The sequence below is a fragment of the Triticum aestivum genome, chromosome 6D (assembly GCF_018294505.1).
Source record: "Triticum aestivum cultivar Chinese Spring chromosome 6D, IWGSC CS RefSeq v2.1, whole genome shotgun sequence".
In the NCBI taxonomy this organism is placed as follows: domain Eukaryota; kingdom Viridiplantae; phylum Streptophyta; class Magnoliopsida; order Poales; family Poaceae; genus Triticum; species Triticum aestivum.
In genome coordinates this window covers 295,517,980-295,590,068 of record NC_057811.1, presented here as the reverse complement: position 1 = coordinate 295,590,068, position 72,089 = coordinate 295,517,980, and the positions used below count along the sequence as shown (strand labels likewise).

The 72,089-nt window shown below is 44.6% G+C and overlaps 2 protein-coding genes across 2 annotated transcripts; one reads left to right on the top strand and one right to left on the bottom strand.

Moving 5' to 3' along the window:
• The first annotated feature begins 38,003 nt into the window (after positions 1-38,003).
• Positions 38,004-41,842, top strand: LOC123144742 (pre-mRNA-splicing factor ISY1 homolog). The gene is made up of 2 exons (XM_044563965.1): positions 38,004-39,160; positions 41,526-41,842. The coding sequence occupies exon 1, from the start codon at positions 38,218-38,220 to the stop codon at positions 39,151-39,153; it is 936 nt and encodes a 311-aa protein (XP_044419900.1). The 5' UTR covers positions 38,004-38,217; the 3' UTR covers positions 39,154-39,160; positions 41,526-41,842.
• A 777-nt stretch (positions 41,843-42,619) lies between these two features.
• Positions 42,620-45,099, bottom strand: LOC123144741 (transcription termination factor MTERF5, chloroplastic). The gene is made up of 4 exons (XM_044563964.1): positions 44,890-45,099; positions 44,296-44,345; positions 43,977-44,198; positions 42,620-43,898 (listed from the first exon to the last, which is right to left on the bottom strand). Exons 1-4 carry the CDS (start codon positions 45,000-45,002, stop codon positions 42,826-42,828), a joined length of 1,458 nt encoding a protein of 485 aa, XP_044419899.1. The 5' UTR covers positions 45,003-45,099; the 3' UTR covers positions 42,620-42,825.
• Between the last annotated feature and the right edge of the window lie 26,990 nt (positions 45,100-72,089).

Genomic DNA, 72,089 nt, shown 5'->3' with positions numbered 1-72,089 from the left:
AGGTGTCTCCAGCAAGGGACCAAGACTTAAAACACAAAATAAAACAAGCAAAGACTCATATCATACAAGACGCTCCAAGCAAAACACATAATATGTGACGAATAAAAATATAGCTTCGAGTAAAATACCGATGGTCGTTAGAAGAAAGAGGGGATGCCACTCGGGGGCATCCCCAAGCTTAGTTGTTTGCTCATTTTTGGATAATAGCTTGGGATGCTGGGGCATCCCCAAGCTTAGGCTCTTCTACTCCTTATTCCTTCATCCATCGTAAGATAACCCAAAACATGAAAACTTCAATCACACAAAACTCAACAAAACCTTCGTGAGATCCGTTAGTGTAAGAAAAATAAATCACTACTATAAGTGTTGTATCAAACCAATTCATATTTATTTTTGCATTATATCTACTGTATTCCAACTTTTCTATGGCAAAAACTTATCAAAGAAAACCATAGAGCCATCAAAATAAGCACACAACACAAAGAAAATAGAATCTGTCAAAATAGAACAGTCTGTAGCAATCTGATTTGTTAGAATACTTCTGGAGCTCCAAAAATTCTGAAACATCAAGACGACCTGGGTAATTTGTATATTAATCTACTTCAAAAAATTGGCATTCTATCACATTCTGGTGATTTTTAACAATTGTTTTCGTGAGCGCAAAAGTTTCTGTTTTCAGCAAGATCAAACAACTATCACCCAATAAGATCCTAAAGGATTTACTTGGAACAAACACTAATTAAAACACAAAAAACACAATCATAACAGTAGCGTAATTGTGTAAACACTCAAGAACAAAAATCAAAAATAAATTTTATTCATTGGGTTGCCTCCCAACAAGCGCTATAGTTGTAGGCCCTTAGCTAGGCATAAAGCAAGGATCTAAGTTTTGTCATCTTTGTCCAACTCCTCAAAACACTTAGGATTATTCAGAGATTTAGCACAAAGATTTTCAATGATAATATTTCTAGGAACAACTTTAAAGAATTCATTTCTGCCAAAGGGATCCCTTATAACTTCAACAAAATCCGGGTGAATGCTAATCATCTTAAGATCTCCATTTTTATCACTAGAAGTTGCACCCCTATTTTTGGTACCTTGGGTCTTACCAATTTTTACGGGAGTTTTTTCAGTATTTTTCGCGGAAGAAAAAGCCGGCTCAAATTACTAAAGATTTCTTCCAGTTTATCAATCCGAGATGGGCTTTCTTCAATTCTTTCGTGCATTACGGTTCCCTTTTCTTTTAACAACTTAAAAACTTCTCCCATTTTGACCCAATTTTAGTGGTAAGATTATGCATCTTTTAATACAAATTTTCAATATGCTCTTCAGTAAGCATTTTATTTCAATAGTATCTAATCTTTCCATAACATGCTCAAGAGTCAAAGTTGTTTCATTAATGATAAGAGGTGGTGAGCCTACTAAATTTCTCATAGCATTAAAAGCATCAAGAGAGGGACACATCAAGAAATTTCCACCGGTATATCAAGGACGAATCTATACCAAGTGGTGATGCCCACATAAAAGCAACGAAGAAGAACAACGGTATATTGCTTACGGACAGATCTATTATGAGCATTGCAAATTCTATACCAAGCATCTTTCAGATTCTCTCCTCCCCTTTGCTTAAAGTTGAGAACTTCGTTCTCGGGAGTGCACACAATAGAGGAAGGACTATCCATAATGATAATAACGGCAAGCAAGAATGCACACAAAATAGATCCGGCAAGAAAACGGCGAACGGAATAAGAGGGGCGAATAAAACGGCAAATTTTTATGAAGTGGGGGAGAGGAAAACGAGAGGCAAATGGCAAATAATGTAAATTGCGAGGAGATGAGATTTGTGATTAGGAACCTGGTATATGTTGAAGATCATCCCCGGCAACTGCGCCAGAAATTCCTTTTGATGTCGCTTGAAGCTACGTCGGTATTTCTCCAAAGAGGAAGGGATGATGCAGCACAGTGGCGGTAGGTATTTCCCTCAGATATGAAACCAAGGTTATCGAACCAGTAGGAGAACCAAGCAACACAACGTAAACAGCCCCTGCACACAGATAACAAATCCTCGCAACCCGACGTGTTAAAGGGGTTGTCAATCTCTTCCGGGTACGACGCTGATACGTCCATTTTGCATCATGTTTTCTTACTATTATTTATGATGTTTTTATCCATAATAATGCTTTTTGGAGTAATTCTAATGTCTTTTCTCTCATAATTTGCAAGGTACACACCAAGAGGGAGAATTCCTGCAGCTGGAAATCTGGACCTGGAAAAGCTACGTCAGGCTACCTATTCTACGCAAGTCCAAACAAGCTGAAACTTAACAGAGATTTTTTTATGGAATATTTAAGAATTATTGGAGCAAATAACTACCAGAGGGGGCCCACCAGGTGGGCACAACCCACCTGGGCGCGCGAGGGAGCCCAGGCGCGCCCTGGTGGGTTGTGCTCACCCAGGCCCACCTCCGGTGCCCATCTTCTGGTATATAGGTCATTTTGACCTAGAAAAAATAAGGAGAGGACTTTTGGGACGGAGCACCGCCACTTCGAGGCGGAACTTGGGCAGGAGCACTTTTGCCCTCCGGCGGAGCGATTCCTTCGGGGGAGCTTCCCTCCCGGAGGGGAAAATCATCGCCCTCATCATCACCAACAACTCACCCATCTTGGGGAGGGAAATCTCCATCAACATCTTCAACAGCACCATCTCATCTCAAACCCTAGTTCATCTCTTGTGTTCAATCTTGTTACCGGAACTATAGATTGGTGCTTGTGGGTGACTAGTAGTGTTGATTACATCTTGTAGTTGATTACTATATGGTTTATTTGGTGGAAGATTATATGTTCAGATCCAATATGCTATTTAATACCCCTCTGATCATGAGCATGTTTATCATTTGTGAGCAGTTACTTTTGTTCTTGAGGTCACGGGAGAAATCATGTTGCAAGTAATCATGTGGATTTGATATGTGTTTGATATTTTGATAGTATGTATGTTGTGATTCCCTTAGTGGTGTCATGTGAACGTCGACTACATGACACTTCACCATATTTGGGCCTAAGGGAATGCATTGTGGACAAGCAATTATATGATGGGTTGCGAGAGTGACAGAAGCTTAAACCCCAGTTTATGCGCTATTCCGTAGGGGACCGATTGGATCCAAAAATTTAATGCTATGGTTAGAATTTATTCTTAATACTTTTCTCGTAGTTGCGGATGCTTGCGGGAGGATTTATCATAAGTAGGAGGTTTGTTCAAGTAAGAACAACACCTAAGCACCGGTCCACCCACATATCAAATTATCAAAGTAGCGAACACAAATTAAACCAACATATGATGAAAGTGACTAGATGAAATTCCCGTGTACCGTCAAGAACACTTTGCTTATCATAAGAGACCGTTTCGTCCTGTCCTTTTCCTCAAAAGGATTGGGCTACCTTGTTGCACTTTTGTTACTACTATCGTTACTGCTCGTTACAAATTATCTTGCTATCAAACTACTCCGCTACTTACAATTTTAGCACTTGCAGACATTACCTTGCTGAAAACCACTTGTCATTTCCTTCTGCTCCTCGTTGGGTTCGACACTCTTACTTATCGAAAAGATCTACAATTTATCCCCTATACTTGTGGGTCATCAAGTCTATTTTTTGGCGTCGTTGCCGGGGAGTGAATCGCCTTTGGTAAGTGAAATTTGGTAAGGGAACATTTATATAGTGTGCTGAAATTAATTGTCACTTGTTACTATGGAAAACAATCCTTTGAGGGGTTTGTTTGGGGTATCTTCACCTCGTCCGGAACCAAAATTAGCTACCCCTCAACCTACGGCACCTACTGAAAAGATTGAATATGAAATTCCTTTGGGTAGGATAGAACAAGTGCTAGCTAATCCTTATGCACGAGATGGAACCGAACATCCTGATATGCACTTGATATATGTGGAACAAATTTGTGGATTGTTTAAGCTTGCAGGTTTAGCCGAAGATGAAGTGATGAAAAAGTTTTTCCATTTATCTTTGAAGGCAAAAGCATTGGCATGGTATAGGCCATGCGATGATATTGGATCATGGAATTGGAACCGTTTGAAATTGGAGTTCCACCAAAAAATTTATCCTATGCATCTAGTTCATCGTGATCGAAATTATATATATAATTTTTGTCCTCGTGAAGGAGAAAGTATCGCTCTAGCTTGGGGGAGGCTTATAGTGAATGTTTTATTCATGCCCCAATCATGAGCTCTCAAGAGAAATTATTATCCAGAATTTTAATGCTCGGCTTTCTCGTAATGATCAAACCGTGCTTGATACTTCTTGTGTTGGTTCTTTTATGAAGAAGACTATTGAATTCCGGTGGGATCTTTTGGAAAGAATTAAATGCAACTTTGAAGATTGGGAACTCGACGAAGGTAAAGAGTCAGGTATTAAACTTAAGTATGATTGTGTTAAATATTTTATGGATACCGATGCTTTTCAAAAGTTTAGCACTAAATATGCACTTGACTCGGAGATAGTAGCCTCCTTTTGTGAATCATTTGCTACTCATGTTGAACTCCCTGATGACCCACAATAGGGGATCTATCGTAGTCCTTTCGATAAGTAAGAGTGTCGAACCCAATGAGGAGCAGAAGGAAATGATAAGCGGTTTTCAGCAAGGTATTCTCTACAAGCACTGGAATTATCGGTAACAGATAGTTTTGTGATAAGGTAATTTGTAACGAGTAACGAGTAACAAGTGTAAATAAAGTGCAGAAAGATGGCCCAATCCTTTTTGTAGCAAAGGACAAGCCTGGACAATTTCTTATATGAAGGAAAACGCTCCCGAGGACACATGGGAATTATCGTCAAGCTAGTTTTCATCACGTTCATATGATTCGCGTTCGGTACTTTGATAATTTGATATGTGGGTGGACCGGTGCTTGGGTGCTGTCCTTACTTGGACAAGCATCCCACTTATGATTAACTCCTATTGCAAGCATCCACAACTACAAAGGAAGTATTAAGGTAAACCTAACCATAGCATGAAACATATGGATCCAAATCAGCCCCTTACGAAGCAACACATAAACTAGGGTTTAACCTTCTGTCACTCTAGCAACCCATCATCTACTTATTACTTCCCAATGCCTTCCTCTAGGCCCAAACAATGGTGAAGTGTCATGTAGTCGACATTCACATGACACCACTAGAGGAGAGACAACATACATCTCATCAAAATATCGAACGAATACCAAATTCACATGACTACTAATAGCAAGACTTCTCCCATGTCCTTAGGAACAAACGTAACTACTCACAAAGCATATTCATGTTCATAATCAGAGGGGTATTAATATGCATAATGGATCTGAACATATGATCTTCCACCAAATAAACCAACTAGCATCAACTACAAGGAGTAATCAACACTACTAGCAACCTACAGGTACCAATCTCAGACTTAGAGGCAAGGATTGGATACAAGAGATGAACTAGGGTTTTAGAGGAGATGGTGCTAGTGAAGATGTTGATGGAGATTGGCCCCCTCCCGGTGAGAGGAGCGTTGGTGATGACGATGGCGATGATTTCCCCCTCCCGGAGGGAAGTGTCCCCGGCAGAACAGCTCCGCCAGAGCCCTAGATTGGTTCCGCCAAGGTTCCGCCTCGTGGCGGCGGAGTCTCGTCCCGAAAGCTTGCTTATGATTTTTTCTTGGACGAAAGACTTCATATAGCAGAAGATGGGCACCGGAGAGCCTCCAGGGGGCCCACGAGGCAGGGGGCACGCCCCCCGCCCTCGTGGCCAGGGTGTGCGCCCCCTCTGGTATTTTCTTCGCTCAATATTTTTTATTATTTCCAAAAATAACTTCCGTGGAGTTTCAGGACTTTTGGAGTTGCGCAGAATAGGTCTCTAATATTTGCTCCTTTTCCAGCCCAGAATTCCAGCTACCGGCGTTCTCTCTCTTTATGTAAACCTTCTAAAATAAGAGAGAATAGGTATAAGTATTGTGACATAATGTGTAATAACAGCCCATAATGCAATAAATATCGATATAAAAGCATGATGCAAAATGGACGTATCAACTCCCCCAAGCTTAGACCTCGTTTGTCCTCAAGCGGAAGCCGATAACGATAAATATGTCCACATGTTTAGAGATAGAGGCGTCGATAAAATAAAATACGGACATGAGGGCATCATGATCATTCTTAGAATAGTAACATATATGGATATTGTCATATGATTTCTTATGCTCAAGTAATAATCTATTCACAATGTCAAGTACGAATCAAAAATTTCATTGAGAACTAACAAACTATAATCTCAGTCATTGAAGCAATTGCAATTTATCATAACATCAGAAAGAGTCAATATAAGAGCTTTTCAGCAAGTCCACATACTCAACTATCATTTAGTATTTCACAATTGCTAACACTCACGCAATACTTGTGGTTACAGAGTTTTAATCGGACACAGAGAAAGATAGGGGCTTATAGTTTCGCCTCCCAACCTTTTACCTCAAGGGTAATGTCAACAATAATAGTTCATGCTAACTTACATCCAATTGGATATATATATCAGGATCTTTCCAACACAAGGTGCTTGCCAAAGGATAAAATGTAAAAAGGAAAGGTGAAGATCACCATGACTCTTGCATAAGGGTAGGAGATAAAAGTAAAAGATAGGCCCTTCGCAGAGGGAAGCAGAGATTGTCATGCGCTTTCATGGTTGGATGCAAGAAATCTTAATGCAAAAGAATGACACTTTATATTGCCACTTGTGATATGGACCTTTATTATGCAGTCCGTCGCTTTTATTTCTTCCACATCACAAGATCGTATAAAGCTTATTTCCTCCACACTAATCAATCATACATATTTAGAGAGCAATTTTTATTGCTTGCACCGATGACAACTTACTTGAAGGATCTAACTCAATCCATAGGTAGGTATGGTGGACTCTCATGGCAAAACTGGGTTTAAGGATATTTGGAAGCACAAGTAGTATCTCTACTTGGTGCAAAGAATTTGGCTAGCATGAGGGAGAAAGGCAAGCTCAACATGTTGGATGATCCATGATAATATACTTTATCTCAGATATAAGAAAACATGACCCATTACGTTGTCTTCCTTGTCCAACATCAACTCTTTAGTATGTCATATTTTAATGAGTGCTCACAATCATAAAAGATGTCCAAGATAGTATATTTATATGTGAAACCTCTCTTTCTTTATTACTTCCTATTAATTGCAACGATGACCAAAACTATGTTTGTCAACTCTCAACAACTTTTAATCATCATACTCTTTCTATGTGAAGTCATTACTCTCCAATGATCAATATGATCTCTTTATTTCTTATTATTCCTTTCTCTTTTCTTTTATTCCCTCAAGATCATGGCAAAATAATCAAGCCCTTGACTCAACACTAATCTTTATTATATAACTCACGGACTCGATTACATAGAGGGATCATAAAGCAAAACTCAAAACTAGATCATACTAAAACTTTATTCTACTAGATCAAGATATTACTAAAAGGATCGAACTAAGAAAATGGTAGAGATAGAGATGTGATGGTGATACGATACCGGGGCACCTCCTCCAAGCTTGGCAGTTGCCAAGGGGAGTGCCCATACCCATGTGATTATATCTCTTTCTTCGGAGGTGGTGGTGTGATATTCTTGGCGATGATACTCCTCAGGATATGATTCTCTTCCTCGAGCTTATTGAGCTGCTGCTTGAGATCCATTATATCCTTACGGAGCTTACCCATGATGGTTAAAGCTCCTTGCACCCATGGATGTTGCATAGCTGCGGGGGAACAAGTAACACTCTTTTTCATACTCTCGTAAGAAAGAAATCTAACATTGGAAGGGATAACCGAGTTTGGAATAGCCGAGCTCTGTAGTTCCCCCATCGTGAATCCAGCTCGGAAGCGAGAAGTGACTTCTTGATCCTCCTCCATGGCATCTATCCTCTTCAAATCAGCCTCCATCTCTTCCTCCGTTGCTGGCCCAAAGTGGTCAGCATTACTGTTTGTCCTTGATCTCGATGCCGGATGAGACACCCGGCTCTCCCTGACTGACTCTTGAGAAGACATCTTGCTCTAATCTGCAGCAGCAACAGCTCGAAACAAAAACAGAGGATATTTGCGTGATACAAGAGTCAAAACCTTTGGGAGATTATATAATGAATTTTTACCGATCAAAACACGTATCGTGCAAGAAAATGGAGTCCGGAGAGCGCACGAGGAGCCCACGAGGCAGGGGGCGCACCCAGGGGGTAGGGCGCGCCCTCCACCCTCATGGAGGCCTCGTGTCCTTCCCGGACTGCTTCTTATTTTCCTATTTTTCTAAATATTCCAAAACGGAGAAAATTTGCCATTAGAACTGTTTTGGAGTCGGTTTACTTACCGTACCACGTACCTATTCCTTTTCGGAGTCTGAAACGTTCTGGAAAGTGTCTCTTATGTATTCCTCCGGTGTTACGGTTTCAATAACATTAGCTTCAACATTTATAGGATTACCTGAGATATAATGTTTGATTCTTTGACCATTCACCGCCTTTGGATTTGTGCCTTCGAAGTTGTTGATTTTTATGGCACTGGAACGGTAGACTTCCTCGATAACGTAAGGACCTTCCCATTTAGAGAGAAGTTTTCCTGCAAAAAATCTCAAATGAGAGTTGTATAGCAATACATAATCACCTACATTAAACTCATGCTTTTGTATCCTTTTGTCATGCCATCTTTTAACTTTTTCTTTAAACAACTTGGCATTCTCATAGGCTTGGGTTCTCCATTCATCAAGTGAGCTAATGTCAAATAACCTCTTCTCACCGGCAAGTTTGAAATCATAATTGAGCTCTTTAATGGCCCAGTATGCCTTATGTTCTAGTTCGAGAGGTAAATGACATGCTTTTCCATAAACCATTTTATACGGAGACATACCCATAGGATTTTTATATGCAGTTCTATAGGCCCATAATGCATCATCAAGTTTCTTGGACCAATTCTTTCTAGATCTATTAACAGTCTTTTGAAAAATTAATTTGAGCTCTCTGTTACTCAATTCTACTTGACCACTAGACTATGGGTGATACGGAGATGCAATTCTATGATTAACATCATACTTAGCAAGCATTTTACGAAAAGCACCATGAATAAAATGTGAACCACCATCAGTCATTAAATATCTAGGGACACCAAACCTCGGAAAAATAACTTCTTTAAGCATCTTAATAGAGGTGTTATGATCAGCACTACTAGTTGGAATAGCTTCTACCCACTTAGTAACGTAATCAACAGCAACTAGAATATGTGTATATCCATTAGAGGAAGGAAACGGTCCCATATAATCAAAGCCCCAAACATCAAATGGTTCAATAACAAGTGAATAATTCATAGGCATTTCTTGACGTCTACTAATATTACCAATTCTTTGACATTCATCACAAGACAAGACAAACTTACGGGCATCCTTGAAGAGAGTAGGCCAATAAAAACCGGATTGCAATACCTTATGTGCAGTTCTATCTCCAGCGTGATGTCCTCCATAAGCCTCAGAGTGACACTTGCGTAGGATCTGTTCCTGTTCATGCTCAGGTGCACAATGTCTAATAACACCATCTACTCCTTCTTTATAAAGATGTGGGTCATCCCAGAAGTAATGTCTTAAATCATAGAAAAACTTTTTCTTTTGTTGGTATGTGAAACTAGGTGGTATAAATTTAGCAACAATGTAATTAGCATAATCGGCATACCATGGAGTAGTACGAGAAGCATTTATGACATTCAGTTGTTCATCAGGAAAGCTATCATCAATAGGTAGTGGGTCATCAAGAACATTTTCTAACCTAGACAAGTTGTCTGCAACGGGGTTCTCATCTCCCTTTCTATCAATAATATGCAAATCAAATTCTTGTAGCAAGAGAACCCATCTAATAAGTCTAGGTTTAGCATCTTTCTTTTACATAAGATATTTAATAGCAGCATGATCAGTGTGAATAGTTACTTTAGAATCAACAATATAATGTCTGAACTTATCACAAGCAAATACAACTCCTAAGAATTCTTTTTCAATAGTGGCATAATTTCTCTGGGCATTGTCTAGAGTTTTACTAGCATATGGAATAACATTTAATTTCTTATCAACTCTTTGCCCTAGAACAGCACCTACAGCATAATCACTAGCATCACACATAATTTCAAAGGGTAAATTCCAATCAGGTGGCTGAACGATAGGTGCAGAGATTAATGCTTTCTTAAGTATTTCAAATGCTTCTACACAATCATCATCAAAGACAAAAGGTATATCTTTTTGTAAGAGATTAGTCAGAGGCCGAGAAATTTTTGAGAAGTCCTTAATGAACCTCTTATAAAAACCGGCATGACCCAGAAAACTTCTAATACCTTTGATGTCCCTGGGACATGGCATCTTTCAATAGCATCAACTTTAACTTTATCAACTTCAATACCTCTTTCAGAAATTTTATGCCCCAAGGCAATACCTTCATTAACCATAAAGTGGCATTTCTCCCAATTCAGAACAAGATTAGTTTCTTCACATCTCTACAAAACTCGATCAAGGTTGCTTAAGCAATCATCAAAAGAGGATCCATAAACGGAGAAATTGTCCATGAAAACCTCACATATCTTTTCACAAAAGTCAGAAAATATAGCCATCATGCATCTTTGAAAGGTAGTAGGTGCATTACATAAACCAAAAGGCATACGTCTATAAGCAAAAGTACCGAAAGGGCAAGTAAAAGTGGTCTTTGCTTGATCATCAGCTGACACAGGTATTTGAGAGAAACCAGAGTAACCATCTAGAAAGCAAAAATGTGTATGTTTGGATAATCTTTCTAGCATTTGATCAATGAATGGCATGGGGTAATGATATTTTTTAGTAGCTTTATTTAATTTACGGAAATCAATTACCATCCTATAACCTGTAATAATTCTTTGCGGAATCAATTCATCTTTATCGTTAGGAACGACAGTAATACCTCCCTTCTTAGGGACACAATGGACAGGACTTACCCACTGACTATCAGCAACAGGATAAATTATACCTGCCTCAAGGAGCATTACTATTTCCTTTCTTACCACTTCTTTCATCTTAGGATTTAACCGTCGCTGATGATCAATAACTGGTTTGGCGTCTTTCTCCAAATTTATTTTGGGTTGACATAGAGTGGGACTAATGCCCTTAAGATCATCAAGAGTATATCCAATAGCAACACGGTGCTTCTTCAGAGTTTTCAATAATTTCTCTTCTTCATGCTCTGAAAGGTTAGCACTAATAATAACAGGATATATCTTCTTTTCATCTAGATAAGCATATTTAAGAGTATCAGGTAACGGTTTAAGCTCAAACACGGGATCACCCTTGGGTGGAGGAGGATCCCCTAGGATTTCAACAGGCAAGTTGTGTTTCAGAATAGGTCCCTGTTTAAAGAATACTTCATCTATTTCCCTTCTTTCATTCATAAACATATCATTTTCATGGTCTAGCAAATATTGTTCTAAAGGATCATTAGGAGGCATGGCAATAGAAGCAAGACCAATAATTTCATCTTTACTAGGCAATTCCTCATTCCGGGGTTGTCTACGAAATTTAGAGAAATTAAACTCATGAGACATATCATCCAAACCAATAGTAACAACATCTTTTTCGCAGTCTATCTTAGCATTAACAGTATTCAAGAAGGGTCTACCAAATATAATGGGACAAAAGCTATCTTGTGGGGAACCAAGAACAAGAAAATCAGCAGGATATTTAACTTTCCCACACAATACTTCAACATCTCTAACAATCCCAATCGGTGAAATAGTATCTCTATTGGCAAGCTTAATTGTAACATCGATATCTTCTAACTCAGCGGGTGCAATATCATGCATAATTTCTTTGTATAAAGAAATAGGTATTGCACTAGCACTAGCACCCATATCACACAAGCCATGATAACAAAGATCTCCTATTTTAACAGAAATAACAGGCATGCCTACCACAGGTCTATGTTTATCTTTAGCGCCAGGTTTAGCAATTCTAGCAGTCTCATCACAGAAGTAAATAACATGCCCATCGATATTATCAACCAAGAGATCTTTAACCATAGCAATATTAGGTTCGACTTTAACTTGCTCAGGGGGTTTGTGTGTCCTAATATTACTTTTGTTGACTACAGTTGAAGCTTTAGCATGATCCTTAATTCTAACAGGGAAAGGTGGTTTCTCAACATAAGCAGTAGGAACAATAGGATCATTATAAGTGATAGTCTTTTCTTCAACTTTAATAGGTGCAACTAACTTTACTTCAATGGGAGGATTATATTTAAACCACTTCTCCTTAGGGAGATCAACATGAGTAGCAAAGGATTCACAAAAAGAAGCTACTATCTCAGAGTTAAGTCCATATTTAGTGCTAAATTTACGGAAAACATCGGTATCCATAAAAGATTTAACACAATCAAACTTAGGTGTTATACCTGACTCCTTACCCTCGTCGAGATCCCAATCTTCAGAGTTGCGTTTAATTCTTTCCAATAAATTCCATCTGAATTCAATAGTCTTCATCATAAAGGAACCAGTACAAGAAGTATCGAGCATGGAACGATTGTTGTCAGAAAGCCGAGCATAAATTTTTTGAATAATCATCTCTCTTGAGAGCTCATGATTGGGGCATGAATATAACATTGACTTAAGCCTCCCCCAAGCTTGAGCGATGCTTTCTCCTTCACGAGGCCAAAAATTATATATATATATATAATTATGATCACGATGAACAAGATGCATAGGATAAAACTTCTGATGGAATTTCAATTTCAACCATTTGTAGTCCCATGATCCCATATCATCACATAGCCTATACCATGTCAATGCATCTCCCTTCAAAGATAAAGGGAAGACCTTCTTCTTGATAACATCATCGGGCATACCTGCAAGATTAAATAATCCACAAACTTCATCCACATAGATTAAGTGTAAATCGGGATGCAATGTTCCATCTCCTGCAAAAGGATTAGCTAGCAGTTTCTCTATCATACCCGAAGGCATTTCGAAGTAAACATTTTCATTTTCAGTAGGTTCAGTAGGTTGAGGAGCAACTATTTGCTCTACTGGTCGAGGTGAAGATACCCCGAACAAGCCCCTCAAAGGATTACTTTCCATAGTAGCAAGTGACAGTAAATTTCAGCACACTATATAAATTTTTCCTTACCAAATTCCACCTACCAAAGGCGCTTCACTCCCCGGCAATGGCGCCAGAAAAGAGTCTTGATGACCCACAAGTATAGGGGATCTATCGTAGGCCTTTCGATAAGTAAGAGTGTCAAACCCAACGAGGAGCAGAAGGAAATGATAAGCGGTTTTCAGCAAGGTATTCTCTGCAAGCGCTGAAAGTATCGGTAACAGATAGTTTTGTGATAAGGTAATTTGTAACGAATAACGAGTAACAAGTGTAAATAAAGTGCAGCAAGATGGCCCAATCCTTTCTGTAGCAAAGGACAAGCCTGGACAATTTCTTATATGAAGGAAAACGCTCCCGAGGACACATGGGAATTATCGTCAAGCTAGTTTTCATCACGCTCATATGATTCGCGTTCGGTACTTTGATAATTTGATATGTGGGTGGACCGGTGCTTGGGTGCTGTCCTTACTTGGACAAGCATCCCACTTATGATTAACTCCTATTGCAAGCATCCGCAACTACAAAATAAGTATTAAGGTAAACCTAACCATAGCATGAAACATATGGATCCAAATCAGCCCCTTACGAAGCAACGCATAAACTAGGATTTAAGCTTCTGTCACTCTAGCAACCCATCATCTACTTATTACTTCCCAATGCCTTCCTCTGGTCCCAAACAATGGGGAAGTGTCATGTAGTCGACGTTCACATGACACCACTAGAGGAGAGACAACATACATCTCACCAAAATATCGAACGAATACCAAATTCACATGACTACTAATAGCAAGACTTCTCCCATGTCCTCAGGAACAAACGTAACTACTCACAAAGCATATTCATGTTCATAATCAGAGGGGTATTAATATGCATAATGGATCTGACCATACGATCTTCCACCAAATAAACCAACTAGCATCAACTACAAGGAGTAATCAACACTACTAGCAACCTACAGGTACCAATCTCAGACTTAGAGGCAAGGATTGGATACAAGAGATGAACTAGGGTTTTAGAGGAGATGGTGTTGGTGAAGATGTTGATGGAGATTGGCCCCCTCCCGATGAGAGGAGCGTTGGTGATGACGATGGCGATAATTTCCCCCTCCCGGAGGGAAGTGTCCCCGGCAGAACAGCTCCGCCAGAGCCCTAGATTGGTTCCGCCAAGGTTCCGCCTCGTGGCGGCGGAGTCTTGTCCCGAAAGCTTTCTTATGATTTTTTCTCGGACGAAAGACTTCATATAGCAGAAGATGGGCACCGAAGAGCCTCCAGGGGGCCCACGAGGCAGGGGGCGCGCCCAGGGGGGTAGGGCGCGCCCCCCACCCTCGTGGCCAGGGTGTGGGCCCCCTCTGGTATTTTCTTCGCTCAATATTTTTTTATTATTTCCAAAAATAACTTCCGTGGAGTTTCAGGACTTTTGGAGTTGTGCAGAATAGGTCTCTAATATTTGCTCCTTTTCCAGCCCAGAATTCCAGCTGCCGGCGTTCTCCCTCTTTATGTAAACCTTGTAAAATAAGAGAGAATAGGCATAAGTATTGTGACATAATGTGTAATAACATCCCATAATGCAATAAATATCGATATAAAAGCATGATGCAAAATGGACGTATCACTCCCTAAAGAGAAGTGGTTTAAATAACACCCACCTATTAAAGAAGAAATTAAAGAACCAGTACGAGTTAAAGAAGAAACTATACTTTATAATGTTGATCCAGCTGCTTCTGCTTATATTGAGAAACCATCTTTCCCTGTTAGGATAAAGGAACATGCTAAAGTTTCAACTATGGTTAACAAAAGCTATATTAGAACACCTAAACCTGATGAACAAATTAAAGTAGAACCTTGCATTGCTATGTTAAAAGATCTCTTAGAAGAAGATATAGATGGGCATGTTATTTACTTTCATGAAGAAGCTGCTAGAATTGCCAAATCTGATAAAAAGGATAAACATAGACCTGTTGTTGGCATGCCTGTCATCTCAGTTAAAATAGGAGATCACTGTTATCATGGTTTATGTGACATAGGTGCTAGTGTGAGTGCTATTCCTTACACCTTATATCAAGAAATTATGAATGACATAGCACTCGCAGAAATAGAAGACATAGATGTTACTATTAAACTTGCTAATAGAGACACCATATCACCAATTGGGATTGTTAGAGATGTTGAAGTCTTGTGTGGGACAATAAAATACCCTACTGATTTTCTTGTTCTTGGTTCCCCACAAGATGACTTTTGTCCCATTATCTTTGGTAGACCTTTCTTGAACACCGTTAATGCTAAGATAGATTGTGAGAAACAAACTGTCGGTGTTAGTTTCGGTGATGAGTCTCATGAGTTTAATTTTTCCAAGTTTAGTAGAAATCTTCATGAAAAAGAAATTGCCTAGTAAGGATGAATTAATTGGTCTTGCTTCTATTGTTGTACCACCTACCGATCCTTTAGAACAATATTTGCTAGACCATGGAAATGATTTACATATGCATGAAAGAAATGAAATAGATAAAAAATTCTTTGAACAACGTCCTCTACTTAAACACAACTCTAGGAGGTCCTCCTCCACCTAAAGGTGATCATGTGTTTCAATTAAAACAATTGCCAGACACTTTGAACTTATCTTGATGAAAAGAAGATATATCATGTTATTATTAGTGCTAACCTTTCAGAACATGAAGAAGAAAGATTATTGAAAGTTCTAAGGAAGCGCCGAGCTGCTATTGGATATACTCTTGTTGATTTAAAGGGCATTAGTCCCACTCTATGTCCACAAAATTGATATGGAACCTGATGCTAAACCCGTTGTTGATCACCAACGTCAGTTAAACACGAAGATGAAAGAAGTGGTAAGAACGGAAATATTAAAACTTCTGGAAGCAGGTATAATCTATCCTATAGCTGATAGTAGATGGGTAAGTCATGTTCATTGTGTTCCTAAGAAAGGAGGTATAACTGTTGTTCCTAATGATAAGAATGAACTAATTCCACAAAGAATTGTTACAGGCTATAGAATGGTAATTGATTTTAGTAAATTAAACAAAGAAACTAGAAAAGATCATTACCCTTTGCCTTTTATTGATCAAATGCTTGAAGGATTATCTAAGCACACACACTTTTGCTTCCTTGATGGATATTCTGGTTTTTCACAAATACCTGTTTCTCAACCTGATCAAGAAAAGACCACTTTTACTTGTCCTTTTGGAACCTATGCTTATAGACGTATGCCTTTTGGTTTATGTAATGCACCTGCTACCTTTCAAAGATGTATGACTGCTATATTCTCTGACTTTTGTGAAAAGATTGTTGAGGTTTTCATGGATGACTTTTCTGTTTATGGGAAGTCTTTTCATGATTGTTTAAGCAATCTTGATCGAGTTTTGCAGAGATGTGAACAAAAAATCTTATCTGGAATTGGGAGAAGTGCCACTTTATGGTTAATGAAGGCATTGTCTTGGGTCATAAAATTTCTGAAAGAGGTATTGAAGTGGACCAAGCTAAGGTTGATGCAATTGAGAAAATGCCATGTCCTAAAGATATAAAAGGTATTCGTAGTTTCCTAGGTCATGCTGGTTTCTATAGGAGATTTATCAGACTTTTCTAAATTTTCTAGGCCTCTCACTAGTCTCTTGCAAAAAGATATTCCCTTTGTTTTTGATGATGATTGTTTAGAAGCCTTTGAAACACTCAAGAAAGCCTTAATTTCTGCACCTATTGTTCAACCACCAGATTGGAACTTGCCTTTTGAAATTATGTGTGATGCTAGTGATTATGCTGTTGGTGCTATTCTAGGACAAAGAGTTGATAAGAAACTGAATGTTATTCATTATGCTAGTAAAACTCTAGACATTGCTCAAAGGAACTATGCTACTACTAAAAAAGAATTCTTAGCAGTGGTGTTTGCTTGTGATAAATTTAGACCTTATATTGTTGACTCCAAAGTAACTGTTCACACAGACCATGCTGCTATTAAATATCTTATGGAAAAGAAAGATGCTAAACCTAGACTTATTCAATGGGTTCTCTTGTTACAAGAATTTGATTTACACATCATTGATAGAAAAGGAGCTGATAATCTATCTAGGCTTGAAAATGTGCTTGATGACCCACTACCTATTGATGATAGTTTTCCTGATGAGCAGTCAGCTGCAATAAATGTTGCTCACAGTACTCCTTGGTATGCTGATTATGCTAATTACATTGTTGCTAAATATTTACCACCTAGCTTTACATACCAACAAAAGAAAACATTCTTCTATGATTTAAGACATTACTTTTGGGATGACCCACATCTTTATAAAGAAGGAGTAGATGGTATTATTAGACGTTCTGTACCTGAGCATGAACACGGCCAAATCCTACAGAAATGTCACTCCGAAGCTTATGGAGGGCATCATGCTGGAGTAGAACTGCTCACAAGGTATTGCAGTCTGGATTTTATTGGCCTACTCTCTTCAAGGATGCCCGTAAGTTCGTCTTATCTTGTGATGAATGTCAAAGAATAGGTAATATCGGTAAGCGTCAAGAAATGCCTATGAATTATTCACTAGCTGTTGAACCATTTGATGTTTGGGGATTTGATTACATGGGACCTTTTCCTTCCTCTAATGGGTATACACATGTTTTGGTTGCTGTTGATTATGTTACTAAATGGGTAAAAGCTATTCCAACCAGTAGTGTTGATCACAACATCTCTATTAAAATGCTTAAGGAAGTTATTTTCCCAAGTTTTGGAGTCCCTAGATATTTGATGACTGATGGTGGTTCACACTTTATTCATGGTGCTTTCCGTAAGATGCTTGCCAAGTATGATGTTAACCATAGAATTGCATCACCCTATCATCCTCAGTCTAGTGGTCAAGTTGAACTTAGCAATAGAGAAATAAAATTAATTTTGCAAAAGACTGTCAATAGGTCCAGGAAGAATTGGTCTAACAAATTAGATGATGCACTTTGGGCTTATAGAATAGCATAAAAAAATCCTATGGGTACCTCTCCTTATAAAATGGTTTATGGAGAAGCTTATCATTTGCCTCTTGAGTTACAACATAAAGCATTCTGGGCAATCAAAGAACTCAATTATGACTTCAAACTTGCTGGTGAAAAGAGGTTATTTGATATTAGCTCTCTAGATGAATGGAGAACCCAAGCTTATGAAAATGCAAAATTATTCAAAGAAAATGTTAAAAGATGGTATGACAAAAGAATCCAAAAGCGTGAGTTTAAAGTCGGAGAATATGTTCTTTTGTAAAACTCTCGTTTCAGATTCTTTGCAGGAAAACTCCTCTCAAAATGGGAAGGCCCATATGTCATCGAGGAGATTTACCGGTCTGGAGCCAAAATAAATAATCCCGAAGGTTGTAAATGTGCAACGAATAAAGCATTATATCTCAGGTATGCCCATTAATGTTGAAAGTAATACTATCCAAACTTTGACACCGAAAGAACACATAAAAGGGTCCTTCCGGAACACTCCAGGATTGTGAAAATAAGGAGGTATGTGATACGGTAAGCAAACGGACTCCAAAAAATCCGCAAAAATATTTTTTATCAGTTTTGGAATATTTAAAAAATTAGGAAATAAAGAAAATTCCAGGAAGCGTACCCTGGTGGGCGCGCCCAGGTGGGTTGTGCCCACCTGGGACACCTTCCGTACTCCGTTTTTCCCCCGTATGCTTGTCCTTCAAGATAAAAAATCTATATATACTTCCCGAACCTGTTAATCACCGTATCGCGGAGAAATCCTCTGTTCTTCTTTTCTTGCTGTTTCCGGTCAGATTTATCAAGCCAGGCATCATGTCTTCCTGCTCCTCCAACAACATGGAAGAAGATGCTTGGTTGATGAAGATCGAGATGAAGCGGGAGGAGCCTGCGGACGCCGTCAAGGGAGACAAGGGCAAGAAAGCTACCTTAGATCCATCCCCGGTGGTAGCACAAGCACTGCTGGCCGAGGAGGAGGAAGAGGATATCCTTAAGCCCTACCTTACTCACCTTACTCCTGCCGAGATTGAAGCTTTTTGCATCATTGAAATAGTTCGCATACAGAACAAGTATCTCACTCGCGAAAATATTCTGCATCAAGAGCATATCATCCATCTCCGGAGCGTCATCCGTCGATTGGAGAATCTCTTGATCCTTAAGGATAGGATCGCTTCATCACCACCACCATCTTCTTCACCACCAAAAGAGAACTGAGTATCGGGTATGGGCACTCCCCTTGGCTTCTGCCAAGCTTGGGGGAGGTGCCCCAATATCGTATCACCCCACTATCTTATTACTTTTACTTATTTTAGTTTGATCTTTTGCTTTAGATGAATAAAAGTTAGTTTGATCCTTTCTTCCTTGATAGTTTGCTTAGTGATCTATCCTTGTAATCGTGTGCAAGTTATATAATAAAGTTTAGTGTGAGTTTTTGCTTTCTTTACTCTCATGTTGCAAATAAAGAAAATAAATAAGAAAGGAAATAAATAAAAGAAAGGAAATAAATTAACAAGATCATATACTAATCCTATGGTAGGTGATGGCACCACATAAGGAAAAGTATAAGTAGAAAATTTTATTAGACATTGACAAACATAGCATTAGTCAATGATGCAACTCATGAAAGAATTAATAAGGGAAGAGAAGATTCACATATAAATATACCATCTTAGAAATCTTTTGTGATTGTGAACCCTCGTCAAAATATTATATGCCAAAATTGTTGACGTTGGACAAGGAAGACAATTTAATGGTTTATGTTTGTTTATATTCACATAGAAGTCATATTGTCATAGGTCCTTTAACATGTGATGCTTGCCCCCTATCTTTGCTACCCAAAAATTCCGCAATAAGTAGAGATACTACTTGTGCATCCAAAAACCCTTAAACCCAAATCTTATTTTCAAGTGTCCACCATACCTACCTAGGGATTGAGCAATATCCCTCAAGTAAGTTGTCATCGGTGCAAAAAGGCAATAAAAATTGCTTCTAAAAGTGTGAGATCATTTAGTGTAAGAGAAAATTGAGCGTTGCACGAACTTGTGATGGTGCAGAATAAAAGCGATAGACTGCATAATAAAGGTCGCTATCACAAGGGGCAATGCAACGTGACGTTCTTTTGCATTAAGGGGTTGAGCATACAAACAAATATGCACATGGCAACCTCTGCTTCCCTCTGCGAAGGGCCTATCTTTTACTTTTATGTATTTACCTTTATGCAAAGAGTCAAAGTTTTCTCCTTTGGCAAGCATCATGTGGTGAGGAAAGATCTAGGCACATATGTCCAGTTGAATATAGATAGCATGAGTTATTATTGTTGACATCAACCTTGAGGTGAATATGTTGGGAGGTGAAACTTTAAGCCCCTATCTTTCTATGTGTCCGGTTGAAACGTTTTGCTCATGTGTACGTGATACATCTCCAACATATTTATAATTTTTGATTGTTCCATGCTGTTTTATTATCAATCTTGGATGTTTTATAATCATTTTATATCATTTTTTGGTACTAACCTACTGACATAGTGCCAAGTGCCAGTTGTTGTTTTTTCCATGTTTTTTACATAGCAGGAAATTAATATCAGACGGAGTCCAAATGCAACGAAACTTCACGATGATTTTTTATGGGCCAAAAGGAAGAAGTTGGGCCCTGGTTGCACCTGGGGGGAGTCCCGAGGAGGGGACAACCCACCAGGGCGGGCTAGGAGGCCCAGGCACGCCCTGGTGGGTTGTGCCCACCTCGGGTGCCCCCCGGGCCGCCTCTTTGCTCTATAAATACCCCAAAAATACCATAACCCTAAAAGCGTCGACGAAATATTCATCCAGTCGCCGCATAGTCCAGAACCACCTGATCCAATTTAGACACCATCTCGGATGGGGTTCACCACCTCCATTGGTGCCTCTCTGATGATGCGTGAGTAGTTCTTTGTAGACCTTCGGGTCCGTAGTTAGTAGCTAGATGGCTTTCTCTCTCTCGCTGAATTTTCAATACAATGGTCTCTTGGAGATCCATATGATGTAACTCTTTTTGCGGTGTGTTTGTTGGGATCTGATGAACTTTGAGTTTATGATCAGTCATATCTTTTTATATCCATGAAAGTTATTTGAATTTCTTTGATCTCTTACATGCATGATCTCTTATATGCATGATCTCTTATAGCCTCGTATTTCTTCTCCGATATTTGGGTTTTTTTTGGCCAACTTGATCTATTTATCTCGCAATGGGAAGAGGTGCCCGGTAGTGGGTTCGATCTTACGGTACTTGATCCCAATGACAGGAAGGGAACCGACACGTATGTATCGTTGCTACTAAGGATAAAAAGATGGGATCTATATCTACCGCCATAGATAAACGGATCTTGTCTACATCATGTCATCGTTCTTATTGCATTACTCCGTTTTTCCATGAACTTAATACACTAGATGCATGCTGGATAGCGGTCGATGTGTGGAGTAATAGTAGTAGATGCAGGCAGTAGTCGGTCTACTAATCTTGGACGTGATGCCTATGTAATGATCATTGCCTGGATATCGTCATAAGTATTTGAGGTTCTATCAATTGCCCAACAGTAATTTTTTTACCCACCGTTTGCTATCTTTTCTCGAGAGAAGCCACTAGTGAAATCTACGGCCCGCGGGTCTTCTTTCTCATATATTTGCTTTGCGATCTTTTTTTTGCACTTTTTATTCAGATATACTAAACCAAAAATACAAAAATACTTTGCTGCACTTTATTTTATTTGCGATCTATTTATTCAATCTTTTACAACTTTCTCCCGTCAACACGCAATTTCTGGCACCGTACCCCGAAAGGGATTGACAACCCCTTTAACACGTCGGGTTGCGAGGTGTTGTTATTTGTGTGCAGGGGTTGTTTACGTTGTGTTGCTTGGTTCTCCTACTGGTTCGGTAACCTTGGTTTCATATCTGAGGGAAATACCTACCGCCACTGTGCTGCATCGTCCCTTCCTCTTTGGGGAAAAAACCGACGTAGCTTCAAGCGACATCAAAAGGAATTTTCTGCCGCCGTTGCCGGGGAGGATCTTCAACATAACCAGGTTCCTAATCACAAATCTCATCTCCTCGCAATTTACATTATTTGCCATTTGCCTCTCGTTTTCCTCTCCCCCACTTCACAAAAATTTGCCGTTTTATTCGCCTCTTTTTTCTTCGTCCGCCGTTTTCTTGCCAGATCTATTCTTTGCTTGCAATCATGCGTGATTTCGGTATGGCACCAACAGATGATGGCCTGACTCCTAAGGTTGGAAGTACAGGCAATTTGGATGCTAAATTTTTTATCTTGGGGCAAGGGAACGTCATGGGAAAAGAACGTATCCAAGAATTTTTCAATTGTGTTGGAAATCTGAGTCTTGATGATGCTCCTATACTTAAAACTACTAGATCTTATGTGGATTCTATTTCAGCACTAGTTCTGAAACTTGAAAGTAAATTTATGGGAAAACTTTGTTTTTGCCACTCTAGTTTTTGCCAAATTTGCTTATGCCACTCTAGAATTTGACATATCACTTTTGCCACTCTTAGTTTTTGACAATACATCACAAATGCCATTCCGTGGCAAAAGCAATAACTTTTCATTTCACTTTTGCCACTCTTAGATTTTGACAATGTATCACAATTGCCACTCTAAAATTATTGCTTTTGCCACAGAATGGCAATTGTGATGTATTGTCAAAAACTAAGAGTGGCAAAAATGAAATGTCAAATTCTAGAGTGGCATAAGCAAAGTTGGAAAAAACTAGAGTGGCAAAAACAAAGTTTTCCCTAAATTTATCCACACTCATCCTACTTTGCAAAGATTTTTGAGCTTCCCGAAATAAAGAATCCTAGAGCCAAAAAGTTGGCCACTCTCGTTCTTATGAACGAGTTTGACTACATAATTTGGGAAGCTAGGGAAATCTTTGACTTTTATGGCATGAGTCATGAAAAACCCGTGATAGATGAAATTCTTTACAATAGTGACCATGCACTAAGGAATTTGCTTGGGGATAATAAGATCTTTGATGAGAATCTTAAAAAGGAGGTCCCCGTTCTAGAAATAATCCAGCAAGTTTTTAATAATGTCAATCAACACTACTCTTGGTTTGTTGCGGGAAATCAAAGGGGTTATGATGAAAACCAATTAAGGAATGCTAAAGTTTCTATGGATAATATGTTTTATGTTGTGTTTACAAAACCCCGTGATGAAAACACCTCTAAGAAAACTAAGAAGAAGAAGGATGACAAAACTTAGATCCTTGCTTTATGCCTAGCTAAGGGCGTAAAACTATAGCGCTTGTTGGGAGGCAACCCAATGAACAAATTTTATTTTTGCTTTTTTGCTTTCTGTTCTTGTGTGTTAACACAATTATGCTACTGGTATGATTGTATTTTTGTGTGTTTTAGTTAGTGTTTGTGCCAAGTAAAGCCTTTAGGATCTTCTTGGGTGATAGTTGTTTGATCTAGCTGAAAAAGACATAAACTTTGCGCTCACGAAAATAATTTTCATAAATCCTAGAAAATAGCTTTTGCTCTGATTATTTTTGCATAAGATTAATATACAAATTACCCTGGTCGTCCTAATTTTGTATAATTTTTGAAGTTCTAGAAGTATTCGCAAAAGTCAGATTACTATAGACTATTCTATTTTGACAGATTCTGTTTTCTTTGTGTTGTGTGCTTATTCTAATGGCTCTATGGTTTTATTTGATGAGTTTTTGCCATAGAAAAGTTGGAATACATTAGATATAATACAAAAACAAAATATGAACTGGTTTGATACATCACTTATAGTAGTGATTTATTTTTCTTACACTAACGGATCTCACGAAGGTTTTGTTGAGTATTGTGTGATTGAAGTTTTCAAGTTTTGGGTTATCTAACGATGGATGAAGGAAGGACGCAAGAACCTAAGCTTGGGGATGCCCTGTCATCCCAAGCTATTATCCAAAAATGAGCAACCAACTAATCTTGGGGATGCCCCCGAGTGGCATCCCCGCTTTCTTCCAACAACTATCGGTATTTTACTCGAGGCTATATTTTTATTCATCACATGATATGTGTTTTGCTTGGAGCGTCTTGTATGATATGAGTCTTTGCTTGTTTTATTTTGTGTTTCAAGTCATCAATCCTTTCTGGACACACCTATTTGAGAGAGCCAAAATTATGTGATGACTTGTTAGAATTGCTCTCTGTGCTTCACTTAAATTTTTATGAGCTAGGACTTGCTCTAGTGCTTCACTTATATCTTTTTTGAGCACGATGTGCTTTGTTATTTTTTAAGAAATGCTCTCTTGCTTCACTTAGATTTATTTGAGAGTTAGTAAATTTTTTAAGAAATTCTCTCTTGCTTCACTTAAATTATTTTGAGAGAAAGAAAATTTGTTGTGCTCATGATCTTCACTTATATTTGTTTGAGCCTATGAAAAGAAACACATGAAAAATAGTCCCAAAGCGATAGATATCCAAGAAGGATAAAGAGAAAAAAATCATGAAGATCATTGGACAAAATAAACTTGATACTTAGTAATAGTTTTGAGATATGATGATGTGATATGTGAGTTATGTTGATGAGTAATTATGCTCTAGTAAGAATATTGGTGTTAAGGTTTGTGATTCCCTATGCATGCACGAAAGTCAATAATCATGCAATGAAAATTATATCCTACTTGTGGTGCATTATTCGGTGTTAATTATGCTTAATGCTTGCTTATGAGATTATTCGTTTCTTGGTTGGTCGCTTCTCAATCTTTTTGCTAGCCTTCATTTTGCACTAAGTATGACCTCTACTTGTGCATCCAAAATCCTTTAAACCACTTTTGCCACATGAGTCCACTATATCTACCTATATGCGGTATTCTTTTGCCGTTCTAAGCAAATTTGCATGTGCCATCTCTAATTTTCAAAATAAACTTCTCTTTTGTGTGTTTGTTTCGCTCGCGGAACGGTAACAGGTGGCTAATATTTTCCATGCTAGATGTGTTATTATCATGATGAGTGTTTATTCACTTGTCATTGCATGAGAGTAAGGCAAAGGTCTTAGGGATGCCCAGTCCCGAAATGCAAAAATGAATTTACTTTATGTTGTAAAATAATAAATTCCTTGGAAAGTGTTGGTATGGAGGGCACCAGTGGATACAGTTAGCCACTGAAAGTGAAAGAATGGTGGAAAAGGAACAAACTTTATTTTCTGTTTGGGAAGCGCCTATGGCATATCTAGCATCGAAAGTGTTCGGAACTCTGAGTCGTTTTCGTTGGTGGGATGGATACACCTCCCAAAATGTTTTTATCTCTATTTTTTTTCGCTTTGAGCTCTGGCACCTCTACAAATCCCTACTTCCCTCCGCGAAGGGCCTTTCTTTTACTTTATGCATTTTTTATTTTTGAAATTTTAGTCTCCGTCCTCTCTTACAAAAGCACCAACTAGGAGGCAATATGATTGTACTTAAGTATTGGGAGTAGTTAATATTCAAGTGTGTTTCATGAATGGATCAATGTTTGAGCATGATGGGCTAGGGATAACTTATTTTAGCGTTGATATTTTGAAAGACATGGTTGCTTGTGATATGCTTGAGTATCTAAATTATTATGTCAAAACTAGACTATTGCTTTGAATCACATAAAAGTCCAAATGTCCATACTATAAAGAAAATAATATGACATGACATGATGAACAACACTCCACATCAAAAATTCTGTTTTTGCCACTTACCTACTCGAGGACGAGTAGGAGTTAAGCTTGGGATGCCGATACGTCTCCAACGTATCTATAATTTTTGAATGTTCCATGCTGTTTTATTATCAATCTTGGATGTTTTATAGTCATTTTATATCATTTTTTGGTACTAACCTATTGACATAGTGTCAGTTGCTGTTTTTTCCATGTTTTTTACATCGCAGGAAATCAATATCAGACGGAGTCCAAATGCAACGAAACTTCACGATGATTTTTTATGGACCAAAAGGAAGAAGTTGGGCCTTGATTGCACCTAGGGGGAGTCCCGAGGAGGGGACAACCCACCAGGGCGCGCCAGGAGGCCCAGGTGCGCCCTGGTGGGTTGTGCCCACCTCGGGTGCCCCCGGACCGCCTCTTTGCTCTATAAATACCCCAAAAATACCAGAACCCTAGAAGAGTCGACGAAATATTCATCCAGCCACCGCAGAGTCCAGAACCACCAAATCTAATCTAGACACCATCTCGGATGGGGTTCACCACCTCCATTGGTGCCTCTCCGATGATGCATGAGTAGTTCTTTGTAGACCTTCGGGTCCGTAGTTAGTAGCTAGATGGCTTTATCTCTCTCGCTGAATTCTCAATACAATGGTCTCTTGGAGATCCATGTGATGTAACTCTTTTTGTGGTGTGTTTGTTGGGATCTGATGAACTTTGAGTTTATGATCAGTCATATCTTTTTATATCCAGGAAAGTTGTTTGAGTTTCTTTGATCTCTTATATGCATGATCTCTTATAGCCTCCTATTTCTTCTCCGATATTTGGATTTTGTTTGGCCAACTTGATCTATTTATCTTGCAACCGGAAGAGGTGCCCGGTAGTGGGTTCGATCTGACGATGCTTGATCCCAGTGACAGAAAGGGAACCGACACGTATGTATCGTTGCTACTAAGGATAAAAAGATGGGATCTATATCTACCGCCATAGATAAAGGGATCTTGTCTACATCATCTCATCGTTCTTATTGCATTACTCCGTTTTTCCATGAACTTAATACACTAGATGCATGCTGGATAGCGGTCGATGTGTGGAGTAATAGTAGTAGATGTAGGCAGGAGACGGTCTACTAATCTTGGACGTGATGCCTATGTAATGATCATTGCCTGGATATCATCATAATTATTTGAGGTTCTATCAATTGCCCAAGAGTAATTTGTTCACCCACCGTTTGCTATCTTTTCTCGAGAGAAGCGACTAGTGAAATCTACGGCCGCCGGGTCTTCTTTCTCATATATTTGCTTTGCGATCTATTTTATTTGCACTTTTTATTCAGATATACTAAACCAAAAATACAAAAATACTTTGCTGCACTTTATTTTATTTGCGATCCATTTATTCAATCTTTTACAACTTTCTCCCGTCAACACGCAACTTCTGGCGCCGTACCACGAAAGGGATTGCTAACCCCTTTAACACGTCAGGTTGCGAGGTGTTGTTATTTGTGTGCAGGGGTTGTTTACGTTGTGTTGCTTGGTTCTCCTACCGGTTCGATAACCTTGGTTTCATATCTGAGGGAAATACCTACCGCCGTTGTGCTGCATCATCCCTTCCTCTTTGGGGAAAAAACCGACATAGCTTCAAGCGACATCAGTACGCGGTGAGTGTTAGCAATCATAGAAGACTATATGATGGTTGAGTATGTGGACTTGCCTAAAGGCTCCGATACGTGACCCTTCCTGAAAAGATGATGAATTGTAGTTGCAAAGTTGACTGAGAACATAGTTTGTTGGTTCTTAATAGAGTTTTTACTTTATACTTCGATTGTGTGATGAACTATTGCTTAATGAGAAGTATATGATAAAGTTCTATGATAAAAGTCCTATGTTTAATTTTTTTTGCTGTTATAATAATCAACATGATGCTTCCATGTCCGTATTTTGTTTTTATCGGCACCTCTCTCTCAAAGCATGTGGACATGTTCTTCGATTTCGGTTTTCGCTTGAGGAAAAGCGAGGTCTAAGCTTGGGGGAGTTGATACGTCCATTTTGCATCATGTTTTCTTACTGTTATTTATGATGTTTTTATCCATAATAATGCTTTTTGGAGTAATTCTGATGCCTTTTCTCTCATAATTTGCAAGGTACACACCAAGAGGGAGAATTCCGACAGCTGGAAATCTGGACCTGGAAAAGCTACGTCGGGCTACCTATTCTGCACAACTCCAAACAAGCTGAAACTTCACGGAGATTTTTTATGGAATATTTAAGAATTATCTGAGCAAATAACTACCAGAGGGGGCCCACCAGGTGGGCACAACCCACCTGGGCGCACCAGGGAGCCCAGGCACGCCCTGGTGGGTTGTGCTCACCCAGGCCCACCTCCGGTGCCCATCTTCTGGTATATAGGTCATTTTGACCTAGAAAAAATAAGGAGAGTACTTTCGGGATGGAGCACCGCCACTTTGAGGCGGAACTTGGGCAGGAGAACTTTTGCCCTCCGGTGGAGCGATTCCGCCGGGGGAACTTCCCTCCCGGAGGGGGGAAATCATCGTCCTCATCATCACCAACAACTCTCCCATCTTGGGGAGGGAAATCTCCATCAACATCTTCAACAGAACCATCTCATCTCAAACCCTAGTTCATCTCTTGTGTTCAATCTTGTTACCGGAACTATAGATTGGTGCTTGTGGGTGACTAGTAGTGTTGATTACATCTTGTAGTTGATTACTATATGGTTTATTTGGTGGAAGATTATATGTTCAGTTCCAATATGCTATTTAATACTCCTCTGATCATGAGCATGTTTATCATTTGTGAGTAGTTACTTTTGTTCTTGAGGTCACGGGAGAAATCATGTTGCAAGTAATCATGTGAACTTGATATGTGTTCGATATTTTGATAGTATGTATGTTGTGATTCCCTTAGTGGTGTCATGTGAACGTCGACTACATGACACTTCACCATATTTGGGCCTAAGGGAATGCATTGTGGAGTAGCAATTATATGATGGGTTGCGAGAGTGACAGAAGCTTAAACCCCAGTTTATGCGCTATTCCATAAGGGACCGATTGGATCCAAAAGTTTAATGCTATGGTTAGAATTTATTCTTAATACTTTTCTCATAGTTGCGGATGCTTACGGGAGGGTTAATCATAAGTAGGAGGTTTGTTCAAGTAAGAACAACACCTAAGCACCGGTCCATCCACATATCAAATTATCAAAGTAGCGAACACAAATTAAACCAACATGATGAAAGTGACTAGATGAAATTCCCGTGTACCCTCAAGAACGCTTTGCTTATCATAAGAGACCGTTCCGGCCTGTCCTTTGCCTCAAAAGGATTGGGCTACCTTGCTGCACTTTTGTTACTACTATCATTACTTGCTCGTTACAAATTATCTTGCTATCAAACTACTCCGCTACTTACAATTTCAGCACTTGAAGACATTACCTTGCTGAAAACCACTTCTCATTTCCTTCTGCTCCTCGTTGGGTTCGACACTCTTACTTATTGAAAAGAGCTACAATTGATCCCCTATACTTGTGGGTCATGAGGCACCTCAAGATAGGCAAACGGACGTGAGATAAATTGTAGTAGATTGATAGATCCAACGCCAAATAAAATAAATGAGAATAAAACGCAGCAAGGTATTTTTTATTTTTGGTTTAATAGATCTGAAAATAAATGCAAAGGAAGAGTAGATCACAAAGCCAAATATATGAGAAAGAGACCCAGGGCTGTAGGTTTCACTAGTGGCTTCTCTCGAGAAAAATAGCAAACGGTGGGTGAACAAATTACTGTTGGGCAATTGATAGAACTTCAAATAATCATGACGATATCCGGGCAATGATCATTATATAAGCATCACGTCCAAAATTAGTAGACCGACTCCTACCTGCATCTACTACTATTACTCCACACATCGACCGCTATCTAGCATGCATCTAGTGTATTAAGTTCATGGAGAAACGGAGTAATGCAATAAGAACGATGACATGATGTAGACAAGATCTATCTATGTAGAGATAGACCCCATCGTTTTATCCTTAGTAGCAACGATACACACGTGTCGGTTCCCCTTCTCTCACTGGGATCAAGCACCGTAAGATCAAACCCACTACAAAGCACCTCTTCCCATTACAAGATAAATAGACCGAGTTGGCCAAACAAAACCCAAATATCGGAGAAGAAATACAAGTCTATAAGAGATCATGCATAAATAGATCAAAGAAACTCAAATACTTTCATGGATATAAAAAGATATAACTGATCATAAACTCAAACTTCATCAGATCCCAAGAAACACATCGCAAAAAGAGTTACATCATATGGATCTCCAAGAGACCATTGTATTGAGAATTCAACGAGAGAAAGGAAGCCATCTAGCTACTAACTACGGACCCGAAGGTCTACAAAGAACTACTCACGCATCATCGGAGAGGCACCAATGGAGGTGGTGAACGCCATCCGAGATGGTGTCTAGATTGGATCTGGTGGTTCTGGACTCTGCGGGGGCTAGATCAATATTCCGTCGACTCTCCTATGGTTTTGGGAATATTGGGGTATTTATAGAGCAAACAGGCGGTCCGGGGAGCACCCGAGGTGGGCACAACCCACCAGGGCGCGCCTGGGCCTCCTGGCGCACCCTGGTGGGTTGTGCTCTCCTCGGAGCACCCCCCAGGCGCAGTCAGGGCCCATTATGTGTCTTCTGGTCCAAAAAAAATCTTCGTGAAGTTTTGTTGCATTTGGACTCTGTCTGATATTGATTTCCTGCGATGTAAAAAACATGTAGAAAACAACAACTGGCACTTGGCACTATGTCAATAGGTTAGTACCAAAAAATGATATAAAAATCACTATAAAATGATTATAAAACATCCAAGATTGATAATATAACAGCATGGAACAATAAAAAAATTATAGATACATTGGAGACGTATCAATCCCCAGCTCTCTCCCTTTGTTCTCCTCCTGTGGCTGCTACTCGCGGGGAGAGAGAGGAGTAGAGCCCTCGCGCCGCGCCTCCCTATGCTTCTGCTGCAAAGCTCCGCCACGCAGCCTCCCCGCCATGGCGCCCGCGCCCTCTAGCCATGCCGCGCCCCAAGCGCCTCGTCGTCCGAGCTGCTGCTCCCGTCAGCCCTGCCTTCGCGCGCCTCCTCGCTGAGGCCCCCTGGTTCATCCTCCACGCCATGGCCAACCTGACCCCAAGCTCATGCTGCAGCCGCTGCTTCCCAGCTCCTCCCCTGCTTCTTCGGCTCCGTCCTTGGCTGGACAGCATCGACCGGCCTCGCCTCCAACGCCCGTAACTCCGGCCTCCCTCGCCTCCCTGCCTTGCCGGAGGGCCAAGCCGCTCGAGCCTCGCCTGACCGCTCCTCGCCCCATCGCGGGGCCACCTCCTTCATCGACGCCTCAAGCCACACCCATGGAGCCACCACCGGCTTCCCGCACCGCTGTCGGGAACGGGTTTGCCGCCCGGATCCGCCCAACTCTGGCCTCTCCTGCATCACTCTTACACGCGACCCTCGTTGGCCTTCGATTCCCTGCCCGACGCCAAGACCGCAGCTCCATGTCCCCATGGACGCCAAGTTCTCTTTCGGAGACCTCCTCAAGACCAGGAACGCCAAGGCCTTTGGGTTCGCCAAGTATCCCTTCAGATTCATCAAGACCCTCATGTACGACTACACCCGGTGATGCGTCAAGTACCTCTACCGATGACCCGAACATCTACGATCCGTGTACCACTATAACTGGTGTGTATTTCGTCAAGTCTGACTACGACACAAACTACTACACGATGACTCCGAAGAACATGGAAACGTCAAGTTCCTCTCCGGATGTGTACGACTGCCATCGCCCGAAGACCTCGGATTCGTCAAGTTCATCTTCGACACGTGTACCACAACTTCCCACGAGGCCTGTGAACGACTACACCGCTTTGTTCCAAACCACCCGGAAATGCACGCTTCGAAGGTATAACCCCGAGACGACGCATGTGAACGAATGCATGTGTGTTGTATGAGATGCTCGTGTTTGCACCATGTCCCAGTTGTCATTGCACGTTCCTCCTTGTTTGCCATGCCGTCGACCCGTGGGAACCCGATAACCGGGATCACTCCACCATCTTTTGCATGTTCTGTACATCCACACTTTCTTTGCACCGACATCTCGACGAGTTGTCGGATCATCGGAATGTTGCCGTGGCACCATTTCCGTTGTCGTTGCCGTGGCACCCCTTTCGTTCCGCCATGGTGACCAAATGCTTCATAACATGCTAATGTCAAAATTTTCATAAAATTGCATAAAACTTGTATATGTCATCCGCGTCATGATAACAACATTTAAAATGTTTAAAATTGTTGTTTGCATTAAATTGCTAAATGACATGTGGGGATTTACCGGAACTGTTGTTTGTTGTTTCCGGTCTCATTTAAACTTGCCTAGATAGGTAGTTTAATTATGCTTCACTTGTTGCCATGTTAACCAACATTTAATATTGTTGAGTACCTAAACGAGAGCGAACTAAATAACTTGAATGTGGTGTTTCGTCAATATGCAACTCGTTGCATATTGAGCTCCACTTAATTTGTAGTATTTTTTGTTGCACTTTGCCATGCCTTATTAAATCGGACATGCATCATACTTGGTTGTGCATCATGCCATATTTATGCTTGCCTGTTTGCCGAGTTGTTTGCTTCTTTCCAGTTGTGCTCCTTCTCGATAGTTCCGGTTACGTTGCGATTGTGAGGATTCGTTCGACTACGTTGATTCATCTACTTTATGGATTCGGTCTTCTTCCTAGCTGGATTTCAGGCGAGATGACCGTTATCCTGGATACCACTACTATCTTTGCTTGCTAGTTGTCTCGATGCTATCGCTATGTCGCGCTACCTACCACTTGTTTATCAAGCCTCCCAATATGCCATGAAACAGACTCTAACCTTTTCACCCTCCCAGCATATCGTTGCTTGTCTATGTTACCGCTTTGCTCAACCCCTCTTGTAGCGTTGCTAGTTGCAGGTTGTTCCATGTTGGAACATGGATATCTTGGAATATCACAATATCTCTTATTTAATTAATGCACATATATACTTAGTAAAGGGTGAAAGGCTCGGCCTTTTGCGTGGTGTTTTGTTCCACTCTTGCCGCCCTAGTTTCCGTCATACCGGTGTTATGTTCCTTGATTTTGCGTTCCTAACACGGTCGGGGTTTATGGGGCCCCCTTGACAGTTCGCTTTGAATAAAACTCTTCCAGCAAGGCCCAACATTGGTTTTACCATTTGCCTAATAACAACTAAAACTTGCATAGGGACCGGCTAGCACCCGAGGACTCTTAATTAACAACCCGGGCCAGTGCTCCTCATGAGTGTTGGTCCAAACCGGGCAACCTGCAGGGCCACCACGGGGAAACTCGAGGTCTGGTTTTACTCGTAGCTTGACCCATCCGATCGTGGCCTGAGACGAGATACGCGCGACTACTATCAAGCTGTCGGCACGTCGGGAGGTCTTGCTGGTTTTGTTTTACCATTGTCGAAATGTCTTGTGAACCAGGATTTCGAGCTTGATTGGGTTGTTCCAGGAGGAGGATTTTCCTTCGTTGATTGTGAGAGTTTGTGATGGACTAAGTTGGGACACCCCTGCAGGGTTTGATCTTTCGAAAGCCATGCCCGCGGTTATGTGGAAGATGGGAATTTTTAATATCCGGTTGTAGAGAACTTGACACCAGACCCGAAATTAAATACACCAACCGTGTGCATAACTGTGACCGTCTCTTTTCGAGTGAGTTCGAGAAGAGAACACGGTGGGGTTATGTTTGAACGTAAGTAGTTCAGGATCACTTCTTGATCATTACTAGTTTGCGACTGTTATGCGTAGTTTACTCTTCTTACTCTTGTACTCGTAAGTTAGCCACCATATGATGCTTAGAGCTGCTGCAACCTCACCACTTATCCATTCCTTACCCATTAAGATTTGCTAGTCTTGATACCCATGGTAATGGGATTGCTGAGTCCTCGTGGCTCATAGATTACTACAACAACAGTTGCAGGTACAGGTAATGTAATGATCTAACGCGAGAGCGATGCATGCTTATTTTGGAGTTCTTCTTCCGCTTCTTCTTCGCTCAAGGGATAGGTTTCGGGTCGGTCTTCTTTTTTGTTTGATTTCATCCGTAATCGGATCCTGCTCTTCTGTATGATGATTGCTATGTATTGATGAACTGTTGTATTCATGTTGTAGCTTGTGGCGAGTGTAAGCCTTTATCTTGTATTCTCATCTATTCAGTACATGGTATGTTTTTTTTAAATATTCAGTACATGGTATGTTGTAATGATATCCACATTATTATGTGCTCGGAATGCGATTGTGCCTCAATCATGAATTCATCACGTTATTGGGATAGAATCGCATCTTGGGTGCTACATGCAGTCATCATCATTGAACCCTTGCATAGATATGAAGAGCATAACACTAATTGTCGCCACACGATGAGAAACACTAACCTCATCGCCCCAAGGAGACGGAGGAATCTACGCAGGAGCTCCGTCGAATACATCCAGACGGATGGACTCGAGGGGGTCGAAGCCCAAAAGACAATTTTGAAGAAAGAAGCACCGCCACCCGTCAGAACGCCGCACCTGCAAGGACTAAAAGAGCCTAACCTAAACTACTAACCAAAGCGGATGCACCGGGATTCCCCTTCCACCACTGCCACCGGAGCGACAGGCAGAGGGGAGGTGAATCCATGGCCTCGTCGGTGAAGTATGGAGGACATTTTTACCCTAGCAACCTAGGTTTATAGGAGGAAATGAGAGGAAGTCGTCCTTGCCTTTTGAATTCAAGCAATCCAAGGTTGCAACGGACGTCAATAGCACGTCCAGCCCATGAAAAAAAACATCAACAAAAACTTTATTTATTATGTATTTGTATTGAACAATGAAAATTTCTCATTCATATGCTTCCTAATGAAATGTTGTTTTTTAAAAAGCTATGTCAAGTGTGCTACCTCCGGCCACATATCATAATTCATATTGTGTTGAAAGTTTCCCCTAAGGTTGGTCAAAATATGAGGGGTGTCCTCCTAGGACTCCTCCCATGGTCACCTCTCCACCAAGGCATAAGGGGCTAGCCCACTAGGACCTTCTAGAATATTCTAGAAGTTTCCATAACCTTTCAAAATCTTTTAGGACCTTCTACAACCTTTTATGATCTTTTCAGATACTTTCGAAACGCGTGGCAATCTTAAAGTGGTGATTCCACGCGTGAATCTTAAAGCGGTGATTCCATGCGTGAATCTTAAAGCGGTGACATATGGTAATCCCTATGGGCACACCATTCCCTCCCATTCACCCTCCACAGGGGACGACACAAACGTTCCCTCTTGTGCACCCGCCCGAGGGAATGACCCCGCGAAGCATGACATCCACCCACGATGTACGTATGCACATTACTAAAATCATCTGTGGCAACTTCTCTGCGTAGCATGGCGAATCGTCCGATTGTAGCATGGTATGGCAAATTGGCAATTTTGTTTGTTGTAACATGGTAATCCTTTTCTGCTAACACGGTAATTCTCCTTTGTGCACGACAATTTCTAAACATGTGAGCAACTTCCTCTTCTCTCTAGCCTGTCAATTCTCTCTACTTCAACATGACAATTTTCTAAAAGGCACAACATTTTTTTCTGTTGTAGTATGGCAATCTGTCTTCTATAGCTTGACATTTTTTGCTTGTTTAGCATGACAAATCTTTATGTTATAGGATAGCAAAACTCTTTGTTTTAGCATGACAATTCTTGAACGTTCCTCATAGTGATTCTTTGAGCAAATGATGAGGAAAATCGGTGTCCTGTCATGATAAGCTTTGTTGAGGAACGCATGCGCGGTGAAGCCAGCCTACTAAAGTTCAAAACCTAGACTTGGCACCAGTGCCTGTATTTTTCAGAATTTATTTCAGTCTTTCCGATGATGTTTGTTCAGTGAGAGGATTCTGTCGACTACGAGATGTCAGTGATGATTTCGTCAATCTCATGATGTTGGGTCGGCTCGGTATGATGCTCATAGGGGTAATGTGTGTGCGTGCGTTCATAGGGCTGAATGTATATGTGTGTATGTGAGCATATGTGATTACACCGTGTGTAAAAAACGTTCATTCACACAGGATAAACATCAGCTCCCTATTATTTATTTTTTGCATGGTAATACGTGTCTCATTCATATCATAAAGATCGAAGTACGTCACGTAAGGATCGACATGACAAAACTGAAAAGATAGCAGAATATCTTTGAGTTTGACAGCAACGTCCGTCACCTACCTTCGGCACCACCACAGCAGCCACCGAAGAAAGGAATGATGGATCATCTCCTCATCCGAGCTCGACGTGGCTCCATCGCTGATATGCAGCTCTGCGGACCTCCAAGGTGGCTCATCAAAAGTGAAGCCTTTGCCGTTGAATGAATTGGACTGGGGCAACACCCCGGACACGCCATCGAACTCCAGATCTGGCACCCCACCACGACTAAGATGCTGAAGGAGGAAACCATACCTGCCATCCATGAACCACGAATCCAGCATACGTTCCGTCTTCCAGATGTCGTCGATGCGGACCACAATCCACATCTGCTCCTGGACTACCTCCCAAGCTCCGCGCCGAGTCTGAAGCAAACACCGTCGCAACAATGGAGCCCGAGGACACAGGTCCACCACGAGGATGCCGCCGCCGCCACGCCATCCTTGCTTGAACAGACTGGTTTCCAAATTCATCCCCAACCATAGGACCGATAGCCTCGTCAGGGAAGGATCAGAAGAATTATTCAGCGTTGTCATCATCGCCGCCGAAGCCAAGACGATGAACAAGCTAAAAACCTAAACTACAAGAGAGTAAAAATGATCCACGCGCGTGGATCCGACGACCCCCCTCACCACCGACGACCGAGGTTGCCGGCGGAGGGGAGCCGCCGGAGGACGGCGCTAGAAGATTGGCCTCCTGGCGGTGGCTAGGGTTCCATTGCAGCTCCAACGAAGCTCCATTGCAGCCGCAACGGAGCTCCAACGACCCCGGCGACGCTCCATTGCAGCTCCGTCGTAGCCGTAGCGAAGCTCCCAACGACTCCGGCTGTCCGGCGGCGCTCCATTCCAGCCTTTGGTGGCTCCAACGATGCTCCTGTTGTATCTCTATCTCGCATCAATGAACCCGGCGGCGCTCCATTGAATCTTCAGGAGTGCCTTGTGGGTGAATCGAAGAGGGCTAAATTTCGTGTTTTGACCCTTTTGCGAAACTTTAACAGGATCGGACCCCGGTTCGGAAAAATTTCGGGATCTGACCCTTTTTCCTACCGCCGTAGTCGTTGGCGGTAGGGTTACACAACCTACCACCAAAGACTCTGGCGATAGGACTTAACTGCACCGTCACGGCGATTTGACGTGAAAAATAGCATACCGCTAGAGTCTTTGGCGGTAGGCCGTGTGACCCTACCGCCATGGTATTTGGCGGTAGACTCTCAAAAATGCATATGAGTGCATGCAAGCTTTGTTCTCCCTGACGCTCTGACGCACTGCACACTGTGCAAAGACATGCACTTACATCCATCTCTCCTTTTCTCTCTCCACCCACATGCATTACTAGTATAGCTCCTAGCTCTGGACGTGACAGACTTAAACAATTGATGGACAGCTAGCTAGCAAACCACCGTTCTTCTCTGCCATGGTTTGTAGGAGCATAGTACCTATCAATTTCTCTGCAACGAGCCAGCCCCAGCCGGCATGCATGCATGGGCAAACGCATTTTCAAAGCGAAGGTAGTGCCAGACCCTACCGCCAAAGACCCCGACGGTAGGGTATAACTGTGTACCGCCAAGGACCCTGACGGTAGAGTATTTTTAATATTATAACAACATCATAACGTAGTTAAATTCTACCGCCGAAGATTATGGCGGTAGGTAGTGTAACCCTACCGCCAACGGCTATGACGGTAGGAAAAGGGTCAGATCCTGAAATTTTTTGAACCAAAGTCAGATCCTGCTAAAGTTTCACAAAAGGGTCAAAACACGAAATTTAGCCTCGAAGAGAGGCAGGGGAGAGACGAGGGCGCGGGGAATAAGGTTTCGGGAGAAGGGGAGGGAAAAGCAGTCGTGGACCCACAGGACGCGTGGCACACCGAGGAGGCGGTTGATTCCAGCGAGCGACGTGATCAGCCGTTTTAAACACAAGGGTTTTCCTAACCGAAAAGAAAATTTGGTCCAGCGAACGCAGAGCGGATACCAACCAGGTGAGCCATCAAAGCCGCTTCTCTTCCCCTAAAACCTAGCCCGCAAATCCCAATCCAGCCCACGCGCCTCCCCCCCAAACCCTCGTCCCCAAGCTCGCGAACCTCGCCGCCGCCACCGCCCGCACCACCACCGGCCGCTCCGCGCGACCGCCCACCATGGCGCGTAACGAGGAGAAGGCGCAGTCCATGCTGAACCGCTTCATCACGATGAAGCAGGAGGAGAAGCGCAAGCCCCGCGAGCGCCGGCCGTACCTCGCCTCCGAGTGCCGGGACCTCGCTGACGCCGACCGCTGGCGTGGAGAGATCCTGCGCGAGATCGGCGTCAAGGTCGCCGAGATCCAGAACGAGGGCCTCGGGGAGCACCGCCTCCGAGACCTCAACGACGAGATCAACAAGCTCCTCCGCGAGCGCAGCCACTGGGAGCGCCGCATCCTCGAGCTCGGAGGCCGCGACTACTCTCGCAGCTCCAACGCCGCCCTCATGACCGACCTCGACGGCAACATCGTCGCCATCCCCAACCCCTCCGGCCGGGGCCCAGGCTACCGCTACTTTGGCGCTGCCAAGAAGCTCCCCGGCGTCCGTGAGCTATTTGACAAGCCACCTGAGGTCCGCAAGCGCCGCACCCGCTATGAGATCCACAAGCGCATCAATGCCGGGTACTACGGATACTATGACGATGAGGACGGTGTGCTTGAGCCCCTTGAGGCTGCTGCCGAGAAGCGCATGCGGGACGAGGTTGTCACGGAGTGGCACCGGGTGGAGCGTGTGCGGCGGGAGGCCATGAAGAATGTGGTGAGTGGCGAGGTGGCTGCAGCAGGTGGGCGTGGTGGGGAAGCTGCTAGGGAGGTGCTGTTCGAGGAGGTGGAGGAGGAGGTTGAGGAGGAGAGGAGGCTGGAGGAAGAGAGGATGGAAAGAGAGAAGGGGGAAGAGGCTGGGAGGGAGTTTGTCGCACATGTGCCGCTCCCTGATGAGAAGGAGATTGAGCGGATGGTGCTAGAGAAGAAGAAGAAGGAGCTGCTCAGCAAGTACACAAGTGATACCCTGCAAGGCGAGCAGAAGGAGGCTAAGGAGATGCTCAATGTGCAACGCTAGGAGAGATGTATGCTCTTGTTTATCTTGGCTCTAGTAGATTACTTAACTGGTGTAGACTAGGCATGCATCCAAAATACCATACCATAAAGACTGCTCTACTGATTTTTTGTTGCCCTGTAATTTGTGTGTGCCCATTTACTCTTTAGTACCTTCATGCTGCGAATGATTTAATTTTATGAGGCAAAGCCTGTGTTCAATCTTGCAATATGTGAATTATCATTTGCATGGTACCGTTGATTGTGTGCTTTGTTTGAATTTTGAAAGTTGTGCTCATAGTCATGGTATCAACAGCGAAATACTCTGCTCGAGCCTGAGTTAAATATGTATACGGTCAGGTGTTTTGGCCTTAGGTTCGTATACTGCTCATGCGATTAACTGCCTCTGATTAGTTTTGTTCACAAATCTTATTTGAACCTGATGCTCCAAATAAGCAATTTATATGCTGAAATACTGAGTTTAGGCAATAAATTGATACGTCAAATTCATATATGTTGACCATATAAGAATGGCGCAGTATCTTATTTCATTACTTTGCCGTAGTTCATTTAGTTAACGTCGCTGCAGCTATTTTGTATTTTCTGCTGATGAGTTGGCATACACATTGAGTAAGCATTTTGTGCGTCTTTGAAAACCTTTTAAAATCTAGTACAAGAGTATTGTTTGAGTTGATGATTCTTTCGAATGTCCTTTTGACGTACCAAGTTAGATACAGAGGCATAATGCCTTATTGGTGCTGACAACAAGGTGCCTTCTTTTGGGTTACAGTTCAACTGTATATCCGTAGTTCTGTACCAGTGATGGGTTTTAGTTAGTTATTTGATAGAAAACATCTTGCAAGTAGGAAATCATGCTGGTCGGGTGAGTTAACTGACAAGCAGATACTTAGTTTCTTTTTCAGAAACTAATGTGTCTGCTTTGTTCATTTCTTCATCAAACATTTGGTAAAGCAAGTCAGATTTGGTTACACATTCAAAAAATATGCGATTTAGTTCAGAGTTTTTTTGTGCTTATGTCTGATTAGTGATTCCGTTTCTAGAATATTCCTTGTCAACCGAAGCACCTCATTCGCTGTGGGGTGTGTTATGTGTAGGCTGGAACGTGGTCTTGTATATTCGGTTCGTGTTTATTTAATGATGTGGTTTAATTTTATGAGGCAAAGCTGTGTTCTGTCTTGCAATATATAAATTATCATTTGCATTGTTGTATCATTTTTTGCGGTATTCTATTTTGTATTGTATCATTGATTGTGTGCCCATTACTCTTAGAACCTTCATGCTGCGAATGGTTTAATTTTATGAGGCAAAGCCTGTGTTCTGTCTTGCAATATGCGAATTATTATCATTTACATTGTATTGTATCATTGATTGTGTGTTTTGTTTGAATTTTGAAAGTTGTGCTCCTAGGCATTGTATCAACAGTGAAATACTCTACTGGAGCCTGAGTTAAATATGTATATGGTCGGGTGTTTTGGCCTTAGGCGTGTCTATTGCTCATGCAATTCACTGCCTCTGATTAGTTTTGTTCATAAATCTTGTTTGAACCTGATGCTCCAAATAAGCAATTTATATGCTGAAATGTTGAGTTTAGGCAATAAATTGATACATGGAATTCCCATACGTTGACCATATCGCTGCTGAATGGTTAACGTATAAATTGATACATGGAATTCCCATAGGTTTGACCATATCATTAGTTGCCGTAGTTCATTTAGTTAACGTCGCTGCAGCTATTTTGTATTTTCTGCAGATGATCTGTCATACACATCGAGTGAGCATTTTGTGCTTCTTTGAAAACCTTTTAAAATCTACAAGAGTATTGTTTGAAGTTGATGATTCTTTCGAATGTCCTTTCTACCTACCAAGTTAGATACAGAGGGATAATGCCTTATTGGTGCTGACCACAAGATGCTTTCTTCGGGGTTACAGTTGAACTGTATATCTGTAGTTCTGTACTAATGACGGATTTTAGTTATTTATTTGATATGGAAAACATTTTGCAAGCAGGAAATCATGCTGGTCGGGTGAGTTAACTGAGAAGCAGATATACTAGTTTCTTTTTCAGCAACTAATGTGTCTGCTTCGTTCATTTCCTCATCAAACATTTGGTAAAGCAAGTCAGATTTGGGGATACATGCAAAAAAGTACTACATCTGTACCAAAATATAAGACATTTTTGTAGGCTAAACTAGTCTAAAAAACATCTTATATTTTAATACGGAAGGAGTTATATGATTCAGTTTAGATTTTTTTGCGCTTATGGTGTCTGATTAGTGATTCCATTTCTAGAATATTCGTTGCCAACTGAAGCACCTCATTTGCTGTGGCAACACCTCATTTCATCATATCTTAACCTATTTCCCCCCTTCCTGTTAGGTTGGCCATTGCTGAATCCTTCACGGTATTGAGACGAGTGAAGTGCGAGGAGCAATATGTGCAGTGCTGGACAAGCGTTGACGCAACCCTAGAAGATCTGATGCTGAAAACGCTGAAGGGCTTCGCTGCAATCATGTTGATCGATGTGATGTTTATTACCCTAGAATGATTGATGCCAAAAGGGTAAACCTGAGATAGTGGTGGTGAACCGTCACTGTGCATGGATGTGCTGTATTCACTGGCACTGTACAAGTACATCCATTGGCTACGCATATATCTAAAAAACTACTAGACCATAATGAAAGCAATTCTGAACACTCGAAGGATGTTAACCATCTATCTTACCACAGCAGAGATTTTAAGAAGGTCAATGCCCCTTTTATCTGGTTAACATGATCGGTACAAATTTGGCTGACAATTGCTACCTAAACGAATAGGCTGGGGAACAATGTGGAGTGGAATGCCATGGTTGACTGCATCATACGAAGATCAACAATACATGGAAGTGACAAATCTGCACTGAACCTGTCATATTGCCGGGACTTTCCCTTTCCCTGGGAGACCTGGCTACAACATTTAACTTCGAACTTTAACCTCACACACAAGAAAGAAAGAAAGAGAGTGAGTACTCCCTCCGTTCATAAATATAAGAAGTTTTGAATTTTCAATATGAACTACATACATACTGTAATGAGTGAACAAACACACTAAAACGTGTCTATATATATTTGATTTGGAAAAAAGTTACTCCTGCTGACCCATATTAATTGACGTACACTTAGTATAAAGTTGTAGAAAGTGTGCGTCAGTTAATATGGATAGGAAGGAGTAGAGCATTTTATATTTGTGAATGGAGAGAGTAGAATATACGATGGAAGAAATAACGTTCATAAAAAATAAATCAGTAGCAGATAAAAAACATAAACGGGCCAACAAGAACTTGGTAGTATTGAACAACTGCATTTGACATTGCCAACTGAGGGAAGTCACCTAAACTAGCAACCTAAGCCACCAACAGTAAACAGTTATATATCAAAGCTGTTCCTCTCCAAATGCTGCGAGTCCATCAACTGCCATGCAAGTACAGAAGAGCATGACGAAGTAGTTATATATATATCAAAACTGATCCTCTCAAATGCCGCACGTCCATCAACTGCCATGCAACTACAAAAGAGCATGGCGAAGTACAAATTTCCAACATAGTTCTTGTGTGCTGAAAACTATCGATCTACCAGGCTATTAACGCTTGTGCTACAAGCGAACTTGTCAAAACTTGTGCTTTTCTGAGATTGTGATCATATCAAAATCCACCTGATTTCTTTTGTAGAATTTCCTCAAATCTGGTTTCTGAGACTGACAACATCTGGTTCAGAATCAATCTCACCCCACAACCAGTCATCCGAGCATACCGAGGTTTTATCCTCTGCTCTAAACTGTACCCAAAGTACTGCGGAAATTTCACGAGTTCATACCTTGGGTACCCCATCGTCAGAAAATATTCATATTTGGGAATCAAATTTTCTTGCAAGCTGAGAGTGTGAATAATCCCAAATCTATTTACCATAATGCCAATTTCCTCGATGCTGAATTCTCTCTCCAGGAAAAACTCTGTGATCGGCTTCAGCTTTGATTCTATGTTCAAACCAAAAGCTTGGGGACATTTCTGAATAAGAGATGCAGCATCTGCACCGATCGACCGGAAGTAGTCAGCAGTTGGTCTGAGGTTGTCATTGACACTGTAGCTCATGAGATGAGGACATCGTGTGAGGATCTTGCCGATGTTTTCCTTAGAAACTCCTAGTTCAGTAAGGTAGCTCACAGTCATCTCCACCTTCTGCCTGCTATATGTGAGAAATGCAGGGAACCGGCATATCACCTTGCTCCATTGAGCTTTGTTGACACCAATATTCTCCATATAGGCCATCATAGGTTTCAGATTATCTGTCAAGCTGATTCCACATAGCTGAGGCCTCTTCCTGATGATTCCGGGTATGCCTGACCTCGGCACACCAAGCTCAAGCAGTAGCTCCACCAGGGGCTTTATCTTGCGATCCACATTGTAGTATGCAAATGCTGGGAACTTGCGCACGACATTCTTGATCTCCTCATGATCCATGCCGTAGTCCAGTAGGTAGAGCACTAACTCCGGGAGGGCTCCCCCTGAGGTTGGCGTGCTTACTCGAGCAATTGCCTTCTGCTTATTTGAGCTCGTTGGTGTAAGTATCATTGAGTAAGACAAGGACTCCCTTTCCGCGGAAAAAGGATCAGGGAAATTCTCCACCACTTCGACCAAACTATCCCCATGTTCTTTAGAAAGAGCTTCTAGATAGGGAAGGAGAGCATCTCTGATCTCAGGTGTACTCAGCTCCCTTCCTGAAAAATAAATATGTTGTGAAATGTTCAGAACCTATAAGGTACAAAGTTTATAGATAGCAACTTCAAGATGCGAACCTTCAGCATATCGAGATCTGTAAGCACTTTGGAGCTTTGAACTCAGGTGCTCAATGAATCCATCTGATTTGTTGGCGATCCGTGCAGCTACCGCACTTCTCAAACCTTTCTGCCTTAAGAACAGCGATAGCACAGCTTTCGCTTCCTCTCTTTCAGCAGCAAGCAACCTTGAGAGAGCAGTTGTGGAGCTTTGGGCACTGGCCACCAGTAAATCATCAGCATCTGCAACATAGTTCATGTGGACCATAAATATAACTTGCGTATGCGACATACTCCCATGGAGGAGATTTGTTAAGAAGAGATAAACAGATAACCTCACATGATTGTGCATTGCAAATGGGATGTTGTCTGGAAATGAGAGTGTAAAGCCTGTATAAACAGAAGACGGCTATTAGTAATGTTGGAGCCAGTAACTAATGAAGTACGGTATGGAAATCTTAAGTAGATTATCCTTTCAACGTCTCTGGTTCTTACTTCTGTTAAACCAAAAAGAAGCAGTACAGTGCCCCAGTTACCAATGATTGAGCTCCTTCCCAGTCCCAGGTACACGAGTTTACATACAAATCCAGGTTTTGAAAAAGTTTACATATATTATAGACGATGCCGCACAATTATCTTTTTCGGACTTTGATCCCCAAGGAAATCACATTTATTGAGGCAACTCTAACCGGAGACCAGTAAACTGAATCTATTAATATTCGTATAAAAATCTCGACTAAGATTTGCGCCGGTCCTCTCAAATTGCAGGGCAATACCGTATAATCACGAATTTCGCAAAAAAAAAAATACCGTATAATCACGAGGAAACATCGGACAAGCTCCAATCCCTACTCAACTAATACTACTACGATACTAGTACAGGCAGTAATAATGGAACCAATGCCATTAAGAGCGAGCGAGGAAGCGCGCCTACCTGCAGGAGGAGGAGGGGGAGAGGACGAGCCTCCACGGCGGAAGCAGCCGGCCACGGTGTTCGGACGGGGTCAGGTGGAGGCTGAGGCGCGGGGCCGCCTGCAGGCTCGTCATCGCCGCCGGCCGGCCGGGGAGTGGAGCGCCCAAGGAGAGGGGGTGGAGGGGGGTGAAGGAAGAGTAACAGGAGGTGAGGGGCTGAAGCTGTTTGGGACTTTGGGGCTGGGTTTTATCTTGTTCCACAAACAAACACCCGAAACTGAAATATCTCCAATTTTCGTAGACCCCGTTAAAAAATGAGATAAATTTAAGGGTGTTTCTAGGAAATGGCTCTCGGAAGCCCAATTGTACATTACGAAAGTGAAAATTTGAAATTACTTTGCAAACAACCACACTATTAATATATTTTTTAGGTTTGTGGACGAGCTAGTGACAACTACAAGTACTGGAGTGAGCCAACGACACGCCGCCGTCACCGCCCCTCCCTCGTCGGAGCCGGGCAAAACTTGTTAGTAGAAAGCCGGGGAATCATCGTGCTAAAGCCTCAATAGGCCAGCGCACCAGAACAACAACCGTCACCGATCAAGAAAAGAGTAGGTTGAAATACTCGAACATGACCGAAGACGAACAAAGACTGGATCCTAACGGATCCATCGAACCGAATTTCGCGAGATTCGACGAAGACACGCCATCACACGTTCTCTGATGACGCTAGATGCACCATCAGGACGGGGATCGGAAGTGGGAGACATTGTTCCTACTAGGGGACTTTGCCAAAGCCACACAGCCCCAGCCGAGACGCCGAACCAAACAAGAATGAGAGCAGGGTCCCACCCGTCGGCGAGGGGCGATGACGGTGTAATACACCGAGGGTGTCCTCTCGGTGGGAAGCATGGCAGTAGGCCCATTTCGCAAAGGTCCAATGTAAGGGGCAGTCCGGAGGCCCGAATGGATATTAGGAGATGCCAAGATGGAGATGGCATAAGATCGATCAAACCCCATGTAAACTGTCATGGCCGGTTTTCCGGGACATAAAATCCCAGCAAATGACCCTTGTGTCATCATCAGCCCCAGGATTACTATTGCTGGTGGACACTTCCTTGATATAGAATTCCAAGCAGTTACAAGAATTTGAGTACAAGACCATAAAGGTCCATTGGGTATCACAATGATTTCTAGTGGTGGATGACGAAAGCGACTCGTGGATCTCCAACGTTGATGGGACTCCATTTTCACAGGAACAACTGACCTGGCTAATTTCTATCTAGCTTGGCCGCCATGTCTGATTCCTAGGTTGCGGGGGTGTCTTCATAGTGCTCCTCTCCAAATCATGATCTGGTCAACACAATAGCCGGGGGCAAGCCAGTGAGTATGTTTGAATGTACTCACAAACATCATGAACAAAAGATATAATAAAAGCAGGCAGAATGCATGCAACTAACTTTAACAAATTCAGCAATTTTTATGACATGGCAAGAGTTTTAATGTAATCATGTAGAGTAATATAATCGCATAGGAAATCCATGTTAGCCATATGATATTAGCAAAGTATAAGTAATCGTGTTGTTACCAAAATTTTAAAGTCGTGTTTAAGTAGGTAGAACCGTTCCGAAAGAACCCAAGAGAAAAATATAGAAGAATGCCACAATTGGGCGTCTTCGCGACGCCACGCGAAGGGCTTATTCCAAATGAAATCAAAGGCAAAGAGAATTCTAGGCGATAGAACCGCCCGGTGAATTCCAAAAAAAAACATGCCAGTCGGGTATCTGAAGCGACGCCTCGAAAGGTCTTGAAAATAAATGCTACAGTCGGGTATCTAAAGCGACACCTCATAAAGGGCTTATAAGAAAATAAAAACACAAGTATCCAGGTGGTAGAACCTTCCCAAAGATACTAAACATTTCATATGAGAGAAAGGTTTAGTCCATAATAACATTAATGATAATAATCTTCCATCATAAAAAATCAATTTCTGATTTAGTTCTTTTCCTCCGAAGACCACACTAAGACCGACACTTGACCCATCATAGACTGTAGTCCTTAACCGCGGACACGGCTATTGGAATAGGTTTTTACACTCTGCAGAGGTTGTACTCTTTAACCACAAGTAAAGGATTTCTTTAGTCAACTCCGAGACGTTGACTAATCCCGACTACGGCCTTTGGGTTGAAACCACACCTAACCAGCACACACAAGCTTTGACCCTCCGAGTCAGGAATCACCCAAAACAATGGTTAAGTAAAACTCTAAGTGGGAAGGCCTCACGCAACGACCTTCAATAGCATGAACATTCAGCTTCGGTCCTAGACTGGCCATTCATGCCCTCGGACCAAGTGACATGACTACCAGGGCCAACAGTATCATTCACTATGGCCTCTCTGTACGGAGTGTGCACGGAAAAGGATTAACAACTTACTAAACCATACCCTACATGTGGCGGGAACAAGTGGCAGCACGATTCAAGTATGGGGGTTACCGGAATAAGACTCGATCTACGGTCGACTCGGGAGGTTTATATTTTCCTGCAATGATTAGCACAATATATTTCCTTAGTGGTACCCAACAGGGTCACCACCTCGCATGTCCCAACACGCCCTCACTGAACATTCTCGTCACAACGAGATTTCAGTCTCACGGTCACTTTTTCTCTTGACAAATCCTTTCCTGGAGATTAGTCAGAACAGTCATAGGCATATGTGTCACAAATGTTTCATGTTTAGGTGAAGTCAAATACTGACAAGGAACCACATATGCATGATCATCTATATGCAATTTCATATGAGGTAACATAACATGTTTCAAATATTCTAGCAAGCAATCAACCAAGCAATCATCATATCAAGTGTTCAAGGTGTTTGCCTTGATCATGTAGAAGGGTTGGGTGCACTCCAAAAGTTTTGAAATTTGTATTCCCTCCATTTTTCCTATTTTCAAAATATTGCAATTACCACATAATTTCAAAACAGTACAAAAAGTTGTTTGGAAAATTTTGAAATAAATACTAAAATGAACTGGATGAAAAAATGAGGAATATTGGAAAAAGAATCAAGTCATTTGGAGTTGTGGTGTAAAAACTAGAAGCAGTCAAAGTTGGGTCAAAATCTGAGTTTTAATTAAAAATCTAAAAGAAAATGTTTCGGACAGAAATGCGCTTTCCAGAGAGGGAGACGTACTTCATGAAATATGTCTCCACTTGAGATGGGTCGGTGCGGCGCTGGTCACTGATAGTGGGCCCGTCTGGCCCACTGGTCAGGTTTGACCAGTCGCCGCTCACGGGAACAGAGGGGCAGGCGGCTGCCGGCGGCGATTACCGGCGAACGACGGCGACCTACGGAAAGTGGAGCACATGAGGGTGCTCAGGAGATCGAGGCGATCCTCTGGGTACCCATCTTGGCCTCCGGGGTGGACGGAGTCGTCGGCGGCGAGCACTCCCGAAGAGCTCCGGCGGAGGCGGGAGAGGGATTTTACCCATGGAGCTTCTCCGATGGTATTGGCGAGTGGGATCGATTCGGGGGATCGAGAGGGAGCTACTAGAGAAGAAATTGAAGAGAGGGAAGCTTTGGGGGCGCCAGAATCAACTAAAACTAAAACGCCATGGCGGTTGTGGTTGCCGGAGGCGGGGAAGACGACCATTCCCGGTCGTTTGGATGCTCAAGGGGATTGCAGAGGAGCGAGGAGAGGTGGTGGTGCTGAAAGCTTGCTCTGGGTAGCCTTCTATAGGCGGGGGACGTCGGTTCCATGGGCTCCTGAGGATATACATGGTGGGGTGGCCATTCATGGCCATCCAAGGTCGGTGGCGAGGTCGTTGGGGTCGGTGATGGACGGTGCGGTGGTCGGTGTGGTCGCAACTATGCTCCAGTGAGCTGGCTGGCTCGGGGAGGCGCAAGGTGGCCTGGACGGTGCCGTCCAAGAGTGGTGCGGCGGGGGCCATTAATGGCAAACGAGGACGATGGCGAGGCCGTTGGTGGACTGCGGGGTTCGGTGAGGACGGCGGCCACCTGTAGTAATGGTGGGGGTGCTGGTTGGCCCCAATGCGTGCCAGGTGGATTTGGCGGTGGCGTGCCCGAGACGGCGGCGGTTCTGGTCGGGGTGGACGGCGCTAGGAGCCAAGGGGAGGTGTCAGCAAGGCTCGTGGGCGACGCGGTGATCCAGGAGAAGATCAGGATGAGCAAGAGCAGTAGCAGAGGAGCGATAGGGGCTTTGGCCGATGCGGTGCAATATGGGTGCTCTTGCCGTGCACTGACATGCACGCGGTGTGCTCAATCAAATGCCCGAGTGCTCTAGAGGGTTCTGATGCAAGTAAAAATTTGCAGGGTTATGCACCTGGTTATGAGAGAGCTAATGGACATGTTGGTTTGGCCAAAACCGTTAGTGCAACATAGGGTTCAGGGAGTTGCAAACTTTCAGCCATGTCCACAAGGTGTTTGATGAAATGCTAGATCTAGCTAGGGGACTTTGTTGGATGTGCAATTTGGCAGGATGATGTCTCCTTGGATTCTAGTGATGATGGTGAAGTTAGTTTGATAAAAATAAAAAACTTGCTAGTGCAAGTTTTACTAGAATTCAGTTCTGGACAGAAACTACAGGGGATTCTTTGGTGGACTTGCAAGATGAAATTGGGGCTGAGCTCCTAGAATTAAGTGTTTTGTTGGGAGGAATATGGGATGGAAAAGGTTTTAGAATTATTTGGGCAAGAAAAATTAGGCCCGTAGTTCAATCCTCCATCTGGACTAGAATTGAAAAGAGGATGGTTTGCTCAAATTTCTCAAAAGACTTGGTTGGATCTTGTACAAAAGTGGTTTATAGGACTAATAGGCCCTCCCAAAATTTTGGGGCATTGAACAAAAACTTATTTGAAATATTGTTAGTGCAATAGAGACATTTCAAAGTTTGAAAATGTCATTAAAAGAATTAGTTTGATCAAGTTTTATTATAAAAATTATTTCCTACTGAATTTAAAAGTTAAAATGAAATTATTAAGAAAAACTTTCAAATCCCACAATACTTTTCAAAAATTTCTACATCATGGGAAGAATTTTGGAAAACAGAAAAGATAAAAGGTTTTGAAAATAATAAAAGACCTATTATAACTCAAAAGTTTATAAAAAACATGGTTAAAATTATGGGGTGTTACAAAATCTACCCAGCTTAAGAAAATCTCGTCCTCGAGATTTGCTAAGGGCAGAAGAACTAAATGCAGATCATAATAAACAAAAAATCATAGGAAACTGCAATCATAGTAATGCATTCATGATATATGCCCTAGAATACGACTCAAGAGCCACACCATGCAAACAAGCGCTAGACACTGCAACAAACACACTCATGGTCGTCTACGACACGCAGGTGGGATCTACAGGGCAACATGGTCAGTAACGACTCGAGAACTACTCTGGTGGCTCAGTCCACTTCGTCGACATCCAGTCGGGCGCGTCTCATAGATGTCAAGGCTTCTCCGTGTGCTTCAGTGTCAGAGTTGGCCGGGTAGGATGGGGAGCTACATGGCTGGGATAGCGATGGTGCCCCTCGCGAGGTGTCATGGCCACAGTCCCGTTGGAGTAGGTCTCCAAGAGATGGCAGAGTTCCCCTGGAGAAGCGAATGCATTGCCCGGGTGGGCAACAGGGGCAAACCTCGAGGGCTCGATTGGTCTCCCGAACAGCACTATCAGGGTGTCGGTAGCGGGTGCAACTTCACTTCTCATTGGGGTCAGCAGAGCAAGCGTCCTGCGGGTAGCAATTGATACGTCCATTTTGCATCATGTTTTCCTACTGTTGTTTATAGTGTTTCATTCAAGATAACACTTTGTGGAGTAATTCCAATGCCTTTTCTCTCATAATATGCAAGGTTTACACAAAGAGGGAGAATACCGACAGATGGAATTCTGGACCTAAAAATCTATGTCAGAGATACCTATTCTGCACATCTCCAAATGACATGAATTTTTACGAAGATTTATTCTAGAATATATAAGAATTATTGGAGAAAAGAAATACCAGAGGGGGCCACCCAGGTGCCCACTAGGCACCAGGGCGTGCCTATCCTCCTGGCGCACCCTGGTGGGTAGTGGGACCCTGGCCAGCCTCCGGTGCCCATCTTCTGGTATATAAGGTCATTTTCCCTAGAAAAAAATAAGGAGAAGACTTTCGGGACGGAGCACCGCCGTCTCGAGGAGGAACTTGGGCAGGAGCACTTTTGCTCTCCGGCGGAGCGATTTCGCCGGGGATACTTCCCTCCAGGTGGGGGAAATCGAAGCCATCATCATCACCAACAACCCTCTCATCTTGGGAGGACCAGTCTTCATCAACATCTTCACTAGCACCATCTCATCTCAAAACCCTAGTTCATCTCTTGTGTTCAATCTTTGTATCAAAACCTCAAATTGGTACCTGTGGGTGACTAGTAGTCTTGATTACGTCTTGTAGTTGACGCTAGTTTGTTTATTTGGTGGAAGATTATATGTTCAGATCCATTATGTTATTTATTATCCCTCTGATCTTGAGCATGAATATGATTTGTGAGTAGTTGCTTTTGTCCTTGAGGACATGGGAGAAGTCTTGTCATAAGTAATCATGTGAATTTGGTATTCGTTTGATATTTTGATGATGTGTATGTTGAGATTCCCTTAGTGGTTTTATGTGAACGTCGACTACATGACACTTCACTATCTTTGGGCCTAAGGGAATGCATTGTGGAGTAGTTATTAGATGATGGGTTGCTAGAGTGATAGAAGCTTAAACCCTAGTGTATGCGCTATTCCGTAAGGGGCTGATTTGGATCCATATGTTTAATGCTACGGTTAGATTTTATCTTAAATCTTCTTTCGTAGTTGCGGATGCTTGCGAGAGGGGTTAATCATAAGTGGGAGGTTTTTTCAAGTAAGAACAGCACCCAAGCACCAGTCCACCCACATATCAAATTATCAAAGTAGCGAACGCGAATCCAACCAACATGATGAAAGTGACTAGATGAAATTCCCATGTGTCCTCAAGAACGTTTTATTTATTATCAGAGACCGTTCCAGCCTGTCCTTTGCTACAAAAAGGATTGGGCTACCTTGCTGCACTTTTGTTACCATTACTATTACTTGCTCGTTACAAATTATCTTGCTATCAAACTATCTGTTACCGACAATTTCAGTGCATGCAGAAAATACCTTGCTGAAAACCACTTGTAATTTCCTTCGGCTCCTCGTTGGGTTCGACACTCTTACTTATCGAAAGGACTGCAATTGATGTCCTATACTTGTGGGTCATCAAGACTCTTTTCTGGCGCCGTTGCCGGGGAGTGAAGCACTTCTCGTGAGTGGAAATTGGTAAGGAAAAAAATTTATATTACGTGCTGAAATTTACTGTTACTTGTTACTACGGAAAACAATCATTTGAGGGGTTTGTTTGGGGTATCTTCACCTCGAACGGAAGCACAAAGAGTTGCTCCTCAACCTACTACACCCACTGAAAATATTGGTCATGAGATTCCTTCGAGTATGATAGAGAAACTGCTAGCTAATCCTTATGCAGGAGATGGAACACTACATCCTGGTATGCACCTAATATATGTGGATGAAGTTTGTGGATTATTTAAGCTTGCAGGTTTACCCAGAGATGAAGTTAAGAAGAAGGATTTCCCTTTATCTTTTGGGGGAAAAGCATTGACATGGTATAGGCTAAGTGATGATATTGGAGCTTGGGACTGGAATCGATTGAAATTGGAATTTCATCAAAAGTTTTATCCTATGCATCTAGTTCACCATGATCGGAATTATATATGTAATTTTTAGCCTCGTGAAGGAGAAAGTATCGCTCAATCTTGTGGGAGGCTTAAGTATATGATGAATACATGCCCCAATCATGAACTCTCAAGAGAAATTATCTTACAAAATTTTATGCTCGGCTTTCTCATGATAATCAAACCATGCTCGATTCTTCTTTGACTTGCTCTTTTATGAAAAAAAACTATTGAATTCAGATGGAATCTTCTGGAAAGAATTAAATGCAACTCCGAAGATTGGGAACTCGACAAAGGTAATGAGTCAGGTATAACACTTAAGTTCGATTATGTTAAAACTTTCATGGATACCGATGCCTTTCACAAGTTTAGCACTAAATATGGACTTGACTCTAAGATAGTAGCCTCCTTTTGTGAATCATTTGCTACCCATGTTGATCTCCCTAAGTAGAAATGGTTTAAATATCGTCCACCTGTTGAACAAAAGATTGAGGAGCCAGTTATAATTAAAAATGAAACTATCGTTTGCAATGTTGATCCAGTTGTGCCCACTGATTATATTGAAAAACCACATTTCCCTGTTAGGATAAAGGCACATGCTAAGGTTTCGACCGTGGTTAACAAAAGTAATATTAGAGAACCTAGACCCTCTGAAGAAATTAAAGTAGAACCTAGTATTTCTATGGTTAAAGATCTCTTGGTTGATAATATAGATGGGCATGTTATTTATTTCTGTGATGAAGTTGCTAGAATTGCCAAACCCGATACTAAAGATAAGAATAAGCCTGTTACGCGTGGCATGCAGGGCCCCCTCTTACTCCCACAAGCAGGACAGTCCAAAGGTCGTGACAAATCGTATGGACCGAACATCCATGGGACTGAAAATCCTGGTGGGTACAATAAACCCTGCAATGCATACAGATATTGGAGTGTAACCATAATTGATAAACCGTCCTCACAAAAAAGATGATCTGGATACTTCGAAATATACAGACTGAATTGAGTGGATAGACATTAACATAGACTGTTCTCAGGACTCACCACACAACAAAAGCGGCAGTACTAAACAATACAGGGCTCACACACACAAATCAAGTACTGAACAATAGTACTTACTACAGAGAAGCAAAGTTGCACTAATTAAACTCTGCAGACTATTTCTTGCCACCGACCTATGGGATGTACCCCACATAACTGACTAGGCCATGGACTTTGTGAGAGATATCTACCAGCACCATCACCATCTCGTCAACCTTGGAGAACCTAACAGAGTGGTCTTTCCACTCATAAACATAACGATAAAGACAGTCCGCATCAGATTTGTCGGGAAGCTTTACAAGAACCACACCCTTCGTTATCGAAGGCACAACCGGGAAATTGTTGTGGTGAAGTACACCCTCGAGAACACGCCTGACAACAATGCTACAGGAAAACACTAGTTCACGACACGTGGCGACAAGGACACAACAGTTGGATAGTTTAGCAGTACAACTCATCCTCAGGTCTTCCAGTTCACACAACATGACTTCGAGAACTTCATCTCCACCGCAGACCTGGTTCTAATTCAAACAGAAACCAAATATTTTATTACTACCTCCATTCAGAAATATAAGATGATTTTCGATATTTTACTCCATATAAGACTACATATACGCACAAAAATGAGTGAACAAAGACACTAGAACATGTCTTCAAAGGCATGAGAGCAGAGGGATTACTTGCAATATCCATAACACAAGTTACTGAGGCTAATATACTCTCTTCAAAGGTAGCATTGATGTTCATAAAGTAGTTGAAAGTAATCTATAAGAAATCAGTGTCAACCTCTCGCATGTTTTGGTCAAAAGAGGAATTTAGAACCGTCATTTGGCACACAAAAATCACATGCAAGATCACCCAGGAAGTTGTACTACTAGTACTAGTATTGCGTGTTAGATGAAAAAACATGATCACGATCGAGAAAAAGATCGTCAAGAAGAGATATTACCTGGACTTGCTTAATGAGGGATCCCTGAGAGGGGGCCTTGGACAGGGCGATGGCCTTGAGCTTGTCTGCGGTAGTCTCAACGGGGTGCTTGTGCTTCTTCGTACCCTGAGCCTCGACGGTTTTGGCCAGAGCCATAAACATCACTTTAGCCGGTGCTCCAGGGTCCATCAAGAAGCTGTCAAATAGAAATAAAAGAAAAGAAACCATAATCACAAACCCAAAAGAAGAACAGAGAGGGAGTTATAGGATCAGTATCGGGGTTGCAAGATCGGGCCTTGGCCAGAATCAACACCATTGATGCGCTCACCTTTCCTTCTTTGGGAGAGAAGAACAATGGCAGAAGCAGGTCGGGGTTTTCTTGAAGAAATGAGGAACAAGATGAGGGAGAAGCGTGTTGGGTTTTCTTCAAGAGAGGAAGCTGAGGGAGAAGAGTGAAATGATGGTTGCTTCGTCCGTCCAACTTACTGCTGGAAAGGTGGGTGTTTTGTGATTTGACGGCTCATTGGGCATTACCGCGACGCTTCAATCGGGGTAGTCTACCATGCAGTTGGGCACTCTAGTACGGAGTAATTTAGTGCATGGCTAGTGGACCCCGATGCTGGCTATCCCACACGTCGGCGAAAGTGAGTAGCAAGGTTCCCGACGACCGTCGAGGAGGATCCGCACGGTAGAGCATGTCCACTGTTTCTGAAGAAAAAAAGATTATAGCAAGCGTTTCCACTCTTACGACGGAGGAGTGCGAAACACGGCAGCCACTTGAACTTACACAGTGCTCCTACTACTAGGCATGTGTAGTAGTTCATACGTCAGTACTACATAATCTTGTTGCTAGTGTAGTAAGATATGACGACAACAAATGATGTTGTGCGCATGTCAACTATATGAACAGTAATGTAACATAGTACCCCTTTTTTGACTATCCGGTCGAGAATGAATGGTGAGATCAATGTTAACAGAGCTAGGTCTACAGCGCACGGAGAGTATGGTGCTATAGTACTCCACGAAACATGAACCATATGAAGCACGAATCAGTGTTAGGCAGGGTGTATGAAGGGTGCATGGGATGGGAGCAAAAGTTCCCTTCTCGACCCACTTTTGGGTATTTGGCAGAGTGCATGAAGGGTGCATGAGTCCACACTAGTAGGTTAACACAAATACACTTTGTGCTACACATGAAGGGTGCACGAAGAGGGGACAACTATATTGAGATGAGAATGCAACCAAACACACCCACATGCTTTGTGCTACAGTGACTGATCTGCACCGTCTGAGTTTGATCCAACGGTCATGTTGCGCCGAGACATGGACATGCTCATGCAGAGGATGCCTAAACAACACCGAAGTCCCTCTGCTTCTCGAGGCACATGACGTTGGTGATGTAGGATGCCACCGCCCGCAGAGCCCGCTCCCGGTCGACGGGAGCCAGCTCGTCAAAGACGACGTCCAATGGCACGAATGGATTTCGGTGACGGAGCCCTGAGAGGATTCGCCCGACAACGGCGACGGCAACCTGCAACCCCTCCTTGTCCAGCTCCGCCCCCACCATCGCGCGGAGACGGCTTAGCTCCTCGGAGATATAGGTGAAGAAGGAGATCAGGTCAGGAAGCCGCGGCTCGTTGAAGTCGACGGGTGGTCGAACGGGTTTAGCCCTACGCCCGGCATGCTTGCGCTGGCACGACGGTAGGCATCACGCAGCCGCAACACGTGCGTGGCAACATGGTCCACCAAGTGGCTGAGGCAATCCTGGACCTCGTCATGATCGGCCCGCTCGTGCTCTAGCCGGCTCACCTGACCGCCTATCATATCTCCCGCTTTCTGCAGCAACACCGCTGATGCCTCGAGCATCTTTTTGGTGGACGCCTGCCGCTTTTGAAGCTCCGTGAACTCCCGCACATAAAGGAGGACCATGGCACTCCTCTCCTCCTTGAGCTCACGGAGCTCCACGTCCTTGGCCCTGAGCTCCGCATCCTTGTCCTGGAGCTCCTATGTCAGGCGCCTCACCTCAGACTCTGTGATCTAGTGCGCCGCCATGGAACCAGCTAGAAGCAATGGGGAGAGGAAGCAAAGGGGGCAAAACGGCTGAAAGGCAATGCAATCTATGGGAAGGCGAAGGGGGCCAGCCGAGGAGCGGGGTGAATCATTTGGCTTTCACCATGGGAAAACACCAGTCGACAACTTTTCACATCAGGGAGCAGTGGGTTTTACAGGTGTAGTCATCATGACTAATTGCTGCCGCGCCTGCTCCCGTCAATCAAAAAATAAAAAATCCTGCCGCGCCTGCCGCACCCAAAGACCAGAGCAACACCGCGGTGTATATTTAAATTTACCTGCTGGCAAGGAGATAAAAAAGGGGTGAAAAAACAAATGTGGCGGCGGCCTAGCTAATCGGTCGCACTAGCCCAACTAGCTAGCCACCGTGCTTCACTGATGTACTCGGCAGGAAAGGTGGTCTTTCGTGATTTGACGACTCATTCACTTGCTTCGGAGCTACGACCGAGGAGGACCCAGAAAATGCGTGGTAGGGCATCCCACGTCTCGGCAAGGAAGAAAATATGCGTGCACCACCCGGGAGGACCCCAAAACCGGGCGGTAGGGTGTGCCACGTCTCGGCACGGAGGAAAACTGTGCATGTAAAAATATACGGTATCATACGTACTACCTATGGTTCGACCTCGGGACCCAGCCAGTCGGTCGAAAACACCCCACTAGCCACACAGCTTCATCATGCTAACGTCGCATGGAGGATAGGTGTGGTTAGCTCCGTCTCGACCAGATACAACGTCTCTTGTTCTAGGCGATTCTTCTATTTTCCAAGCTTTTTTAGTTATAATAACACCACAGCAAGCTCGCGCCACTCTTCGTGTGTGCATGTGCGTCTAAAGGTTAGACGATGGAGAGGAGAGAGAGATCGCATACATGGGACCCACCAGTGAGTCAACGGTCATGCACGTGCTGACGAGCCTCTCCCTCTACTCTACTCAATGTAATACTGTATAAAATCAAGTTATGGGACAAAGCCAACAACCGTTGTTGTTTTAGGCTATCGACTTATGCTTTGTAGTCCAGGTTGCCAGTTCGAATCTTGTCTTTCAGATTGGTAGTTTTAGGTCCAAATTTGATCAATGACAAGTGGGACCCCCGTGTGTTGCTTTGATATTTCAGTGTAGGATGTTTTTTTGCACAAACACTTTGCGCGGTTAGGCAAGTAACGGCACGAGTTACACATATTTTGCAAGTTTAGGAACAAAAATGACAGCGGCATAGAATATCACATCCACCCCACATCTTAGATGCTATGGTGATACGAGTTTTTACATCGTTGGAAGTGAGATCCAATGGCTTGAGAGTAGTCTTTGTAATTATGCGCAATTTTTGAACTCTCCAAGGTTTTATTTGCAAATAAAACATTCAGGCCTCATGTGTGCCGCTGCATCTTGGATCCAACGGCTCCCTATTGCTCATTAGGTGCTCCCCGTAGCTTAATTAGCCGCTACGGTGATACGAGCATCTAGGTCGTATGATCTGTGATCAGATGCCACATGCGTAGTACTTGTACTTTCTGCGCAATTCCCAAACTCTCTCAGGCGTATATTGTAAACACATTCAAACCTCCTACCGTGAGCCGTTAGATCTCTGGAAACTCGTATCCATAGAATCTACGGTGCAGGAGCACCTCATATTCTCCCATGCGAGAAAACATCAGTTGCTCTCGTAGCTTGGATGCTATGGTGATACGAGCTTCGAGGTCATTCGATCTGAGATCCAATGGCATCTGAGCAGTCTTTGTGCTTGTAAGTAGTGGCCGAACTCTTTTGGGGGGCTTTTCTGCAAAAAAACATTCGAACCACCAAGGAGTTGTTGGATCACAGATCCAACGGCTCTGAAGAGCTTGTATCACCAAAGCATCTAAGGTGTGGTAGCACATGATATTCTTACATACAGGAGAATATGAGGTCCTTCTTCATCTTAGATTCTACGGTGATATGAGCTTCGAGGTCGTTGGATATGGGATCCAAGGGCATATGAGTAGTTTTTGTACAAATTGTGTGCAATTCTCACACTCATTAAGGTTTCCTGTAAAAATATTAAGACATCATGTGAGCTGCTCTATCTCAGATCTACAAGCTCCAAGCAACTCGTATCAGCATATAGCATCTAAGGTGTGGGGGCACATGATATTCTCTCGGGGGGGGGGTGCATAACCAATTGGTGTTTGGGAGGGTGGGGACAAATATAATGTTCAAAAAATGTAATCTAAAAATCCTAAAAAGAGCTTCACAATTTTATCTAAGGTCGAGGGGTTAACCCCCGACAATCTACATAGCTCCGCCTAAACACAACATTTGCATGTATGTAGTACTAGACTTAATATTGATGTTTTAGTTTCCTGTTCATTTTAAATATTGAATTGACGACCATGCATGTTTTACATTTTACTCCCTTCATTCCTAAATATTAGTCTTTTTAGAGATTTCAAATGGACTGCCACATACAAATGTATATAGACATATTTTAGAGTGTAGATTCACTCATTTTGCTCCGTATGTAGTCACTTGTTGAAATCTCTAGAAGACAAATATTTAGGAACAGAGGGAGTATTTTTGAATTCGTGTCATACATGCATGGTTTGGAAAAATAGATGCACTATACTTACTGGATTGTTGTTGTATTCGTGTGTGTGTGTGTGTGTGTGGTCATAGGCTTGATACATACAAAGTTTTCTCACCACCATATCGTTCATCTTTTAAATTTGAATTTGCAATGAAAAACTTACTAGAGATACCATGAAATGTGAAATCCACGTTGATATCACTATATCACAAAGTCACTCTAATTCAATAACTCGTCATAAATCAATTACCACGTTGAGATTACTATTTGCAAGGAAAATGCGGGCATTGTAATACATATAGATTCGTTCAGCAATTTAAAAGATTCCTTTCGTATTCTCGAATGGTAGCACCCAACGGCGTACCAGCCAGACCCGGGCTAGTGTTGATCCTCAAAAAAAAACTGAGCTCGTGTCCTTCTGGTGGCATGCGTGGTACGCACATTAGCCAACCCCAACCAGTCGAGCCTCCGCGTTTCGAGTCGAAATATCTGGCGGCCAGAATTCTAGCCCTAGGAAATTCCCCTCATGTCCCCGGTCCATAATGACTACCGATGAACAATGGAGGGATGCTTTAGTAACTAGACAACGTTACCTACCGTGCCGAGCACGGTTCAATTCCCTCGGTCGCCGCTACCCAAGGTCACCCGTCAACTCCATTGCCTAGTACTAATAGGAGCACTACACCAGGATGAGCACAAAATTGAGCCCCGTTTGTTCGTGCCTAGTACTTTAGTTAATATATCAGGCAATGCTCTGGTACAGAGGGATTATCCTTTTACTCTGCATATATAACTTGTCTGAAGTCTAACTAAGCAAAATGTTTGACCAAATCCTTTCTTAAGAAATATTAACATGTACAACAGTAAAGATCTATCGCTCAAAAATTTATTGCATCATGCAAGTTATGATATTGTTTCGAATCCTGGATTTTAAATTTTAGAAAATCCAAAAGTGACCGGAAATTCATGAAACTGAGCATGGTCTCATGATATGGCACTAATATGTTGTCGTAATTTTTTTGTTCAGTTTGAGACAAGCTCCTTATGAGAAGTTGCACAAATGAAGAGCCAAGGTATTTTCGAACAAAGACCTGTCACGTTAAGGCGAATGCTTTCACTATTCAAAATGTAGGCGTTTACGTGCCGCAACGAGTCCCGCTTCTCATCGGCAGGTGTCGTCCGAGCAAGCGTGTGAGTCGACGGTGTTGGGGAACGTAGCATGCAATTTCAAAAAATTTCCTACGATCAAGCAAGATCTATCTAGGAGATGCATAGCAACGAGAGGGGGAGAGTGTGTCCACGTACCCTTGTAGACTGAAAGCGGAAGCGTTAGGTTAACGCGGTTGATGTAGTCGAACGTCTTCACGATCCAACCGATCTAGTACCGAACGTACGGCACCTCCGAGTTCAGCACACGTTAGCTCGATGACATCCCTCAAACTCTTGATCCAGCAGAGGGTCGAGGGAGAGTTTCGCTAGCATGAAGGCATGGTGACGGTGATGGTGATGTGATCCGTGCAGGGCTTCGCCTAAGCACTACGACGCTATGACCGGAGGAGTAAACTGTGGAGGGGGCACCGCACACGGCTAAGAGAACAACTGTTGTCCTTTGGGGTGCCCCCCTGCCCCCGTATATAAAGGAGGAGGGGAGGAGGCGGCCGTCCTAGAGGGGGGCACCATGGGGGGAGTCCTACTAGGACTACTAGTCCTAGTAGGATTCCCCTTTCCTTCTTCGGAGTGGGAAAGGGGGAAAGGGAGAGCGAGTAGGAGAGGGAAAGGGGGGCGTCGCCCCCTCCCCTAGTCCAATTCGGACTCCAATGGGGGGCACCCCTTGTGGGCTGTCCCCTCTCTCTCCCGTGGCCCATGAGGCCCATGACTTCCCCCGGGGGGTTCCGGTAACCCCTCGGTACTCCGAAGAAATACCCGAACCACTCGAAACCATTCCGGTGTCCGAATACCATCTTCCAATATATCAATCTTTACCTCTCGACCATTTCGAGACTCCTCGTCATGTCTGTGATCTCATCCAGGACTCCGAACAATCTTCGGTCACCAAAACACATAACTCATAATACAAATCGTCATCGAACGTTAAGCGTGCGGACCCTACAGGTTCGAGAACTATGTAGACATGACCGAGACACATCTCCGGTCAATAACCAATAGCAGAACCTGGATGCTCATATTGGTTCCTACATATTCTACGAAGATCTTTACCGGTCAAACCGCAATGACAACATACGTCATTCCCTTTGTCATCGGTATGTTACTTGCCCGAGATTCGATCGTCGGTATCCTCATACCTAGTTCAATCTCGTTACCGGCAAGTCTCTTTACTTGTTCCTTAATGCATCATCCCGTAACTAACTCATAGTCACATTGCTTGCAAGGCTTATAGTGATGTGCATTACCGAGAGGGCCCAGAGACACCTCTCCGATACTCGGAGTGACAAATCCTAATCTTGATCTATGCCAACCCAACAAACACCTTCGGTGAAACCTGTACAGCATCTTTATAATCACCCAGTTAAGTCGTGATGTTTGATAGCACACAAGGTGTTCCTCCGGTATTCAGGAGTTGCATAATCTCATAGTCAGAGGAATATGTATAAGTCATGAAGAAAGCAATAGCAATAAAACTTAACGATCATTATGCTAAGCTAACGGATGGGTCTTGTCCATCACATTATTCTCTAATGATGTGATTCCGTTCATCAAATGACAACACATGTCTATGGTCAGGAAACTTAACCATCTTTGATTAACGAGCTAGTCAAGTAGAGGCATACTAGGGACACTCTGTTTTGTCTATGTATTCACACATGTATTAAGTTTCCAGTTAATACAATTCTAGTATGAATAATAAACATTTACCATGATATAAGGAAATATAAATAACAACTTTATTATTGCCTCTAGGGCATATGTCCTTCAGTCTCCCACTTGCACTAGAGTCAATAATCTAGTTCACATCGCCATGTGATTTAACACCAATAGTTCACATCTTTATGTGATTAACACCCACATTTCACGTCGCCATGTGAACAACACCCAAAGGGTTTACTAGAGTCAATAATCTAGTTCACATTGCTATGTGATTAACACCCAAAGAGTACTAAGGTGTGATCTTGTTTTGCTTGTGAGAGAAGTTTAGTCAACGGGTCTGACACATTCAGATCCGTATGTATTTTGCAAATTTCTATGTCTACAATGTTGTGCATGGAGCTACTCTAGCTAATTGCTCCCACTTTCAATATGTATCCAGATAGAGACTCAGAGTCATCCAAATTGGTGTCGAAGCTTGCATCGACGTAACTCTTTACGACGAACTCTTTATCACCTCCATAACCGAGAAATATTTCCTTAGTCTTCTTTAGGTACCTAAGGATAATTTTGACTGCTGTCCAGTGATCTACTCTTCGATCACTATTGTACCCCCTTGCCAAACTCATGGCAAGGTACACAATAGGTCTGGTATACAGTATGGCATACTTTATAGAACCTATGGCTGAGGCATAGGGAATGACTTTCATTCTCTCTCTATCTTCTGCCGTGGTCGGGTTTTGAGTCTTACTCAACTTCATACCTTACAACTCAGGCAAGAACTCCTTCTTTGACCGACCCATTTTGAACTCCTTCAAAATCTTACCAAGGTATGTACTCATTGAAAGTCTTATCAAGCGTCTTGATCTATCTCTATAGACCTTGATGCCCAATATGTAAGCAGCTTCACTGGGGTCCTTCTTTTGAAAAACTCCTTTCAAACACTCCTTTATGCTTTCCAGAAAATTCTACAACATTTTCGATCAATAATATGTTATTCAAATATACTTATCAAAAAGGCAGTAGTGCTCCCACTCACTTTCTTGTAAATACAGGCTTCTCCGAAAGTCTGTATAAAACCATATGCCTTGATCACACTATCAAAGCGTATATTCCAACTCCGAGAGGCTTGCACCAGTCCATAAATGGATCATTGGAGCTTGCACACTTTGTTAGCACCTTTAGGATCGACAAAACCTTCTAGTTGCATCATATACAACTCTTCTTTAAGAAATCCATTAAGGAATGCGGTTTTGACATCCATTTGCCAAATTTCATAATCATAAAATGCGGCAATTGCTAACATGATTTGGAAAGACTTAAGCATCACTACGGGTGAGAAAGTCTCATCGTAGTCAACTCCTTGAACTTGTCGAAAACCTTTCACAACAAGTCAAGCTTTGTAGACAGTAACATTACTGTTAGCGTCAGTCTTCTTTTTGAAGATCTATTTATTCTCTATGGCTTGCCGTTCATCGGGCAAGTCAACCAAAGTCCATACTTTGTTCTCATACATGGATCCCATCTCAGATTTCATGGCCTCAAGCCATTTTGCGGAATCTGGGCTCATCATCGCTTCCTCATAGTTCGTAGGTTCGTCATGGTCTAGTAACATGACTTCCAGAACAGGATTACCGTACCACTCTGGTGCGGAATGTGCTCTGGTTGACCTACGAGGTTTGGTAGTAACTTGATCTGAAGTTTCATGATCATTATCATTAGCTTCCTCTCTAGTTGGTGTAGGCATCACTGGAACTGATTTCTGTGATGAGCTACTTTCCAATTCGAGAGAAGGTACAATTACCTCATCAAGTTCTATTTTCCTCCCACTCCTTTCGAGAGAAACTCCTTGTCTAGAAAGAATCCATTATTAGCAACAAATATCCTGCCTTCGGATATGTGATAGAAGGTGTACCCAACGGTTTCTTTTGGGTATCCTATGAAGACACACTTCTCCGATTTGAGTTCGAGCTTATCAGGCTGAAGCTTTTTCACATAAGCATCGCAACCCCAAAATTTAAGAAACGACAACTGAGGTTTCTTGCCAAACCACAGTTCATACGGTGTCGTCCCAATGAATTTAGATGGTGCCCTATTTAACATGAATGCAGTTGTCTCTAATGCATAACCCCAAAACCATAGTGGTAAATCTGTAAGAGACATCATAGATCGTACCATATCTAATAAAGTACGGTTACGACTGTCGGATTCTGGGTTCTGGCAAACCCTTGTGATGTTCGAACTCTGGGGTGCACACGAAGGTCTCTCTCTCTCTAGTTTGCTCGCTCGACGATCTCACGGCCTAGCCCAACGAACCCAAAGAACACAAGAAACAGAGGTTTATACTGGTTCGGGCCACCGTTGTGGTGTAATACCCTACTCCTGTGTGGTGGTGGTGGATTGCCTCGAGGGCTAAGGATGAACTAGTACGGTGGATGAACAGCCTCCTGAGGAGAGGCGTTCTAGAGCTCGATGAGCTGGTGTGTGTGTGTGTGTGGGTGATTCGAATGATCCGTCCCCCTCCTATGGTGGTGGCTAGTCCTATTTATAGAGGCCCTGGTCCTCTCCCCAAATGTTAGGCAGGAAGGGATCCCACAATGGCCAAGTTTGAAGGGGGACAACTATTACAAGCTATCCTCACAAAAGGTGGTCTTCGCCTGCCAAAGGCTCTGGTGGTGACGCTGTTGTGGGCTTCGTGGTGACCTCCGTCCTGCCGTCCTGCTGGTCTTGGTCTTGTTGCACCGATATGGAAACCTTTGCCTGATACCTCATGACTCCTCGCCTGCGCCTGCCTCTTTATCACCAAAGAGGAAACTGGTACACTGCGCCCGCTGGCGCCCGCCTGGCCTTGGTCGTCATGGCTCACGTCACGTGAACCTTGTGAGGTGCCCCTTGCATAGAAATCTCCGCTCCTCGGGAGCCAGCCTAGCGAGGCCGCCCCCAGGGAGGTCTTGGTGTCGTCCGCCTCGCAAGGCTTGGCCCCTCGCGAGGGTCTCGAGTTGTGTTGTCGAAGCTGGGCCGTACCGGGCCATTGGTGGAGCCACGCCGTGGGCTGCAGGCAGGAAAGTCTGGGTACCCCCGTTCCCAGGACGCCGACAGTAGCCCCCGGGCCCAAGGCGCGCTCGAACTTGGCTTCGAGGCGAAGCCAAAGGGCAAGTGCGGAGCGCCACGGGCCCCAACCACCTGCGGCCTTGGTCGACGCGTGGTGATTGATGGGACATGGGTGTCTCCGCTTCCCCACGCTGCCTCGGTAACCGTCCTCGACTGACAAAAGGCTGGCGCGTGCCGCAGAGCTTTCATTGCCTTCCTTCGCCTCGATCCAGATCCCCTTTCTCCTTCTTGCCTCAAGAGACTCTCGATCTGCCAGAAATCCTCCCCGAGCTCGCATCCGATGGTGCCCGACAAGGCTAAGGCCTCATGCTCACCCGCCTGGTACAAGCCAGCCTTGAGCGCACCCACGATCTCGGAGGAGAAGCTGGCCGCTGCGCGCCGAATGACGGCAGGCGACGACGACGAGGGAAGAGAGGCAGCGTTTCGGGCCGGCTCCGCCAAGCCTGAGGCTCTGGGCAGTACCTTTCATCCCTTCTTCTTGAATAGTGTCTTCGCAGGGCTGGTCCCTCCTTTCCTCGATTTCTTCTATGCCGTGCTCAGCCACTACAATCTCCACGCCCTCCATCTTCATCCCAATTCCGTTCTCCTCCTGTCGATCTTCGCCTTTTAGTGCGAGGCATTCGTGGGGCTGATGCCATCCGTGGCGCTGCTTCGCCACTTCTTGTACCTCCGGAACAAGGAGGGCCATTGCTCGGGATGCGCCAACCTCGTCCCGGCTAACGGGACCAACGCGATCTTGAAGGCTGGGAAGGAGGCTGAGGGCTTCAGGAACAAGTGGGTCCTCATGGACGCCAAGTGCTCCTACCCTCGTCTGTCGCTGCCAACGGGGATGCCCTCGCCCCACGAGGGTTGGTTCAATGTGAAGCTTGCCGACCCCTAGCTGAAGCATGTGCTGGAGAAGATGGCTGCCGACCTAAAGCCCGACGACCCAAAGGCGGAGAAGCTGACGGGGGCCAAGATAGTCAAGGAGTTCCTCGCGTAGCGCCTGGCCCCGCTCCAGGTGCGCTCGCGCCCCCTGTGAAAGCTTGAGGACGAGGGGGCGACCTCCGCTTGCGCTCGGACCCCTTGTCCGACGAGGAGCTGGGCACGGCTCCCCGCCTCTTGGTTGGGGAGGATAAGGAGTACCCGCCGGACACCCATCTTCCACTGTACCACCGCCCTGACGGGGTAGAGATTGCTGCCGCCCTGACGGGGTAGAGATTGCTGCTGCCATGCCTGTCTTCAACGAGCACGGGCTCGTGTCGCCAGTGCCCGCCGAGGCCCCGGTGGTGCTGTCCTCTGGTGACTCTGGCGAGGAGGAGGGGCTGGACTTGGAGGCTACCCAGGAGGGGGCGGGGGAGACTTCCCCTCGGCGCATGACCGATCTCCTCCGCGCCTTCCCCGACGACGACAACGCCAATGACCATCCGGTGAGGGAGTCCCTGCCCCCCGCTGGGGTCACCACGAGGTCCAAGGTCACTCCCTCGAAGAAGCCGCTGGTTGGGGTCCCGACGAAGAGCAGGTCGGCGCTGATCTCCCGAGGCGGCGCCCCTACTTTGACGCCGACAGGTGCTGCCGCAGAGCCAGCTGCCGCACCCTCATCCGCTCCTGGGACTCGCACGCCGGTGCCCCAGGCCGCGAAGCCTTCGTGCTTCGTGCTTCAGAAGAGGCCGAGGGACTATGCCGCCATAGACCAGTAAGTGCTTAGCCCTGATTTCGCTCCTGCTCCTGCCGCTGCTTCTTGATGCTTTGCCCTTGCACCGTCAGGCCAATGCTGGTGGCGAAGAAGAAGAGAGAGGGAGCGGCCGCACCCTCTCGGACCCAACATCCTGCCACGGCTGCACCTCCTCTGGCGCGGAAAGGCGGCGAGGGGGCTCGTGCCTCTCCGGCCCGGTCATCCTCGCGAGGTCCGGAGGACCGACCCCAGGAGAAAACGACCTCCACAGCCAAGTCGGCTCCGGAGGCGCCCGCTCCCATCTCGCCTGCCGAGGTCCCAAAGGTCCAGGAGCCCCCAGTTTCTTCTGTTGCTACCAACTCGCAGGCCTTGGTGATGACGCTGTCTCCTCCTCCTCCCATCATGCCGCAGGGCCGTGATCCTTCTGCGTCGCCCGACGCTCTGGAGGAGGCTCTTTCCACGCTGACCCAGCTTCGGGACGACCTTCAAGGCGCCAACCGTCGCCTGGCGTCAGGGCGCCTGGAGTTGATCTTGGGGTGGCTGCGATCTGACGCGTCCGTCAAGGCAGCGAGGAGCCAGGCCATAGCAGCTTCCAAGGAGGGTGAGCGGCCGCTGGCCTGGCAGCTGGCCTGGCCGCTGTCGCCTGTGATGTAGCGCTGAAGGAAGCTGAGGTTGCCAAGGAGTGTTGCCGGTTGGTGGAGGTCGAGCTGGAGACCATGCGCAATGAGCGCGCGGTCGAGGCTCGTGATCGCAAGGCGTGGGAGGAGAAGATGAGGGCCCGAGACGACGCGGTCGCCGGCCGTGACACCGAGCTGGAGCAGTCGGCGAGGGTGCAGGCCGCAGAACGCAGCCGCCTGGAGGAGCTAGAGAAGAAGGTGGAAGCGGAGAAGGTCCAGCTGGAGGCCAAGGCGAAGGTTATTGCCGAGGATCGCGTGGCCTTCAAATCTCTTGGGCTGAGGTCCCGCGAGGCACTGCAGGAGCTCTACGAGAAGGGCTTGGAGAAGCCGTTGGCGACTGATGATGAGGGCCCCGCCCAGCTGCTCCCTCAGCTTGTCACAATGCTCGAGGGTGTCGTCAACGGGATCGGCCCTATGGTGGAGGGGGAAGCCCGCACGCTCTCCTCATTAGCCCTGGCACACATCTTCAGCCACCTTCATCTTCGCGACCCTGATGCCGACCTCGGTGTCCTGCTCGCGCCCGTGGACGAAGAGCGCTGCACAGCTGCTGCCGAAGCCGTGAAGGGCCAGGTGGAGGCCCTATTGAATAAGTTCCTTGCCATCGACCCTGCACCCCCGACTGACGGTGCCGCTGGCCCTGTGGCTCCGGTGGACGGCACGGGCGGCGGCAACACCGTCAACGAAGGAGCGCTCCTCGTAGGTGATGGCAGCTGCCAAGGCTGACGAGGGGGCTTGCTGACGGCGCCTCTTCCCACTTCATCTCCTGCAACATGCACCATGCCTCATGGAGGCGTTTAAAACCTGTGTCTGCTATTTGAAGAACAGTATGTTTTGTAATAACTTATTAGGATTCTGCAATTTCCTTCCCGTTTGCTTTAATGTTCTATGTCAGCAGAGCCCGGCCCCGCGCATACCTTAGCCGCTGCTGGCTCATTCGGATTGCCAGGACGAGGCCAGGGGGTGAGGGGCTACGTGGCCAGTTAGGGTCCTGAGGCGCGATGCTCAGGGGTCCCCCTTGACGTACGAACAACCATCGGGTGGGAAACGGGAAATTAGGCCTTAGCGTTTTGCGTTGGCAGGGCCTAGCCCCGCGCATGCCTCAGCCGCCGTTGGGTCGTCCAGATCACTAGGACGAGACCAAGGGGTGAGGGGCCATGTGGCTAGTTAGGCTCCTGAGTCGCGATGCTCAGGAGTCCCCCTTGACGTATGAACAGACCTCCATACCTGCCCTCGCCGAGGCCCCGCTCGGGAGGGGCACGCGACGACCAGGTCCGAGGGACCTGGCAGGGTGGCGTATGCTTGGGTGTGACCCGAGCATAGCCCCCGTGCCCAGCCCCCTCGCGTGACTCTCCCGAGGGGAAGTGTTACGACGAGACTAGACACTGAGCCTGGAGGCTCCCTGAGGTTGGTACGGCCATGGGGCCGCCCTCAGTTGTTTATCACCAGCGCAGAGCGTAGCGCTTCCGCACTTGCACGGGCATAGCCGCTCCTCGACTGCCAGCACGGAGCATGGTGCTTCCACTGGTGCGTGGGTGAGGGCTCCCTCTGAGTGGAGCCCCCGGGGCGTGTACAGCCCCGCCCTGACACGTGGCTTGCACGGCAGGGCTAGACGAGGTGTGTCTGGGCACTTGTGAGCCAGTGCGGGACTCACGAGACCCTACCTCAAGGCGGGTTGCGTCTGGTCTCGATTCTTGATAGCTATGGTGGCCCTGCGAGATGGTTAGGAAACCTGCACCGGATAAATCTCCTGAGGTGATCACATGAGAAGGCCAAACACCAACGACCCCAGGAGGTGACGTGAATAGGGCCGGCCCACCAGACAAAGCTCAGTCATTGGGTTTATCGATGCTACAGCGACGGACCCGAGCACAGACACCGTGCCTAGTCTTCTCATGCGAAAAATCCTGAGGAAAGACGACCGGCGCGTGGCTCCTGTGGTGGCGAGGCACCGGGTCGCGTGCCCTGGCCTGTCCGTCCGCGATCAGCTCATGTGAGAACATGGCACCAAGGGCCATGGGAGGTGACGTACACGGGAGATGGCCCGCGAGCCAGAGCTCAGCCTCTTGGGTTTAGCGACGCTGCAGGGACGGACCCGAGCATAGACGCCGTGCCAGTCCTTAATCATGAGGCGGTCGTGGGTGGGCTTGCAAGGGTGCACAATGTTCATGGTATCGAAGTACCGGATAGGCAGGTGATAATCATAAGATAACTCAAGCAATGCTAGCTTAGATAATTGCAAGGATGATACATGCCACAGGGACGGACCCATGCGACCTGGGGATGATGCAGCCCGAGGGGCGCCCCCGACAGAGTAAGCTAAAGATGCAAAATGATACATGTCGCAGGGACATGCCCATGCAACCTGGGGATGATGCAGCCCGAGGGGCGCCCCCAGCTGAATAAACCAGAAAATGTCACCTGGCACCATTGTTGAAGAGGTGTTGGAGTAGCTAAAGATGCATGCTGACGAAGCTGCTCCTCATGAGTCGCTAGGGTCCTGAGCCTCAGGAGGCTCTGGGGGCCCGGGCGGCTCTTGAAGAACCATCGCCATCTCTGCCAGGACTGCGTGATGCCTGCCCTCCTGAGCCGCCAGAACGCTCCGCAAGTGGCGCTGGAAGGTGACAGCCGCGTTCGGCAAGCCGAAGGCATGCGAACATAGCTGTGAGGTGGACCCTCGCACCGTCCAACACGCGAAGGACAGAAACGCGCCTGAGATGCCGCCCTAGTGAGTCCTGGGATGCCGATGCAGACGCGCAGCTTGTCGTTCTTGCCAGGACGCGGAGCCGTGCCAGGTGGTGGGCGGTGGTCGCCGCACATGGCTCTCGCCCCTTGAAGCTCCTCAGTCACCTTGGTGATGAACTCCTGAGCACCATGCACTCCACGCCTTGTGCTCTCTTGAGGGAAGCGTGCAGCAAAGCACGCCTCCATGTGGTGCCCGAGCGCCTCCCTCGTGACATGGGCTAGGTCAGAGGCCCTCCAGATGAGAGCCCCCGAGCCCAGCCTGAGGAGGACGTCGGGCGCACCTTCCTATGCGAGGGAGGGAGGCGCCCCATCTGCGGGCGCAGTGTCGGAGTAAATAGACACGGGTATCCTAACCGACTGCCCCTGGCTATTCCAAAAATTATCAGGCCATTTGGGCCTTCATGTGTTTCAAGCATTGGGCCGCCTTCCCCGGCCGGCTACCTCTTAAGCCGACTCTCAGAAGGTGACCCATCCTCAGCAACCTCCCCCCAAGATAACCATGGGGTGGCCGACTCCAGGATGCCGGCCATAGAGGATGCCGACTCCCCAGAGCCGGCCATGAAGAACACCGACTCCCCAGAGCCGGCCACGAAGAACGCCGACTCCAAGACTGCACCCACCAAAACTACACCCACATAACGGTGACAAGACGGGGTGTGGCCACAGTGCGGCCCACTACCCCCGAAGCCCGAGGCAGGCATGGCCACAGGACGCCGTACGGGACGGCCATCTCCCGTCCGGCTCGGCACTGTAGCCATGCTGGCCTCAACGTCACCCACGACAGACGCCAGTACGGCCCACGGGCGGCGGGCCCCTTCAGCCAGAGAGAGGCGCGAAGGCGGCCCGGCCTCCCCCAGTCGGCCAAGGGCGTAGCCGGCCCCCAGAAGCCTGCTACCCCCTCCCTCGAAGCATGTGCCACATTAAGGAGACAAGACGAGGTAAGGCTACAGTGAGAGCCCTCGAGGCGGCACACTGTAGCCACGCTTACCTCGACGGAGCCCTCGTCATCAAGGGCGAGGCTACAGTAAGTAGCCGCCAACAAGACCCTAGGCGGTGGGGCTGGCGTGTCGACCAAGAGGCCGGCAGCCGGCGGGACCCACGAGTCGGCGGGCCCCAACGGCCGGCGGAGAAGCCGGCGAGCGTAGACACTGACGGCTGGGACCAGCGCCCAGCCGGATTACAATTGTGCCCCCGGGGGGTAGGCCTATATAAACCCCCTGGGACACCCATGCAAAGGGTTGGCTTCTTAGAGTTATACACACACCAAAGAGAGAGGGAAGCAAGAGCTAGCCTTGCTCTTCTTCTCCCTTGAACCCAACAGCTCAAGGAGCATTTGTAGCTACTCATTTCGATCTAGTGATCATGCGGAGACCCCGCAGAGCAGGACTAGGGGTGTTATCTCCACGGAGAGCCCCGAACCTGGGTAAGATTCGCCGGCGTGCATGTCTTCGCCTCATCCCGTTTCCAGGCACCGGCGACGTCTTACTGGCACCCACCATGATAAGCCACCCGTTGGCATATGTCGCACCTACCACCCGACATTTGGCGCCCACCGTGGGGCCAGGTGCACCGTCGTCCGGAGACCTGTTCTGGACGGGAACCCTCTTCCTCCCCCGCGAGCGCAGCCAGCCTGCTGCGCCCGATGGCGTTTGCCTCGAGGCGTTGCAAGGCGTCGACGACGCCTGTACGGCGAGCTGCCTCGCCGATTTGCTCGGCGAGACTCGCATCTCCGACGAGCCCGCGTCCGACGCGGGCACGGACTACCCCGAGAGCCGCCTCGTCAGCCTCCTCGACCAGCTTCACGTCTCCGGCAAGCCTGCTGCAGACTTGGAGTCGGTCGGCTCCACCGACCCGATGCTTGTCGATTCCGACA

Bases quoted from the DNA above. Each gene is read 5' to 3' on its own strand.
- LOC123144742 (XM_044563965.1), top strand. From the start codon at position 38,218: ATGGCGCGTAACGAGGAGAAGGCGCAGTCCATGCTGAACCGCTTCATC.
- LOC123144741 (XM_044563964.1), bottom strand. From the start codon at position 45,002: ATGACGAGCCTGCAGGCGGCCCCGCGCCTCAGCCTCCACCTGACCCCG. The intron at 44,199-44,295 runs GTGAGGTTATCT...ACTATGTTGCAG, and splicing joins CATTTGCAATGCACAATCAT to ATGCTGATGATTTACTGGTG. The intron at 43,899-43,976 runs GTTCGCATCTTG...TTTATTTTTCAG, and splicing joins CAGATCTCGATATGCTGAAG to GAAGGGAGCTGAGTACACCT.